Source organism: Arachis hypogaea, chromosome 18, assembly GCF_003086295.3.
Source record: "Arachis hypogaea cultivar Tifrunner chromosome 18, arahy.Tifrunner.gnm2.J5K5, whole genome shotgun sequence".
In the NCBI taxonomy this organism is placed as follows: Eukaryota; Viridiplantae; Streptophyta; class Magnoliopsida; order Fabales; family Fabaceae; genus Arachis; species Arachis hypogaea.
Genome location: NC_092053.1, coordinates 1,507,577 through 1,577,983, shown reverse-complemented (window position 1 = coordinate 1,577,983; position 70,407 = coordinate 1,507,577). Strand labels below are relative to the sequence as shown.

General features: G+C 31.8%; 8 protein-coding genes across 11 annotated transcripts; 3 read left to right on the top strand and 5 right to left on the bottom strand.

Moving 5' to 3' along the window:
* Positions 1-15,022: 15,022 nt before the first annotated feature.
* On the top strand, positions 15,023-17,151 carry LOC112771143 (GDSL esterase/lipase APG). Its single transcript, XM_025815777.3, has 5 exons — positions 15,023-15,524; positions 15,760-15,890; positions 15,962-16,195; positions 16,289-16,544; positions 16,651-17,151. The coding sequence occupies exons 1-5, from the start codon at positions 15,254-15,256 to the stop codon at positions 16,845-16,847; spliced, it is 1,089 nt and encodes a 362-aa protein (XP_025671562.1). The 5' UTR covers positions 15,023-15,253; the 3' UTR covers positions 16,848-17,151.
* Positions 17,152-17,237: 86 nt separating this feature from the next.
* LOC112771142 (protein CHUP1, chloroplastic) lies at positions 17,238-20,070 on the bottom strand. Of its 2 annotated transcripts, none has more exons than XM_025815776.3 (5): positions 19,885-20,070; positions 19,536-19,787; positions 19,353-19,432; positions 18,216-18,977; positions 17,238-18,149 (listed from the first exon to the last, which is right to left on the bottom strand). In XM_025815776.3, the coding sequence occupies exons 2-5, from the start codon at positions 19,681-19,683 to the stop codon at positions 17,412-17,414; spliced, it is 1,728 nt and encodes a 575-aa protein (XP_025671561.1). In that variant the 5' UTR covers positions 19,684-19,787; positions 19,885-20,070; the 3' UTR covers positions 17,238-17,411. The 2 variants fall into 2 exon arrangements, with proteins under 2 accessions (XP_025671561.1, XP_025671560.1); XM_025815775.3 differs by having other exon boundaries at positions 18,216-18,980; positions 19,885-20,055.
* A 2,068-nt stretch (positions 20,071-22,138) lies between these two features.
* Positions 22,139-29,490, top strand: LOC112772524 (uncharacterized). The gene is made up of 16 exons (XM_025817494.3): positions 22,139-22,276; positions 22,387-23,303; positions 23,435-23,490; positions 23,850-23,908; positions 24,029-24,100; positions 24,285-24,365; positions 24,572-24,679; positions 25,124-25,186; positions 25,318-25,398; positions 25,760-25,825; positions 26,412-26,567; positions 27,025-27,117; positions 27,862-27,900; positions 28,200-28,282; positions 28,513-28,585; positions 29,198-29,490. Exons 1-16 carry the CDS (start codon positions 22,211-22,213, stop codon positions 29,366-29,368), a joined length of 2,184 nt encoding a protein of 727 aa, XP_025673279.1. The 5' UTR covers positions 22,139-22,210; the 3' UTR covers positions 29,369-29,490.
* LOC112772525 (ATP-dependent 6-phosphofructokinase 3) lies at positions 29,320-32,230 on the bottom strand. Of its 2 annotated transcripts, none has more exons than XM_025817495.3 (11): positions 31,932-32,230; positions 31,744-31,790; positions 31,605-31,644; positions 31,323-31,523; positions 30,914-31,126; positions 30,768-30,836; positions 30,531-30,660; positions 30,095-30,366; positions 29,965-30,013; positions 29,721-29,875; positions 29,320-29,645 (listed from the first exon to the last, which is right to left on the bottom strand). In XM_025817495.3, exons 1-11 carry the CDS (start codon positions 32,016-32,018, stop codon positions 29,496-29,498), a joined length of 1,413 nt encoding a protein of 470 aa, XP_025673280.1. In that variant the 5' UTR covers positions 32,019-32,230; the 3' UTR covers positions 29,320-29,495. The 2 variants fall into 2 exon arrangements, with proteins under 2 accessions (XP_025673280.1, XP_072080056.1); XM_072223955.1 differs by having other exon boundaries at positions 31,323-31,519; positions 31,601-31,644; positions 31,932-32,202.
* Positions 32,231-37,266: 5,036 nt separating this feature from the next.
* On the top strand, positions 37,267-41,104 carry LOC112772314 (mitochondrial-processing peptidase subunit alpha). Its single transcript, XM_025817231.3, has 13 exons — positions 37,267-37,515; positions 37,857-38,093; positions 38,206-38,502; positions 38,614-38,781; positions 38,890-39,057; positions 39,160-39,240; positions 39,364-39,430; positions 39,543-39,640; positions 40,011-40,083; positions 40,171-40,241; positions 40,393-40,442; positions 40,529-40,641; positions 40,740-41,104. The coding sequence occupies exons 1-13, from the start codon at positions 37,477-37,479 to the stop codon at positions 40,790-40,792; spliced, it is 1,515 nt and encodes a 504-aa protein (XP_025673016.1). The 5' UTR covers positions 37,267-37,476; the 3' UTR covers positions 40,793-41,104.
* Positions 41,105-46,670: 5,566 nt separating this feature from the next.
* Positions 46,671-49,104, bottom strand: LOC112772167 (protein IQ-domain 26). The gene is made up of 3 exons (XM_025817055.3): positions 47,813-49,104; positions 47,456-47,653; positions 46,671-47,376 (listed from the first exon to the last, which is right to left on the bottom strand). The coding sequence occupies exons 1-3, from the start codon at positions 48,239-48,241 to the stop codon at positions 46,795-46,797; spliced, it is 1,209 nt and encodes a 402-aa protein (XP_025672840.1). The 5' UTR covers positions 48,242-49,104; the 3' UTR covers positions 46,671-46,794.
* Positions 49,105-49,250: 146 nt separating this feature from the next.
* On the bottom strand, positions 49,251-50,272 carry LOC112772168 (uncharacterized). Its single transcript, XM_025817056.3, has one exon. It carries the CDS (start codon positions 50,008-50,010, stop codon positions 49,414-49,416), a length of 597 nt encoding a protein of 198 aa, XP_025672841.1. The 5' UTR covers positions 50,011-50,272; the 3' UTR covers positions 49,251-49,413.
* A 14,167-nt stretch (positions 50,273-64,439) lies between these two features.
* On the bottom strand, positions 64,440-67,041 carry LOC112771382 (auxin-responsive protein IAA26). 2 transcript variants are annotated; one of them, XM_025816112.3, is made up of 5 exons: positions 66,334-67,041; positions 65,700-65,962; positions 65,317-65,464; positions 64,843-64,907; positions 64,440-64,743 (listed from the first exon to the last, which is right to left on the bottom strand). In XM_025816112.3, exons 1-5 carry the CDS (start codon positions 66,636-66,638, stop codon positions 64,712-64,714), a joined length of 813 nt encoding a protein of 270 aa, XP_025671897.1. In that variant the 5' UTR covers positions 66,639-67,041; the 3' UTR covers positions 64,440-64,711. The 2 variants fall into 2 exon arrangements, with proteins under 2 accessions (XP_025671897.1, XP_025671896.1); XM_025816111.3 differs by having other exon boundaries at positions 64,440-64,764; positions 66,334-66,971.
* Between the last annotated feature and the right edge of the window lie 3,366 nt (positions 67,042-70,407).

Below are 70,407 nucleotides of genomic sequence, written 5' to 3'. Positions count from 1 at the left end.
TTGCTATGTTTTAAAACTGCAATAGATTTAGTTTGACTCCTTTATCTATACCCTTAGTATCCAATTTAAAGTTCCAACTTATCTAGCCTTCCATTCTCCGAAATTTATATCCAAGCATTTCCCCAAAAATTTCTTACTCAGGGCATCTGTTACCACTTCACGATGTTGTATTTACACGTATCCTAAACCCCTCTGGTAATGTATCGCACTAATTCCGAGTTGTTAAATAAGTTCGGGTATTCTAATTACTGGATTTGGGGTTAATCCTTCTCTTGGAGATTGAAAGCTCTCTTCATATTCGGGTATCTATGTAACCGGTGTATTTCTAGCGCATTAAACTAATCATAGGTTTTGTGGTCGACAAGAATTTAAAACTCCAAAACTCTTTTTGACGGTGCACGCTTACCTACTTCATCTTCCGTATCCAAAAGTCATGCTCTTAAGGAATCAACATCTCCACAGTCACAACTATATTTTATACGTGATACTAATATAGGCTCGAGTTGATTTTCAAAAGGACATTAAGCTCGAAAAATGAATGAGCAATACAAACGGTGTTCGTAATGAGTCAAAAAGGAAATTTTGTACACGGTTGTTCAGGATTATACCGAAATGATGGAATACACAAGGAGAGGAACCTAGGTGCATCTCAAGAAAAGAGTTCAAATTAGAGACCTTTGGTAGGAAGAATAGAGCGTACAGAGTCAAAGAAGTCTCAGCTGATTCTGAAGAACATGGTTTGCGAATAGGGGCAACTCTAGTCATAGCGAGAACACAAGATTCAATGATTACGCGCTTATACCAAGACAAGCTCAGACTCATCCTGGAAGAAATAATATTCATGTGCACAAGGAGTAAAGTTAGAAAGGTAGTCAAGCTATTTAGGAAGAGCTCTGGATCGAATGTCAATGTAGGTTTCAAAAGAAGGATTAGATCGAGTCGCGAAGGTTCGTTAGCACACTCTCTCTGCATAAGGTTTCCTACCGTTCTCTTCCTTCTTCTCCAGCATAACCGATGCTTCCCACAAAGAAATAGTTGGTTAGGTGATTCCCTCTTCTAGTACTCCCTTCCACTCAATCCTAAATTCTACCGGTTATAATGATGTCTTCACTTGTGGTGCGATTGAAGTTAATCCGATTTCCGGTACTAAGCCTATCACAAACTCGCTTCTCTCTGGAATGGAAGTTTTGACACACCTTCAAGAATTGTCTTAGAAACTCTCTCGTATAGAGATTTGGTTTCATCTCCACTTACCTCTGAACAATTAACATCTAAAGGTTGTGTTCGCTCTACTCCTCTTCCTCAAAGTTTCACCGTCACTAAATTCCAAACAATAACTCCGCATAACCCTCAACACTCCTGATTCCTTAGATATGGTCCAACCTGCTTCCACTACGTCACTTAATCCTTAACCTTCAAAAGTCTAACCACCCTGATTCCACTGCGTCATTCTGACTCTCATCCTTTAAGAACCTAGTCACTCATCTAAGTTAGTTAAGTATCGCTCTATCTTAACAACTAGTAGTCTTCGACTAACCATCGGTTCGGACTCCACGATCATCAAAACTTGTCGTGCTTCACAAATGAATCATACATATATTAATGATACGCAAGGTAGTTAAAAACTCAACTGCTAGCTTATGATTACCTCGGGTCTAAAGATCGGATTCGACTGCATCCTGGCGTTTCTTGTGTGGACAGTCTCGAGCTATATGCCCCGACTTCTCGTACTTGTAACATACGCCTAATCCGGCCCTGCACAGTCTGTTTGGATGGTACTTCTTGCACCTTGGGCACCTTAAATCATCCAGTTGAGTACTAGTTTTCCCTTTAGCATTCGGATCCGAACGGTTATCGTTCCTTCGGTCATTGCTCCAGTGCTGAGAATGTGAAGCGACAAAGCGATTCTTTTTGAAAGTTTAGCTCCTCGGTGTAATCTTTCCCTTTTTCTTTGTGAAGGGTTCTCGGTGATTACTTGCTACCTCAGCCCTCCTTGAGCTTTCTCCCATTGTCTGACCCACATTAACCTGCTCCAGATAACTAATTGGTACCCCTGTATTCGGAGCATTATGTCCACCTTCATATTCATTATCATCATTGTTGCCAGTTCTAGCTTGTGGTTCCATTCCACCCATTACTCGGATGGTCGCGGCTGCAACAGTACCAATGGCAGCAGCAACACTCGTCATTGCGGTCACGATATCGGTCAAACTATCTATTGGTACGGTTACCTCATTAGCTCTCCGTCCTTGATCCCGATTACGCTCACGACTGCACCCACGAGATGCCATTTGGTTCCTGTTCACACCAAACAAGTGATATCAAGGTGATCAGTCTCAATATCTCTAGTTTAGCATTTCAAAGTCCCAAATGCATGCTCATGAGCATTCATGCCTCATATATCAGTTAGATACCCTAAATAGCATGTATAGACACCTAGAGTATGCCCAGAGGCATAATCAGTCCGTCCCTCAGGATCTATAGGAACGAACTGCTCTGATACCATAATGTAACACCCTACTATACTTAATCTTATGCTTAAGTCATAAGACTGAGATAGTAAGGTATTACGACCTCTAAAATATGAAAATCATCAAGGAATTGAGTTTCTCAAACCTTAAACCCGAAATTCATATACCAGCAGAAATGGAGCTAGAAAAAAGCGATTCACTTACTATTTTATTTGAATAGAATTGAAGAACTCAACGAGCCCGACGCGTGGCCGCAAACGGCTCGTCAATCGGAGCTCCGGATCAAAAGTTATCAAAGAAAGAAGATCAAGCTAGGTTTTGGAATTCATTCTCTTCTTCTCCATGCATTTACGCTGCTTCTGTTGTGTTCTAAGGCAGAAAATGAGCTTTAGCTCATTTATATACTGGGCTGGTTGAGCCCGCGGGCCTGGTTTGGGCCCGGTTCAACCGGCTCGCCCCATTTGGCTCAATTTTGGGCCAAATTTTTCGAAAGTGATATCAAAATTCTCGTTTTGCCGAGCTCTATCCTATTTTGATATTAGTTTTGCATATTTAATTTTCCTATTGAAAATTCGATTTATTGACTAATTATATACCAATTTTAGCGGGGTTTACAGTTTTCTGAACGTTGTAAATGGTAAAGGATTTTTGTTCACTAATGAATCAATTATTTTAATAAAAAAAATTAATTGAATTTCTGCATATTACGATTTATACAACTGTGAAAAGAGATTCATAAATGTTACAATTATAAAACTAAATAATTAAAAAATAAATTAATAGTAGATTATGAAATTAGTAATTTTAAAATTGAAAACGATAAAGATTAGAATTTCTAAATCAAGATAAAATTGAAAAAGAGATTGAAGATAAATATTTATAAAGATAAAATAAATAATAAATAATAAAATAATAATTTATAAAAAATAAAATAAATTTTAAAATTAAATAATATATAAAAAATTAATTACTAAATAAAATTAAATAAAAATTATTTAATAATTATTAAAATATTTAAAAAATATATTTTAATATTAAATTATTTAATAGTCCAAATATTTTGAGTCCATCAAAATCAGACTCATAAAATTATATATATATCTACTTTAGTCCTAAATTACATTTGTAGAGTTTATGAAGATTTTGCAAGGTAAGATAAATGAGCTATTACATGTCTCGTATAATTAAGTTATGATAACTATAATTAATGGTGTTCGTATTTAAACACAAACTCAGGCAAAATTGTTCGTGTTCATTCATTTTAAGATAAAATGTATTAGTCCATAATAAAATATTAATCAAAGTATTAATTTATCTCACGTTAATATATTTTATAAACTAAATTAATTTAGAGTTAAGCTAGCATAATATATGTATAAAAATATGAGTAATAATACACAACTAAATCTTTTTGTGATTCTCTGATTAATATAGCTTAAACATGTGACACTTTAACAGGTGCTTTTATGCTCTCAGCAAGCACATGTGCGCATACATTCGCATTACTCTACTTATAATTATATTCTTGTTTATTCCATAATATGTTCAGTATGCCATCAAGATTTGCATTTCTACATGCTTGCCGAGCCACTGAATTAATGACATTTTCCTTGTGTTAATACTATAAATTTAAATATAATTTTTGTGCAGATGGGACGTGTTGATGGACATAATCCACATATTATCAGGAAAGATTTGCCCCTCTCTTGGACTAATGTATATGAGGTCACTAGTATGTCTTCAGCTTTAGGTAAATAGAAATTTTACCTAGTACTTTGCTGTGTTTCTCAGTTTCAACTATAGCTTTGGAATATTTTTTAATGTAAAATTGTAAATTAGCTTGCCATTTGATTCATCTCATCTTTTTAATACATGTTTATTACTTCTAATTGGGTTGATCTTTCTTTTTTCAGGGCACCAAAATTAACAATATAATTGAATTACGTGTTTTTTAATTTTTTATATATTTCTGACATTAGAATATAATATTTAATTATCTGATGAGTAATTATCCAAATCAGCCCCAAAGATTTTAAAAGCGGACATTTAAATTTCTAAAAAAAATTAATACACAGATTAATCTTTAAGGTTTTACTCCGACAGACAAATTAGTCCCCAATTTATTTTTCGGCAGAATAATTACCAAATTAGTCCATAAGAATTTTAAAAATGGATATTTTAGTCCAAAAAAAATTAATGTACAAATCAATCCCCAACGTTTTTCTCCGTTAGATATAAAAGTCCTCCATCCAAAAATAAAATAAAATAAAATAATAATTATTATTATTATTAATTGCATAATAATATTGTACTATAATTTTTTCGATAAAAATAATGATAAATTTATTCATTATATATATATATAGTCACTCAATAATAATAATAATCAATAAAATTATTAGAGATTATTCTACAAGAAATTTAAGATTAAAACTATTTGATATTTTTGTATTTAATATAATCAAAAGATATTCTATTTTAAAAATATGTTTGTATTAAAAAAAATATGTATTTAACATAAATTTAAATTAAAATATTTTTTTTAATACATGTTTTTTAATACAAACGTATTTTTTTTTAAATAGGACATCTTTTGATTATATTAAATACAAAAATATCAAATAGTTTTAACTTTAAATTTCTTATAGAATAATAATATCTAATAATTTTATTAATTATTATTATTATTATTGGGTGACTATATATATATATAATGAATAAATTTATCATTATTTTTGTCCAAAAAATTATAGTACAATATTATTCTACAATTAATAATAATAATTATTTTATTTTATTTTATTTTTGGACGAAAGACTGTTATGTCTAACAGAGAGAAACATCAAGAATTAATTTGTACATTAATTTTTTTTGGAGACTAAAATATCCGTTTTTAAAGTCATTGAGGACTAATATAGATAATTACTCTGCTCAAAAATAAATTAGAGACTGATTTATTAATCGGAATAAAACCTTAAGAATTGATATGTATATTAATTTTTGTTAGAACTAAAATATTCATTTTTAAAATATTTAAAAACTAATTTAAATAATTACTCTTATCTAATTTGTTTATTTTAAAATTAATAATTCAATTCAATTCGCTTCAAACTTGTTGTTCTAAATGGGCTTACAGCAACCTGCTGAATTTGTTCTCCTTCATGGCTAACAAAGCTAAAGAAGAGCCTAACACTGCACCTTCTTCTGATCGGTGGTTGTGTTGTGTTGTCACTACTCACTACTGAGTAGTATCTAGTATGTATTATTGATTGGGCTTCTCTTTCTCTTACTCTCTCACAACGAAAAAGTGCAAATTCATGATGTGGTCGCGGGCTCCATGCGGCTTAAAATACTGAAATTTGTGGAGTAAGTTTCTTTATCCCTTTAAAATAAGTGGATCATAACATAAATTTTAGGTTTAATTATTTTTTTAGTCTTTATAATTTCATAAAATTTTTAATTAAGTCTTTATATTTTTTTTAATTAAATTTTTGCATTAAATTTTTTTTAATTAAGTCATTCTTAATAGTAATTGACTTAATTGTATAAGGACCTAAAAAAAATTAATGTAAAAACAGAAACTCAAATAAAAAAAAAGTATAGAGACTCAATTGAAAAAAATATTTAGTACAGTCACCCAATTAAAAAAAAAGTATAAAGATCTAATTAAAAATTTCGTGAAACTATAGGAATGAAGAGAGTAATTAAACCTAAATTTTATTTTTCGTCAACATATAACATAAACTTTTTGTTATGTATTTTAAGGAAATATTTTAATTAAAAATATTTTAAAAATTACTAAAAGAGTAAAAGTTATTAATGTTTTTTGTATTTTAAATATATTAAATTAGAAAAAATATATTATTATACTCTTAAAAATTTTTATTAGTGATCTTATTTAAGGTTCTGAAAATCGATTTGGACCGGCCGGTCGAATCGGTTAAACTGTGTACTGCTGAAAAAAGCAATTCAAATCAATGTTAAAACCGTAAATTTCAAAAACCGCAATTGAATCGATGAATCGGTCGGGAACCGGTCGGTTTTTTGAGTGGAGAACGAAACGCCGTTGTTTCAGCTGCGGATATTAGGAGTGTATATGGGCCGGGCCACACCGGGTTTGGCTTAACCCAGACCCGATCTGAAATATAGACTGGGCCTAATTTTTAGACCCTAACTCGATCCTAGACCCGATGAAACCTACGCACCTTCGAGCCGGGTGAAAACCGGGTAAAAATCGGGTGAAAACCGGGTCTTTAACATGTAAAAGTCACCTAATTTCCAACCATTATTTCACAATTCACATAGTAAAATTCACTTAAAAAAATATAACAAGAACCAACCATTCTCTAAAATTAAAGCATAACCATAATCAATACTAATATTGTCTAATAACACCAAATATTTAAATCAATGCAAATAACACAATATTATGCATTAGTCTAAAGTCTTATGCATTTTAAACATAAAACATTAACTTATAATCTTATAATGACTAATAACACAAAATATTAAGGTTTATAATATTTAAAATTTCACATAAGAATAGCCATCATCCATCACTAATAACACAAAATATTAATTGTGTATGATGACCGAGCCACCGGGCTGAGTTCGGGTGACCCGAGCTATGGCACGGACCCGACCCCAAATAATAAACGGATCTATTTTTAAGACCTTTACCCGACTCTAGACCCGATAAAATCACATTAAATTAGCTCCTAAAGTGTTCGAGGCCGGACCGGGTCTTCGAGCCGAGCCGGGGCCATGTACACCCCTAGCGGATATGCACTTAGCCCTAACTCCATCCTCCCTTGCCAGATGCCCAGACCCAGATTCCACTCATTGCAGAACGCTCTGCCTCTCTCACATTCAGTCCAGGGCAGGGATCTTCTCAATCGAGCTCCTGGCCGTCCCTCACCTCCGTCCAGCCACCGCCTCGTGCCATCGCCGTCGTTCCTTTGAGCAGCCACCGTCTGCTCGCTCACTTTCCCTCCATCGCGCAGCAGCCATCAATATCAACCTTTCCTTCCATCGGCGCAACCATCGCAACCTACCTCCGTCGCACAGCCACGCCGCTGCCGAAGGTGCTCCTCCGCAACTACTGTCCCGTTCGAAGCCTGTTCGAAGGTGCTCGACCACTGCTCCTTGTCTTGGTCACTTGGTGTCTGTTAGGATTTGGTTGAATTAGTCCCACATTGCTTAGGATAGCAAATGGAGTGGGTGGCGTAGGCTATAAATATGAGGCTAAGTTCTCCATTTGTTTTTGCACCAGTCAGAAACACTTTAAGCTTGTATCTGATTTTTCTTTTTCTCTGTACTCTTTGATTAGAGAGTGTTGTGAGGTGTAGTTAGATATTTGCTTTGAGAGAGTGTGGGTGTACTGGGGTGCCGGTGTTAGAGAAAAAGAAGTCTATGTGTTGTAACAATTTTCACATAGTGATATTCTCTGGTTGTCATTTGACAACGGCCGTGGTTTTTTCTCCGATAATTGGAGTTTCCACGTTAAATTCTTGTGTTGTGATTGTGTCTATTTTATTTCTCTGTCAAAGGTGTTTTCTCAAGGGGGAATGGTGTCTTAATACCAACAAGTGGTATCAGAGCTTCGGTTCGGTGGGATTTATTCTTAGTATGCTCTGTAGTTGCAGCTTAGTCTGACCTTCCACATCAGAAAAGAATTTTGTCCTGTGGCTTGAGGTTGATATTTGGTTGCTGTTGTTGTTGCTGGAAAGCAGTGTGACACTGTGAGAGTGCAGTTTGGAAAGGTTCTGACTAAGGAAAGACCTGGTATTTAAGTGTGTCCATTGTGACCCACCTCTCTTTCCTGGGGACCCTTCCTAGTGCATAGTTGAGTTATACTATTCCAGTATACGGTTGCAACAATGTCAGGATATTCAAGTACTGTGAAGCTTGAAATAGAGAAATTTGATGGAAGAATCAATTTTGGCTTGTGGCAAATACAAGTCAAGGATGTGTTGATACAATCAGGTTTGCACAAGGCGTTGAAGGAGAAGATCTCTGGTTGCTCTCTCTATGAGAGAAGATGATGTTCTCTAGAAGACAAGAAGTATCATCATGGTATTACCGCACTGCCATGGATAAGGATAAGTTGTGGCAATCGGGTCCACAATTGTACACGGGCATTGGTTGGCGTTGAGATGCAAGGTGTGTGGCGGAGTTAGGTCGATGGCTGAAGAACTTCCAGGAAAAGCCAATTTGGAAGTTGCACCATGAATTTTCAACAAGGTTTCGATCTGTACCAAGGCGAAATGCTTGGAGTGGTCTAATTCCAAGCGAGTATACTTTCATGGTGGAGTATGATAGTTCTCTGAACTATGATTGTCGGTATAGACAATGGCAGCAAAGAATTGTCGGTGTTGACAATGGAAGCTGAAGATGTGTGACTATTTCAATCAAGGTGGAGATTGTTAGGATTTGGTTGAATTAGTCCCACATTGCTTAGGATAGCAAATGGAGTGGGTGGCCTAGGCTATAAATATGAGGCTAAGTTCTCCATTTGTTTTTGCACCAGTCAGAAATACTTTAAGCTTGTATCTGATTTTTCTTTTTCTCTGTACTCTTTGATTAGAGAGTGTTGTGAGGTGTAGTTAGATATTTGCTTTGAGAGAGTGTGGGTGTACTGGGGTGCCGGTGTTAGAGAAAAAGAAGTCTATGTGTTGTAACAATTTTCACATAGTGATATTCTCTGGTTGTCATTTGACAACGGCCGTGGTTTTTTCTCCGGTAATTGGAGTTTCCACGTTAAATTCTTGTGTTGTGATTGTGTCTATTTTATTTCTCTGTCAAAGGTGTTTTCTCAAGGGGAAATAGTGTCTTAATACCAACAGTGTCTCTGTCTCCCTCTTGCATGCTCTATTGAAGGCTTCTTCTAGGTCAATTTTTTTATTAACTATGAATCTATGATTGAACCATTGTTTGATTCTGTGAAGCTCTGTGAACTGATTTACTGTTTTACTGAAGTCAGTGAAGTGTGAAGCTCTGTGAATAATTTTTTATTAACTATGATTGAATAATTGTTTGATTCTTCTAGCTTCTAGTTCTAGGTAATTTTTTTTTATTAACTATGTGATTTACTGTTAGTGTGTGGTCTGGTGCTGTTTAGTCTCTTGTTGAACTGCCAGTGCTGCTACCTCTGTTGCTGTTTTTGTCGTGCCTTGCCATCTTGTTGCCATTGATTTCATCTGCCCTCATTCTTATTCTGCTTCAAAATCATGCTAAATTTGTGAGTGTCCATCTTTTTTGAATATGTTTATAAATAATAAGATTAGACATTGATTTTTCTGACTATGGTTTTGGTCTGTATTTGATGATGTTTAAATTTCATGATTTTGTTACTGGCTCCTGAAAGTTGGATTTATTTTTTTAATATACTTTAACATCAGAAAGATTTGGAAGAGTTTGTTACTCTTTATTAAGAATGTGCTGAAACTTTGTTAAAATTTGGCTGAAAATTTTGTTATACGTTAGATAGTTAGATAGATAGATGGGATATGCCAAACTGAAATTTGAAGGTGGAGAATGTTTCTTATGTCCAGTTGCTTATAAGGAGTGAAAATGGCATGTTACCTCAAAGAGGAATGTTGGCAGCCCCAAGAATGGCAAGCCTTAACAACAAGAGGCTTGTCACCCTTCATTAGCCCTTTTCATGGATGAGATCAAGATTGGATGAAATCAATAACAACAACATTAACAACAAGAGTTTTTTTGCCTTCTGATTCAATGATAATTTGGTATCTTGCCTTGAGACTGAAAATTTCTGGTTACATTATTGGCTGTTACTGATTTATCATGCTATGATGCTGAACTTATCTTTGAGTAGATGATTGAATATTTGTTATTGATTTGGTTAATTCAATGATTTTTTTTATTGGTTTTTTGTGACTATCTTAACGAGTTCAATAGTGATATATTGAATGATATTGTTAATAATTATAAAATCAAATGTTAAATTAGATTTTGGTTGATGTAGTACAAATTTATGTTACACTATAACTATGTTTTAGAGTATTTATTTATAATTTATTTATTATTTTATTATAAAACGATTTTTTTCGGTTAGATCATAGTTGAACTAATTAAACCAGTAAACCAATGAACTAGTAATTAAAATAGTTTGATAACTGATCCGGTTTATTAGTTAAAAACTTAAATATTATAACCGGGTATATGAATATATATAGGTCCAATTGCTAAACGTTTCAGATACAAAAATTTTACAAAAATTGATAAATTAATTGTAGAAACAAATAATAACAGTTTTAACAAAGAGTTAATACTCTGAGTCTTAATAAGTAGAACAACTCTCACATTAATTAAAAATATACTCTTGCAAAAGTTAGAGGTTCTAATAAGTACACGCCAATGGGCATAGACCCCGCAAGACACGGTGTAATAATTAAAATCATGCATTGAATCATTTAATTTCTATTAACAAGGTTGCTTAAAATATTGTCCTAGTAATCTTGTTTATTTTCAATTTCATATCCAGTAAGGAAATCAATTATCACATCAATATTAGTCTCTGTCTCTGCATGCCGGCCATGTCTGCTTATTACTCGAACTAAATTCAAGTTAATAATACCAAATAGTATTATTGATTTAATAGATAAAATAATTGATTGTTTTTAACAAAAGGATTAATTACTCTGTTGATTCTTATAATTTTGTGAAATTTTTAATTAAGTCTCTATACTTTTTTCCTTTTAATTAAGTCTTGTACTAAATATTTTTTCAATTGAATCTCTATCTTTTTTTTAGTTGACTCCCTATACAATTAAGTCAATTACTATTAAGAGGGACTTAATTGAAAAAAAAAATTAGTACAAGGACCCAATTAAAAAAATATAGAAACTTAATTAAAAATTTTACGAAAATATAGAGACCAACAGAATAATTAAAGATTTAATTATTTTGTTAGTCTATATAGTTTCGCAAAATTTTCAATTAGGTCCCTATGTTTTTTTTCTTTTTAATTGGGTCCCTACACCAAAACTTTTTTTAATTAAGTCCTTCCTAACAGTAATTTGTTTAATTATATATCGACTCAATTAAAAAAAAATATTGGTACAAGGACCCAAATAAAAGAAAAAAAAAGTATAGGGACCCAATTAAAAAATAAAATTTGGTAAAGGACTCAATTAAAATGAAAAAAAGTATAGGAACCTAATTGAAAATTTCGCGAAACTATAAAAACCAACAGAATAATTAAACCATAATTAAACCCCTTAACAAAATCGATTGAAATAGTGAAAGCAAATATGCTTTCTCTGTTCCAATTATTACTTGGTCAATGACTGTTAAGTAAAATAATTGATTATATAATGTTTTACAATCTAAAAAATCATACACACTTTCAAACTAATTTTTTTTTTTGGATTATATACATAGATAATTAGATATGAAGATACACTCATTTAAGTTACTAAGGAACTTTAATTATTGAATATTTATATGTTGAGATCATATTTTATCTATTTATTATTATTTGAACAACTATTTCATACAATTAGTATGTCTTGCAAATTATATTTTATTTAAAATAATTAATTTATATTTTATACAGCATCTTTAAAGCATGAACAGCCTTATATATTCATCCATTAATAGTTGTTAAATACAAAAATTATGTATAAAATCCCAATTGAACAAATGCCTGAACATGACTATATTTTTTGAGATGGTCATACATTCATGTTATATAACTAACTCTATTGGTAAAAAATCTATGTTTTTTATAGTTAAATAAGTTAAAAAAATATTTTGCAAAATAGTATAATTAATTTATAAATCTGCACATGACACTGGTCTCACTGTAATTAAATCTTAAATTTTTTATGCGAATGATGAAACAAAAAGTTTGTTAGGTCAGAAAATTGATTTTTAATAAATATCATTTAAAAAATTATTTGATATATATATATATATATATAGTTGGGATATTTTTTAAAGCACATTTCTGCTGCATATGCATGACTTCTGTCTTAAACTCGTATAATCTTGCACGTTCAATTCAGTTTGGGGCGTTTCTTTTTTTTTTTTTTCATAAAAATAATTTAATATAATATGTGTATAAGTAATTTATACATCAATACAAGAAAAAGTAATATTATCATTCTCCTCAAATTACTCATCCATATAATTTTTTTGGTACTGTTCATCCATGTCACTGTCTTTCTTAAATATATCTGACATTTTAAAACTGATCATTAAAAAAATTGATTTGATTCAATAAACTAGGTTATATAACACTATAACAAAATAAAACTTATATGATAATAAAACCTGTATGATGATTGATGAATAAAGTCTTAGATAAATCTTTCAAACATTCAGTTGTTTGTATAAAAAAGAAATTCCGAGTATATATAATTAATTATTTTTTTAATTAATCAATTGGATAATTCAACCAATTAATTAGATCTTTCTCAAACAATTAACTGGATAGATAATAAAATCGATTCACTTACAAAGTAAAACAATCGATTGTTGTAAAAAAATATTTTTTCACTAATCAATCGATTTTTTGAATAAAATAAAATATATTGTTTTTCGAGCAATTGCAAAAAAAAACTTCACTGACCAATTGATTAACTAAATGTAAAAATCGATTAGTTTATTTTCTGAATGTTGTAAACAGTAAAGGATTTCTGTTCACTAACTAATTAATTACTTCAATAAAATAATCGATTGAATTTCTGTAGATTGCGATTTATGCAACTGTGATGATAGCATACTTGCCTATTCATAAACGATGATCGTCGCCGTAACAAAATTGATAATCACAGTAGAAGAAAATTCATAAATGATTACAATTATAAAACTAGATAATTGAAAAATAAATCGATGATAAATTATGAAATTAGTAATCTTAAAATTGAAAAAGATAAAATTAGAATTTCTAAATCAAGATAAAATTAAAAAAGAAATTGAAAAATATTTATAGAATTTAAAAATAAAATTTTAAAAATAAAATAATAATTTATAAAATATAGAATAGATTTTAAAATTAAATAATATATGAAAGAGAAATTAATAAATAAAATTAAATAAAAACTATTTAATAATTATTAAAAAAAATATATTCTAATATTAACATCATTTAATAGTCCAAACATTTTGAATTTATCAAAACCAGATCCATGAAATTATATATATCTACTTTAGTCCTAAGTTACATTTGTAGAGTTTATTACAAAGATTTTGCTAGGTAAGATGAATGAGCTATATTACATGTCTCGTATAGCTTGAGTTATGATAACTATAATTAATGGTGTTCGTATTTAAACAAACTCAGACAAAATTGCTCGTGTTCATTCATGTTAAGATAAAATGTATTAGCCCATAACAAAATATTAATAAAAGTACTAATTTAACTCACGTTAATATATTTTATAAACTAAATTAATTTAGGGTTAGGCTAGCATAATATATGTATAAACATATGAGTAATGATATATATTTAAGTCTTTTTATAAACTAATTCTAACTAAGTTGATTAAATAACAAGACTTAGAATAATACTAGTCATAACTAATTTTTGTTATGTTAAAGACTAACTTAATTAAACTTGATTAACAAAAAAAACTTAAATGTACAGAATTATTTTAAATATATATAGTAGTTAAACTCATTAATTTATATAATTTTTAGAAAATTATTTTGAATATTATCATTATTTATTTATTTATGGTTAAAGTTTTTTTTTGTTAGATAGATTGAACAATTTCCAATCTTAAGTACCATAATACATCTATACTAATATATGTATTGTTATTATGTATTTATATACAAATATATGTATTGTTTAACTCATTTTTAATATATATTTTATATTAATAGCTAATTTTGATGGTTGATTCTAATATATATGTGGTATGATTGTTAAAAATATGTTGATTGCTAAATATTGAAAAAAAAAAAGTAAATTGAACTGTAACGTTCTTTTAAAAAATGTTATTTAACTAATTTAAATTAATTGAGTAGCTAATTTATAAGTGTTGGATATTCAAATTTCACATTATATATATATAATAAGTTATTGGCCAATAATAAATTTAGAGTCTTAATTTGTTTCTTCATCGGTCAAGTTGAGAGACACAGTAGAAAAAAATATTTTTCATAAAAAAATAGAATTAATTACTTTGAGCAACACACTCTCTTATTACAGAAGTGTAAAACTATACTCTTATTTAATAGTGCAAACTGTTTAAAAAAAATTTACGTGTTAAACCTTATAAGACAAATAAATAATAATGCCTACAAATAAACAAGATCACAATATATTGGGGAAAAAATGTTATACATAATCATTATTGGATCCTATTAAAAGTGTATTCATAAGCCAGACCTTTTTGAAGTTGAATTACAGATGAAGATCTTGAAAGCATGCACACTGTTTTGTTTTAATAATTTGTGGTCACTGCTTAAAACTTTCCATGCAACAACCAGAATAACTCTTGGTGCATGCAGCACTCTCGTGACCAAGATTATTATGCCACCTCCTACACATGCAGAGTTCAACAACTTCCCTCTACCCACACTAAATGAAAACAAACTCATAATGTTGATATATGAATGTAAGAGAAGGCAAAGTCACACTGAAAATCTAACATAAAAAAGCATCATCATAGTGTGGTCTACATATGTGACAGCTATACTATAAGTGTTCACATTTAATAGCCTATAACCAACTTCCATCTTCCTCCTTCAATAGGGTGATGCATGCCACTCTATTTCTTATTATATAAACACCAGAAAGCATCTGAATGATTATTGAAAACAAGATGAAGATCAATAGAAAAGAAGTAGAAGTAGTGTTTGTGATATTTGCATTTGTCTTGCTTGTAGTATGGGGGAATGCACAAGACACACTTGTGCCTGCAATGATAACATTTGGTGACTCTGCTGTGGATGTTGGCAACAATGACTACCTGCCTACAATTTTCAAGGCTAACTACCCTCCTTATGGAAGGGACTTTCTCAACCATCAACCCACTGGCAGGTTTTGCAATGGCAAATTAGCTACTGATATTACTGGTAAGCAAAATAAACTTTAAAGAGTACTTCAAACTTTGTAGTTAAGTATTTAAAATAGACAGAATTACACAAATTGTGTCTTTGTCTTTATCAGCTACCATGTATTTGTGTATTGAGACGGTTAAAAAACTCGACCAAAGAGTTTTTTGATAGTTAAGTATTTAATCAGAGGTTGTTTTGTGTGACATGATTTCAATTTTCAATTTTCAATGTTGTTGAATGCTTCCTTTTGCAGCTGACACACTGGGTTTTAAGAGCTATGCACCTGCATATCTTAGCCCACAAGCATCAGGGAAGAACCTTCTTATTGGAGCAAATTTTGCTTCAGCTGCCTCTGGTTATGATGAAAAGGCTGCCATCTTGAATGTAAGTTTGTGAGCTAAGATTTGCTTCAACAAACTTAACTGTCTTCTAATAACTTTCTTTTCTGTCATTAGCATGCAATTCCATTGTCCGTACAGTTGAATTATTTCAAGGAATACCAAGGAAAGCTGGCCAAGGTAGCTGGTAGCAAGAAAGCAGCATCAATCATAAAGGATGCATTGTACTTATTGAGTGCTGGTAGTAGTGACTTTGTCCAAAATTATTATACCAATCCTTTGATCAACAAACTTGTCACTCCTGACCAGTATTCTTCATACCTAGTTAGATCATTCTCAAGTTTTGTTAAGGTATTTCATTTCCTATAAACAGAGACAACTATTTGGTATAATGCCATAGAGTTATGAGTAAAACCATTCAATGATGTTTTGTTTTGAATACAGGATTTGCATAAATTGGGAGCTAGGAAAATTGGAGTGACTTCCCTTCCACCATTGGGTTGCCTACCTGCTGCAAGAACCTTGTTCGGATTCCATGAGAACGGTTGTGTCTCAAGAATCAACAATGATGCCCAAGGATTTAACAAGAAAATCAACTCAGCTGCAAAAAATCTCCAAAAGCAACTTCCTGGTCTTAAGATTGTTGTGTTTGATATTTACAAGCCTCTCTATGACCTTGTTCAATCCCCTTCAAAATTTGGTAAGACTAGAATACAATAGTCTTATACATGGCATTCATCTCTTGCTGAAAAATCATGTTATTTATTCTTCTAATTAACCTGTCTGATTTAAAATGTTCAACATAGGTTTCGCCGAGGCAAGGAAAGGCTGCTGTGGAACCGGGATAGTTGAGACAACATCCTTATTGTGCAATCCAAAATCACTAGGAACTTGCTCCAATGCAACTCAGTATGTGTTTTGGGACAGTGTCCATCCTTCTCAAGCTGCAAACCAAGTTCTAGCTGATGCATTGATTGTTCAAGGCATAGCCCTTATCTCATAAGTGCATGTGAAGTTATGATTCATGATTATATCTCTATAGACCATTATAATATACCTGTGTGTACCACTAGTACTATTCATCATGGAAGTGATGCATAAATGTATCAGTTTGCATATTTTTATAGATTCTGGAGAAACATGTATTTTATGAATTAAATCTAGTGAAATTTCATATTAACTTGTTTGGAAGAACACTGGATATTGGTTGTGTTCAGTGGTTTCTGTTTTAATGGAACTCAGCAGCAATGTTTTTTCCCCATTGTAATGACATTCAAAGCTTAATTCATGATTCACCTTTCATGTTATTTACTTTGTCAACTCAAAAATTTTCCATAACATATTCCAATAACAGTTAAATCTTATATATTAGTTAATATCAGATAAGCAAGAATAGAAACAAACTAAAACATTATTGGTAAATGCCTGCCAATGTTACAAAATGCATTCTTATTTGATACAGAGGTTTGGATTCTGAAACTAGTCTTAAAGGCTAATTACACATAGTCAACTGTGTAGTGTATAGTGTATAAAGGCTAATTTCACATTGCTAACATGCTAAAAAGAACTAACTATATGATGTTGCTCTTCTGCGCCTTTGGTGTCGAGCGCTTGCGCTAGAATCTTCTAAAGCTTTTGCATATTTCTCCAAATCAGAAGCTTCACCCCTTGGACTGATTTTACTTGAGCCTCCCAGGACAAAGCTATCTGAGTTTCTCCTATCTCTTTGCTTCATCCTAGTCAATACAGATAAATCAAAGGAAGCTCTAGATGTGACAGTGGGAGTTGTAAACTCGCTTCTTCGGCTCTGAGCTCCAGAATTTGCTTGTGATGAAACCTGACTATGGTGGTGATCATGACTATCTTTGCCATGTAAGATTCTCCTAAGCTTGCTAAAGATTTTGGTCTTTCCAGTGGTGTTAGTTCTGGCAGTAGATGAATTATCCATGGAAGAAGAGTCATCATACTCTCCAGAATCTGTAAGAGAAGAACCTTGGGAGGAGAACCACTGGTCTAAATCAAAATCCACAATGTTCCCTTCATTGGTATTTGCATATTCAAGTATAAGCTTCTTGGCCTTCTTCTCAGATGTAGGACTTAAGCTTCTACTTAAATCCTTTGCAACTGTCTTACCAGGTTGGGGTTGGTAGTTCCTTAGTTCATATCTTAAACAAGCATTTATCCATCTCAGATACACTAATTCTTCAACATCTGAACACCTATCAGCTTGTAGTTGTTCCATTTCCTTCATCAACCTCTCGTTCTCTTGTCTAAGGCGTTCGATATCTTCCTTCCGAGTATCCCCCTGCAATCCAAAACCATAAGGTATTTGACAAAGAGAGACTAAAAGAATATAATATAAGCTTATTACCTCTGGTTCTTCCAGAACAGCATTTGCAAGGATCTGTGTAGAATCCAATCTTTGAGCTAATTCAGAATTTTCCAGCTGCAATCTGAAATTAGATTGCCTCAACACTTCTACTTCAGACTCAAGATCCTTCAGCTTTTGCAGCTTTAATTGAATATCATGATCACAATCAACAGCTTTGCATTCTTGTTCTTGTTCTTGCAATTTGGAAACTCTATGTTGAAGAATTATGATCTGCTCCCTATTATGTTCAGTTTCATGCTTAAGTTTCTTCTGCAATAGTTCAACTTTGGCTTTTGTGGCCTCAAGCTCAGCTACCACTTTTGCATGATTAGCCACCTGTTCCTGTAATCTATGATTCTCTGATTGTAAGGTCTGAACCTTTAGACTGAACATCTTTGCCTCCATATTACTTATCTTCAATCTATTTTGCAGTTCCTTCACTGCTTTTTCTTGCTCTCTAAGACCACAGCACTCAAGAAGTTGAACCTCAAGACTATGCTCCCTTTCTTGAAGCATTGAAATTATGTTTTTGAGTTCTGTTACCTCTTTTTCATGGTCATCCTTCTCATGACTTACACATGCTGTTGCTTCTACATCTTTCTCTGAAGACTTTCTCTCAAGGGTGGCTCCAAATTCTACTTCTTTCACAAGATTCTGAAATTCAGGAAGGAGTAACTCATTCTTATCTCCATTTTGTTTACTGCTATGAGAGATACCTATGGTTGAATTGTTACAGATCACCCTGTTGATGCATGTATCTTCCTGCTATAAGAAAAATTCATAACTATCTAGGTATAATATTTATAAGTATAATATCTAAAATTCTAAACATTATTTGTTTCCAGAACTAATCTTAAGGCTTAGGCTAGAATCTAGCTAGCTAGCTCCAAAGTCTATTTAGTAGATTTTATGATCGACTAATAATTACAATAAGATATAAACTATTTTGTTTTTCTCCCCACAAAATTCCCCAATCCGAAAAATCAAGGACTAATCCAATCCATTTAAGGGTCGGGACCAATGAGTTGCGGCATTTATTTGAAACTCCAACACTTGATTAAGTGAACGAATGAGTTAACTATTCGACCAACAAAAAGTTGATTAGATATAAACTATTTTCATAATTTAAGAACTTACACTATGTGAATAATTTCCTTCTGAAACAGGACCTAGTGCTGCTCCTATGCCTTCTCCCATATTAGTGTGACTCCCTTGACCTGAGAAACACATTATTAGACATATGAAACACTAAATTCAGAATTCATGGAAGAATCTAAAGAAAAATATTAATTGATATTAGCCTTTAAAAAAAAAAAAAACCTGAAGGAGGACCCTGAGTAGGGGAAGTATTATTGCTGGGTTTGACTCTTTTAGCTCTGAGGTGAGAGTAGATGAATCCAGCAAATGAAAGAGCTAAAGCCAAGCCTAATTTCACTATGAAAGGCTTTGGCCCCTTCTCTTCTCTCATAATCACAATCAATCAAGTCTCTTAGCTTTTAGTTCATGAAAACAGAGAGAAAGATCCTCATCTTCATCCTCCATCTCATACCCAACTACTCAAATGATTCATGCCTATAATCATCACAACAAACATCATAGATATTAGAATCCAACATGATCACATCACTAAGCAAGCAAAGTCAGGTGAGATTACAAAACACAAACATACCCAAAATCAAAGTGAAGTTTGAAACCAAGGAAAGTTTCTATGTTATATCTTATAAGTGTTTATTATGGTGATGAATAATATAATGATCAGAGTGGAGACAAATAGAGAAAGATTAAGAAAGAGTAGAAATTGTCTTTTGGCAACAGTTTTTGGTTGCGTGTGGGTTGTCTCACTCATGCAAATGCACTATTCCATAACGGAAAAGTATATGGAACCAATAGGTGATCAGCCAAAAAGTAAACAATTTAACTAATTTATAATTATATTTAATTAATTTTATTTATTTTTAATTTATAATATTTGATATTAATTGCTTCTCACTCCAAATTAAAATTCTGAATGATACGGAGAAATAGAAGCGAGGATTACAGAACTTCCAACGATCCCGATTCTTAGTATATAAAAAAATTTATAAAATATATAAAAGAACATCCATTTAGTATGAAAAAGAAATATTTGATACTTAATAGAAGAAATATCTTAATGCCTAATATAAGTACCATCCACGCAGAGGTTTTGGATTCACCAAAAAACATTTGGCTGATTTTGGGTTGCTACCGTATTGGTTCTAGTATCGTTGATTTGGTTATCATAGCAATCTTAAAAAACTATATTATGTCTTCAACATAAAACAACGACCACAGCTTTTGTCTTACATAATGGTCGGTACGATGTGAAAAGATTAAAAGAATACAATACCATTAGAATTTATAAAGTGCGAGATAACGCATTTACATGGACAAGCATATTCTTATCTTTCTCCTTCATTATTCACTTCAACCGTATATTAAAATATAAAATATATAATAATTAATTTTTAAATATATTTATTGTAGTAATATATACCATAATTATTAAAAAAGAATAAACTATTACTACCATTGATTAAAACATTATTCGAAAAGTTTTAAGTCACTACCAAGTGGTGCTAGCTAAATTCATTTTCTTTCCTTCTCTTAAAGGGGTAAAAAAAAAAAGATAAGTAGAGAAGAAACAGAAAGATTTGAATATGACAAAAATTAATTAACTATTAAGAGAGTTCTTTACTTGCAATTGTAGTCGAAAAGGTTATTAATCTCCCAACAATCTTTTTTATACCGAAAAAGTTTAATATATTAAATTAGAGAATTATTTACATAAGTGCGTATACTATTTTAAAAATAAAAATGGTCCGATTATTACATATATATAGTAAAGAAAGCAGCAGCTAAACTTAGCTGGGACGATGGGAAAAAAATGTTAGGCCACGTGCATTGATCGAATCATATGCACTATTATTGGAAGTCCTAGGAACTAATGGTGAAGCTCCCTTTGCTCCACTTGTTTCAATTTGATCCATTAATATTGTTAAGTAGATGAAGTTAGACGTGTAACTCCTCATTTATTTATTCGATTAAAATACAGTTGCACTTGCCTCATTCATTTATTCCCTCCCTTCATCCAACTCATCAAAATATTAGAGAGTCACTCTTAGCTGAAGGATTAATCGGAACTCAATAAATTATTATATGTATAAAATAAATTTAATTTTTTAATATTAATTTAAGTAGACTAGTGAAGTAACTATTAAATTAACTCAATTTAGTTGTATTTGATTTAGTTTTTTTTTTTTTGTGTGTGTCAACGATGATTTTTGTACATACTATTACGGGAAGTTTTTTTTTGGTCATGACTATTACATGAAGTTAACAAAACAATGTGGGGGTTGATTGTAAAGCCCATTTTGCATTCCGGGGCGCCCATTATCCATTATTGCTCAACATATATTAGTAATCCAAGCCCAAAAAAAGTGTAATTTGACTTAATTACATAATTTTGACTATAATGAGTAATGACGTCTTTTAACTACATAAAAATTAAAGAGTACAGTATTTTTGGTCCATGAATAAAATAAACATCATCCGTACTATCCAGAATAACTATCCGGATATCAGAGATAATAAACATCTCATGTCATAAAATCACTCATCTCAAAAGTTTACGAGAATGATTTTGGGGTTCACCAAGGATCGAATTTTTGACCTTTTGGATCTAGAACTCTAATACCATGTCATGAAACCACTCATTCTAAAAGCGTAACCTGATAGGACAATATAACACTAATAGTCATATCTCTAATACTTTCTAAACCTCTACTGTATACATTATACGATTAGGCCATTGACTCTCTATACTTTCTCAAAATTAAAATATAAAATATAAATTAACCAATAACCAGAGAAAAAATATAAGTAAAAAATAAATGATAGTAAGATTACCGTGAGAGTGAAAGAGTAGAACGCTGACTTCAATTTCATGGAGAAGACAGAAAATTGAGCTAAGATCTATGAGGAGGAGAAAATGCGCGGTTACACCCAACTCAATGCAAGTTTCAAACTTTTTGGTGTCGCGGGTAAGTCGTAGTGGTGCTCTCACGTCTCACCATTGCTCATGGTTTTCAGCTTTTCTAACCATAACAATAACAATAACACTTTTCTCTCTCTCTATATTCATAAACCCTAGAAATCAATCACTATGACACTGTTTCCAAGACTCATCTTCATCGAGCACCAACGGCATCGCCTTTTCAACCTCACATGCATTTTCTCTGCTTCTTCTTCTTCTTCTTCTTCATCTCAATATCGTTATCTTCGTTCCTCTCCGTTTTCCTCCGCCACCACCCCTTCCCCGCAGACGCAAACTGACGACCCCGCCCACCGTGGAACATCCCCGCGCACGAGGTGGAGCACTTACGGAGACATTTTTGACAGCCACACCAAAAGAGCCCCCGCAATCAGTGATCATGAACTAGAAGAACATGAAGAAGAAAAACAACTGAAAGAAGAAGAACGAAAAGTAGAAGAAGAAGAAGATAGTATTGAAAAACTTCGTCGTGCTCTCGAAAAACGTGAGAGGAGCAGAGTGAAGACCGTCAGCACAGTAAATAATGAACTAGAAGAGCATGAAGAAGATAAACAACTGAAAGAAGAAGAACAAGAAGTAGTAGTAGAAGAAGAAGAAGATGAGGAGGAGGGAGAAGAAGAAGTTGAAGAACCTCGTCGTGCAATCACAAAACAACGTGAGAGAAGCAGAGTGAAGACCGAGAGCTCAATTCATGGTGGAGATGTTCTTCCGGAGAGAATCATTAGCACCAAGAGAAGCGGCGGCGCGAAGGCGAAGAAGCAGTGGCTTTGCTCCAATTGCGGGTACACAGCTGGGAAATGGTGGGGGATATGCCCCTCCTGCGAGTTATCTGGTACAATGAGGGAGTTTCATGAGGCCAAGGTTACTGATGCTGATAAAAGCAGGGCCAAAAGTGGCTTGGCGGTTTGCGAGGATACCATCCGGTTGTGGCTCCCTCAGAACGCTGCCGAGTTGCGTCCTATCAAATTGGAGGAGGTAAACAAAGGATTCAGTCACAAGCAGTGGAGAATCCCTTTGTAAGTTCCCTTCTTTTTGTTAGGGTTTTGCTTTTGTCCTTCTAGATCGTGTAGCCATTGCTCTTTGAAATGAAATGTGCTTCTTTTCTCAAGTGTTATATTGTGTAGTTTGATGTTTCCTTTAATTTCAGGCCTGGTACTTTCGGAACTGAAGTTTCCACTGTGCTTGGTGGCGGTCTTGTACCAGGTTCAGTCCAATTTACTCAATCTACATATTTAGTATATCTGCTATGAATATGACCCTGATGATGAAAACAAACTTTAATGTTTTGTGGGTGGAACAAGTTGGAAATACTTGCTGCTTTTGCTGGTTGTCTTGATGAATGAATTGTTGCTTCACTGTCTATGACCCTAATACGAATTATTACTTGGCATTTGATTTGAGCTAGTTGTTTGAGAAGTTACAATGGCTTTTTGTTTACGGTTTCTTTTTCCGCCCCCCGCCCGCAGGGTGGGGGAGGGGGGTTGTTCATGTTTACTTGCCACTTCAGTCTAGGGTGAATTTGATGCCAATGACTAACATCATCAATAATTGTTGGTTTGAAGGCTCGTTGACTCTAGTTAGTGGTGATCCTGGTATTGGCAAGAGTACTCTATTGTTACAGGTATGAATTATTTATTTGGTCGGTAAACTGAATCTAGAGATCGGATTATCAACCTTTTTTTATTTATGTAGTGGTCAAGTATCACTAATGCTTTGTTTTATTGTGACATTTGATTGGAAGATGGCAGCAATGATAGCAAAGGGTTGCAGTGAAGGCAAAGCGTCTCGAGTTTTATACGTATCTGGTGAAGAGGTTAGCTTTTATGGGGTTTCTTTCCTGCATCCTGGTATTGTAGTTTGGGATAATATTTGATTTCCCTGATGTGGGCACTGAAGTTTAACATTTTATATTTGATTTGTGACTGTGCTCTGGGTTTAGAGTCGGTTGACCTTCTTTAATTTGGTTGCATTTATTTTGTTTTATCATGTGACAACAGAGCCTTGAGCAAATTGGTAACAGAGCAGAACGCCTTGGGATTAAATCAGATATATATTTATATTCAAGTACTGATATTGAGGTAGAAATCTGGATTTCTTCTGATTAGTTTGCTGCTAGCATTCTTCTTGCTTTATTATTTTCTGTTTTATACATGAATTTTTATTGAAGTTATTGTCTGGCCCTATTAAGCGATCATTTCATGTAATAGCCTTAACTTGCGAGAAGTGTATGGTGAAGTCTAGATACTTGTATGCTTTTTTATCTTAATTTATTTCATGCTTTCAGGATATATTGAAGAAAGCTCAGCTTCTCTCTCCTCGTGCTATGGTTGTTGATTCAATACAAACTGTTTATTTGAAAGGGCTATTATCAAGTGCTGGAGGTATTTTGCAGGTGGATAATCTGGCATATTTATCTATCCTGAAGAAAGTTTAAATTTATCATGAATGTTTTAGCTATTATGAACTACAAATTTCTGTTTGGATTGTCTCAAAATGATATGTCACGTGGTGTGGTGTAGTTTGGTAACTTTTTTGAGGGTATTTAATTGGGTTTTTTCCCCATGTTAACTTCATTTTCCTAGCATTGATCCTACTCAAATTAATGTTTTTATTATATATATAAGGACAAGATTCACGAGTAGTAGTTTATCCTTGCTTAAACTATTTAATTATTTAATTTGGTTGACAAGTGGAACTGTCTATTTTCTTGTCATACCTTATTGTTTTAATCTGCTCATCTACCCTACCAAAAGTGGTCAAAGAGCATTACATTGTCCTTTTAACAATGAAGGGATGTTGCTTCCTTGGTAGATGACATTTCATTGGTGTGTGGCAGGTGAAGGAATGTACAGCGGCTTTGATGAGATTTGCAAAAACAACTAACATCCCAATTCTATTGGTGAGCACACCATTAATTATCATTCCTGTATAATATCTATTTGTTCTTTTTATATAAGTTTTCTGTGAACCTGAGAGAGCAGGGTTATATGATCTTGATAATTGTTTTAATTTTTTCCACCTGGTATTCAGGTTGGGCATGTGAACAAAAGTGGAGATGTAGCTGGACCTCGTGTCTTGGAGCATATTGTTGATGTTGTTTTGTATTTGGAAGTTGGTACCTTCTTACCTTGTACCTTCTTTGTATAGTTTTTTAAACATGATTTGTGCCTATTTTTTTTAAAACAATGATGAGTAAAAAGAGGATGGTGTATGTAGAGGAAGAGGAACACATGCCCCATAAATAAATAAAATTCTCATTTTTTTTTGCAAGTCAAGCATCAACGATCCCCTTTTGAAAATTTCAATGTTTGCAGCACCTTGTTCTTCCTAGTCGTTTACTTATTTTACTATGTTACATTTAAATTAAACCTATGCTGTTTTGTTTGCAGTACTTTTTATGTTACTAATAGCAGGATTATTGAAATCATTGAATTTAGTTAAGTTTCCTCCCATATTATCTTTTACTGCTCAGGGTGAGAAGTGTTCTTCCTACCGTATGCTCCGTGCTGTGAAAAATCGGTTTGGATCCACTGATGAGGTATGCTGTTGCTACTACTTTGATGGTATGGTCTACAATGTTCTTGATATTGCCTACTTGGTTTCTTCCAATACCTTTGAAAACTATCTGTCAGCAATGTGCTTAACATGTTTAATATTTCTAGATCCCATTTCTTGCATGTTTTGTTGTAAAGGATTTTACATGTATAGTGCTGTTGCTTATCATCAATATAATTAAATAGAGAAGTAAGTTTGTGAATTATTATACATATCAGGATCAGGGATATGATTTTGTGGGGCATGGTTAGGCTAACTACCTTGCTGACTCAGCAAGTATGTGTGTGCGGCAGGTTCTGGGGGTGGTGTGAATGGTGAGGAAAGGGAGTAGAAAGTGGGGTGGGCAATCATTTGGCTCAGACTAGAGAGTCAGGCTGCTTTATGCCCTGAATTATTCTCGTTTTCTGCATCTCTATCCTTCTGATGCCTAATTTTTGGTTTCTTTCATATTATGTCAATTTCTCCATGTTATTTGAACTTGATATTACTTATTTCCCTCTCCCTCTTTAATAATCATGATCTGGGAAGAATGATGTTTGATATGTGTTGTCTTCAATTGGTTTCATCAGCTTGGAGTTTTTGAGATGGTACAATTGGGACTCAAGGCTGTTCCGAATGCCTCTGAAATATTTATCACTGAGCAACCAACACATTCAGAAGTTTTAACTGGAATAGCTGTTACTGTACTAATGGATGGTTCAAGAACTTTCTTAATTGAAATTCAGGTAACTTTCTTTTGTGCTATCATTGATCAGAAACTAGAAGCTGTTAAGCCCGTTATGGACTTCCTTCTTTCGATTTTATATTGAGTCAGAACCCTCATCTTCCTTGCCAGTAATTGATGATATAACACAATTGTAACTTTGTAAGAAACAATGATGCTTACAGACTTACAGTAGTCTTCCTTCAATACTTACTGATAAATTCGTGCAAGCAGTTTCTAGATTTCAGATGAATGACACATGTTAATGGGGCCTTTCAACATCCGTATTCATTCAATACTGTGCTGAGTTGTCAAAGCTCTTAATAACAAAATTGCAAATTTACAATTATGTTAGTGTTAGAAATGTCCAATACACCTTAAATTTCATCATTTTGTCTTGAGCTAATCTTCATCTTTATTATTTCTTCTCTATCATTTAGAAGAAACTATTTAGGCTGTTGTTCAATTATACTTTTCAGGCACTTTGCCTTTGTCCTTCCCCCATTCCAACTTCCTCAGTGGATCTACAAGTTAATGGGATCTCTACAAAAAGAGCTACTATGATAAAATGTGTAAGCTTTATTTTGGCTAGAATTTTGTACTTGCTTTTGTAGTTGATATTGTTATATCTAATAACCATTTATATGTCACTATCTATTAAGATTTTGTGAGAAACATGACATAATATCAAGTCTCCATTATTAAGGTGGTCCAATTCTTGCATTGTGGACGAGTGGACTTGTGCATTGTTTGTGCCTCTAGTCTAGTGGTCTCTTGCATGATGAGACATATTTAAATATGAAAACCATTTATCCGTCTGTTTAAAAAAGTTAATCCTTTAGATGGTTGATGTTATTACTCATACAATATGGTTTACTTTCTTTTTCCTTTGCGAATTATACTCCAAATTGGTCCTTAATAATTTTTGTTTTGGACAAATTAGTTAACAAAAAGAAAAAAAGACAAATTAGAGACTAATTTAATTTCTCTACCATACTACTTTTAGAAAAAATAAAGCACTAATTTGTCACTTTTTAAAAAAATAGGGACTAATTTATTCTTTTATTTTATTAGAGACTAATTTTGTCCAATATTCTAAAAACAATAGAAACTAATTTGTTAATTTTCTTTAGTGACTAATTAGTCCAAAGCAAAAATTGTGAGGGACCAATTTGGAGTATTACTTTTCCTTTGTCTTCATGAGGAGAAAATGAATGAAAGGGATGCTTGGAGAGTTATACTTTTTCTTGTTTAAAATATAATTGTCTGAAATTTATTGAATTAGGCTTTGATTATTGCGTGTTCTTGAACTGTAGGTTCTTATAAAGCAAGCAGGACTTAAGCTCCAAGATAATGTAAGAATTTATAAATGTGATATATGCTTTCTAGTTTTTTTTTTTCCCTCTTTTGTTCTTCTCACTGTTTCTCTGAATGGATTCATGTGCTCTGTTTCCTCATAATACACATTATGTGAAAGTTGATAAAGATTTTTCCCATGCTTAAACATTGACTAATTACCCATTGCTTCTTTTTTTAACCACTTAAGTACTTGTCTGCATAATAGTTATAATTTAACTGGTGGATTTGTATTCTTGTTTTTGATATTTGTATTAATTCTAATATTTTATTTCCTTGTCTTGCCTTGGTACAACAGGCTGTGTTTTTGAATGTTGTTGGTGGATGGACACTTGCAGAGACTGCTGGAGATCTTGCAATAGCAGCTGCAATTTGTAGCAGGTTCATTTTCTACATTGTTTGAAATGATGTTAAACTTGTTGGACTAACAATGCTTATGAAAGATGAGGTTCAAAGATGGTGCTATGAACCATTTCGTGCTCCTTGTTTGGATAAATAATTCTTACAGCCCATGTTGAATAAGTGAACTGGACTGTTTTAGCTGATCTTTCTTTCCCACTCACTAATTATTATCCATCTCCAACTCTTTCTTTACTTTTTTTCCTCTCCAGTTTCATGGAGTTCCCTATCCCAAAAGGTGTTGCATTCATAGGCGAAGTTGGCCTCGGTGGAGAGCTGCGCATGGTGAGCAAGTTCTTTTCATTAAAATTTTGCCACGTTAATATTTGAAAGCCTAACTTAGAGTCTTCAACAGCAGTGTTGTGCTGGCCATTCTATTGAAGAGCTTAATGATATACTAATGTTGCATCTTATTTCCAGTTATTAAAGCTTTCTTTTTAATATTTTCTCACCTATTCTTGTTGGATCTCCTGTATGGTTTTTTGTTGGCAGCTTCTAAAAATGATTCAAAAATTATATTATTTGCCCATGTTTTGCAGTTTTGGACTTGATTATTTGATCGGTATGCTTTTCACAAACAATACATGATCCATAGTTAAATAATTTTTACTACTTCATCCCTAAACTATTCACTAGAGCTTGATTGAATTTAACTAGAACCATGCATCCTACAGTAAACTTGAGGACATCATATCTATTTGTTCCATCAGAATTTTAGCTTTCATAATTTTCATTTCCTTTAAAGATGTTTGAAACAATACCTTTTTCTGAAGCTTCTAAGAACTGCAGATTGCTTTTATATATCAAGTCAAATTTTAACAAATTGGTTGTCTGGTTTATTTATTTATATATCAGGTCAGCTTGACAATCTATCGGTCTAACTATTTGATGATGCAGGTCCCAAGAATAGAGAAAAGGGTAAACACGGTGGCAAAGCTAGGCTACAGAACTTGTGTTATACCAAAGCAAGCTGAAAAGGTTTTAGAAACTGAAGGTCTAGGAAATATGAGAGTTATAGGTTGCAACAATCTGAAAGAGGTTTTGGATGCTATATTCATCATAGAATGAAAGGTTGCTAGTGTTGTGAATAACTTGTAATTTTTCATCCATTATTATCACTTGGTGTTGTAGTAATATAGGCATCGTACTCTGCCCTTTTGTTCACATGTTTAATCAGAGTCTTTTGTGGATGTGTTTAGCTGTCTGATGTTTGGTTTTCAGTTTTTTCGTCTCTTGCTCCAACCATTTCTTTAGTGTTTGAGAAGCTAGGTTGATGAGTTGAAGCTAGTAACCTTGCCCACATCCTATCAGTTATCACAACGTTCTTCTCTCCTTCATTTATCAGCTGCATATTCAAACTTGTGGTTGTGGTGAACTATAATCTTGCATGAAATGATGTACAAGGGCAACTAGAACTTACATGAAATGGGATGTAGCAGTTTCTTCCATTAACTGGTCCAACTGTGAAGCCTGTGTATCCGGCCATTGCACCATGAACAGCACTTTGGGCAAGTAGGGTGCAGAACACATTATCAGATGCATTGCTTGGAATAGCACGGATCATGTAAGTAGGATCTACAAAACATTATTTCTGACTGGTTACAACATTTTCTTCCTCAAGATATATAGCAGAGCATAAAATTGTTAAATGGAAGAGATCTCACCAATGTACTTGAGACTTAGAGTCATGTTTTTACGTTTTGCGAAGTGGTCCTGCAAGCATGAAAATCTAGCAATTCATATGATTGACTAATTGCTATCATCTTCAACATGTTTAAGTTAAGCTTGGTTTACCTTAATTTTCTGGGATAACCAGAGACCAACATCTTGAAATAACTGATCCGGAGTAGCGTCGCCCTGTACTCTCTTGATAGGAGTTGGGTTTTCAGAAAGAAGCTCTTGTCCTGCACCCTCAGCAACTACTATAACCATGTGACTCTGTTCTTTAAGTCTTTTCTCGATGAACTCCAAGAGACCACCTGGACCTTCAAGATAAAAGTGTGATTCTGGAATCAAGCAACAGTCCACATCTCTGCTGGCAAGGGTTGCATACATGGCTATAAATCCTGCATGAATGCATCAAAATCCTGTTATTGTATTCAAATTGAGAATGATACAGAGAACAATGAAAACATGGACTATTTCTATTTGTTAAAGGGGATCAAGCATTGTTGTAGGATCTTATTCTTATGACTACTCTCAGTTATTCATATATTGAATTGAAGCTTACCACTGTAACGCCCCATTAACTTGACAACACCAATACAATTTTCGGTACTTTCTGCTTCCACATGAGCAGAATTGATAGCTCTTTGTGCCTCTTCAACAGCAGTGTCAAAACCAATGGACTTGTCAATAACCTAATTCAGATACATAATAATAACAATGACATTCAAATAAGTGATGCATAATAGAAGTAATTCAGTATAGGACTTTAAGATATGAAATGAAATCAAGGCATCCTTACAGGGATATCATTATCAATGGTTTTTGGAATTCCAACCACTGAAACTTTCAAGCCACGCCTTCTAACTTCCTACATAAAGAACTAATCCTTATGAGTACACAGTTATTTGACTTGTATAAGTATTGTATCCATCAAGGAAGGATTACCTCAAAAATCAAAGCAGCCTCCATCTGAGTTCCATACCCTCCAAGAATATAAACTTGATTGATGCCTCTATCCTGAATGCTATCAACAATCTTTGAGGTATCATGGCCACCATATGATGTTCCAAGTATGGTCCCACCTCTCTTATGGATATCATTCACAACCTTTGGTGTCAAAGGAACTGTGTTCCGAGAATAAAATCCGGGGTATCCTCCCTACAAATTTAAGCCAACACACAAGTTTAGCGTGCGCTTGGTTTGTCTTTTCATTTTCAATAGTTTTTCTTTCCGAAATTCTAAAACCAGAAAATATCGAAAATGAAAATACAAACCAAACATAGTCTTATATATTCATTAGCAATAATACATAACCAGAAAAGGAATAACCTTCTATAACATAAATAAATGGTACCTCTATTCCAAGAACTGTGTGAACCCCATACATATGATACAAGCCACACACTATTTCTCTTATGACTGTATTTAAACCTGGACAAAGGCCACCACATGTGACAATACAAGCACACACTTCCTCTGAATCAAAGTATACTTTCTCAGCAGGGCCAGCACGCCTAAAATGGATTCCTCTAGGACTATTCTTGTGGACAACTATCTACATAAAAAGTAACCAAAACCCAAATAAATAACCCAATAACACATCATAAGTTAGACCAGAGAGACAAGAATTACTTGCCTGCTGTGCTACTGTGTCATCTTTATTCACATAATACTGCCTGTGGAAACATATATTAGTCACAGATTAACCAACTTTATAGAAAGATTCTATCAGTATAAATGAAAGAATCAAATTAAGATTGAATAGGGTGACTCACTTAACAACTGCATAAGATGGATTGTCTTGTAATGGGTCAGGATATGTCTGCATGATAATCAACCAGAAAAAAAAAAACAAACAAAGAAAGAATCATATCTACTCTTAACTCAATTATGACAAAAATAAGCAGAAAGGCACCAATTTAATGAATAAGAGTGGCATGGAGAGAGGGAGTAACAGTCTCACAGGGAGATCAGGTATGTAATCAGATAGGTGAGGTACATCCTCAAGAACAAAGTCAGAAACAGAGGAATTTGCACAATCCAGAACCATGATGATGATGATGATGATGGTGTTACTATGTTAGCACTTAGCAGCAGAATTCGATTATGCAATTGTTTAGGTGAGTGTGGTTAAAAGTCACAGGTATTTCAGCAGCACACCCTGAAATCATAGCAAACAAAAACATCGGGTGGACCGTACCACCTTTATGAAATCCATGTGCCATAGAATATATAAAAGGAAATAGACAGCAGCATAGATATATATGAACAATGACAGTGACATATATATTTATATCTTTTAAGTTATTCCTCAATTTAAATGAATGGCTAATAAGTAATAACTTTAAAACTTTCATCTTTATTTTGTATGAAAAGCCACAACTAATCAATAATTTATGTAATGTAATTAAGATAAAGCAAGAGAAGAGTTTGTTGTTTTCATTTTATGCCGAATATTCTACTGATTATTTCACCGTCTACTACACCTAAACATATATGAGAGTCAGATAAAAATATTTAAAACGTTTTTTTTTTAAAATATTTTTTATTAATTAAAGTTTAATATATATAATCGATTAAACCGTATTATTTTTATCAAAATTAGGACAGACAAATTAATTTGATCGAAAAAATTGTAAATCAAATTTTAAACCGATCTAAATTAATATTATTTTTTATAAAAAATGACTATAATATTTTTATTATAGAAAATGATTAAAATTCTCCAAATATATATATATAAATTTTAAAAACTCTAAATTTTAAACCTATAACGATGGAGAAGCAAATGGCTAGAATTTAGGATTTTTTAAAATTAATATATATAATAGGAATATTTTAGTTATTTTTTATAATAAGGGTATTGTAGTAATTTTTTATAAAAAATAATATTAATTTAGATCAGTTTAAGATTTGATTTACTATTTTTTGGTTAAATTAATTTATTTGCCCTAATTTTGATAAAAATAATATAATTTAATCAGATTATATGTGTTAAATTTTAATTAATAAAAAAACATCTTTAAAAAAAATGTTTTAGACGCATTTATCTGAGTGGCTCCCAACATATATATCTCAATAAAAAAATAAGAATTAACTTTTAACTTTTGAGATTCATTACATATACTTTCTTACCTTAATTCAATAGCTTTTCAATGCAACTGAAGATTAAATTATTACTTCTTAGACACTACTGCATGTGTGTGCGTGTGTCAACTACTTTAATTGGAGTATGGAAATTAGAAAATGTTTTATATATATATATATGCACGTGAGTTCATTGATTAAGTTTGATTTTTCATACATAATTGTTCAATGCTTGATGAAACGGGTTACTTAAATATCATCTTTGGCCATTATTTATCAGAGTATGGCGTCATTAGCATTGCTCGCTCGTGCTTTGTGACTCATGACTCATGCTTCACATATTAATCTTGTTGCCAATACGTCAATATTGATGCAAGCAATATATAATTTTTTTTTTTTTTTGTGAAAACTCAGGTGAAGTCGACTTAACGTGAAGATGATACCTGAGAGCCGTTGGATGAAAATTTAGCCAAATCAGTCAAATCATCTAACGGCTCTTAGGTATCAACTTCACGTGAAGTCGACTTCACCTGAGTTTTCACTTTTTTTTTTTTTTATGTTTTAATTATAATCCTAACCCAATACGTACAATATGATGAATCAGTGACGGAGAAAAAGTGTGTATGACTCGATAGAGGAGACTTAGTTGGGCTTCTGTCATTGTTGTAGGAGTGAGAAGATGAAGAAAAAGGGGATCATTTATATGATTAGATTGTGTGTGGTTTGTATGAAAGGTAACGAAAATTGAATGATATTGAGTGAATCTATTGGATCAATAGAAGAGGGTCAAATAGTAATGGTAGGAGTAGTGTTTGGGACATATGACTTGGCAAGAATTGAGGGGTGGAACTAGTGGGTTCATTGTTTTTTACCAAAGGAATATGAATTCATGAAATATCATTTTTTTTTTATTCAAAATATAAATAATATATCCTTTAAAATTATTTTGATAACTAAAAAATATAGTTTTATGTACTATACGATCAAAATTTGATCGATGACTTAAGAGTTAAAACAAAATAAAGACAATCAAACACTTAAAGATCATTGTAATTGGGTCTGTTATTAAACAAAATTTCAAAAAAGTATTAAAATTGAGAATATATAGAAGATGAAACTCTATTATTAAATTAAATTGTTCTAGTGATTAGTTCATTAATCTATTAAACAAGTGTTAGGAGTTCGAATTTTACCTTGTACATACAGCAACTTATTAGTTAGCGACAAATCCTTAAATGGAGCTACGATTCGCGCCTTGGCCTGCTGGACTAGGGTTTCAACACAACTTCTTTGATGAATTATCCTTTTGATGAATAAAAATCATTTAATAAAAATTTAGAACCATTGTCAAAACAGATGATTTTAACGTTTGAATTAAATTGAGTCTGTACTAAATTAATAAAATTTTTAATGTGTTGAGATACTTCAGTTTTTTATTTTAATAAAATAACCCAAGTAAAACGACTAAAATCATCTACAATGATAAAAATATATTTGTGATTATGAATTGAATTTTTACGAAAAGATCCTAAATATCTAAAATGTAATAATTCAAACAATGTTTGCTTTATTATAACTAATGAAAAAAAGAAAGTTTTTTTGTTTAGAAAAATGATATATATCACAAATTTTATCATAGTATAAGAAAATAAAGAGATATTATTTGTGCAAAAAATTAATTACGAAAATGCCAAATATTTGATGGAGTAATGTTGGTGATTTGGGTGAAATTAATGGAGTGTATTAGTAATGAATGATGAATAATAAAGATATGTTCAAAAATACACAAACCTTCTCTTAATCTACCTAAACCAATCAATTTCAGGCCATTTGATTCTAGAAAGATACAATAGAATTTGAAAAAAGTAAATTCATATGGATGGTTGCAAGTGAGTTTGAAAGTATAAATTAAATTAAAATAAAATTCTAGCAAGTATAAAATATCAGAGAGAATTAAAGATGTAAAAAATTTAATAATGCCTTTATAACAAGCAATAGTTTGAGAACCATTTTACATATGAATAATTATTCGCTTAATTTTGGTGTAGGAAATAAAATAAGATAATTTTAAAGTAACGTGATCAATCACACCTAAATCTAATTATCCAAATATCATTAAAATTAAAATGTGATGATGCTAAATTATTTTTTTTAAAAATATATAAGAAAAACATAATAAATGATATCTAAATTTGGGTTTGAAAGAAGTCCAATTTGAGAGGAGGAAAATGACTTAATCTCATCTCTATTTTTTGAATTTTGGTTCGCAGATTTTGTGCAAAAGGGCCGAAAGAACATTGTATTGAATTTGGGTTAAACTTAGACCAAGTTCTTGAGACACCTTCCCAGATGGAGCAACTCTTTCTCTTTTCCCAGATGGAGGGAGTTGGTTATTGGAATTCCAAGTTTTTACCATTGATGAATATCACCAGAGTTTTGAGAGTTCTGATACTATATTGAAATTTTTGGGAGAAGAACAAAATTAAAAATAATATTATTTGTGAAGTTGTATTACTATTATTTGATACAACTAAATTATATAAAAAATTATGAAAAAGTATAGGGTACTAATATATTATTTGTCAATTTATTATTAATAATAATTAATTATTATATTTTAAACACATATATAAAGAGACACATCAAGAAAATATATCTATAAAGATACTTCTATTAAACACAGCCATAAAAAAGACATTTTTATTATACACATCTACAAAGACATTTCTATTAAACATAGTTATAAATAAGAGTTGGCAGAAGTTGGCAGAAATATTATTAATAACATAGCGGGATTGAAAAATTATTAATTAATTTTATAAATATTTATCTACTAATTTTACTTATTATGATTTTAATAATAAGAAGTACAATTTATTTTACTTGAATTTTTTGTGTATCATCTTGAGTATTTTGGACCACAAGATATAGTAAGTTTAATATCATGAATTTAGACCTTCTATTACTCTGAAGTTCAATTTTTTAGATATTAGATAAGGATTGGTGTAATTTTTTAATATTAAAAGCTATGATATTTTGCAAACTTCTGAAAGTCGTAGAATTTATAGAAGACGAAGCAGATTTTTTTTATTTATAAGGACAATACACATACTATGTATTGTATTATTTTAATATTAAAATTACAATATATAAATTGCGTATTATAAATACACAGATTGCATATTATCAGTACAATACGTATTATACTAATACAGAACAACACTCCTAAAATACTATAAAACTCTATTTTTTATAATATTAACATAAAACTCTATTCCCTCTCCAATATTAAAATAAAAAATTCTTACTCTGGAGCATGCAGATAAGTATTGTTAGTTTCTTTCCTAGGTATTAGTAAAAAATCAGGGTTATGTAAGAGATTTTTTTTTTTATTTGTAGAGCAGAATCAGAATAAAAGTAAAAAGACTTAAAGGCCCAAAAGAGAAAAAGAAAGAAGAATTTTTTTTTTATTCTTTTCAATGGCCAAAATTTTGTTCTTTATGTTATCCTCTAATGTAAGATTTCTGTTCTTATATATGTGAGTGTCTTCCCTCATCCATATACAATTTTTTTCTAAAAAAAATATTTGATTTTACTCTAGACCAAAGTTTGGTGAAGTTGTTAGTTTTACTGTGCAACATGTTTCTTAAATAATAATTCTGATAATCAACTAGGTCTAATAGTAAGTTAATATATAATAAGTTAGTGTTTATAATGTGGTAAAATCAGTGCTTGTTTGGGCGTCATTATTTTGATAAAAAAAGATTTTTTTATTGAAAAAATATCTTTTTTTATTTTTTACCGTGTTTGGTAAATTTCGAGTAATAAAAGTAAAAGTACTAAAAAAATCAGAAAAATATCTTTTTTTAGAAGCGGTAAGATGTTTTTCATGTAATAAATAAACAAAAAAGTATTTTTATATTGTTATATCCAAACATAATTGATAGATAAAAAAATCTTTTTGCATGAGATACCAAAAATAAAATTACTTTTACTTTTTTATAAGATCTTTTAAAAAAAAGATAACTCAAAAAAAGATTTTTTCTTAGAAGCTCACCCAAACAAGCCCTTAATTTCTAATCAACCATTTGGAACCATATAAAAAAAGTAAAAAAGAAAAAAGAAAAAAAAAAACTTTTCTATGGTGAGATCAGATCACTAATTTTATAAAAATTCATAATGTGTTAAAACTACAGAGGTTAATTAGAAATTAAAATTTTAAGAGTGATATTATTTAATTTTCACCAATAACCATAGTGAGGGATCACTTACCAGACCCAACTGCCCACAAACCTGGGAGAATCAAAAGCTTCCTTTTTTCGTTCTCTTCGACACTTTCTTCCTTCGCTTTCTCTTCTTCAATCCAACCAAATTCGATTCTGATTAGGGATTCCGTTCATTCCTACTCTCATTTCTCAATCATGTATAGACTTGCAGCTTCACGTCTCTCCCATCTCAAGGTTAAAATCTTCCCTTTCTTTTTACTTTTCAGATCCCAGATTCGTAATTACGATAAATAACTACTCTTTTCAATTTTTGCTACACACCGATATAAAAAAGTTCCCATTTTGATTGATAACAGATTTGTGGGTGGTTCCATTTTTGTTGTGTTTATAGCTGACGGACTACTTGTTTTGTTATTTTGTTATTTCATTACACGAATATCACAAACAACATTGTTCTGATAACACCTCTATTGTTTTGTTTTGACACGATGCATTAATTGGTTGTAGAAAATGGATGTTATATTGTATCTCATGTGTGCATGTGGTGATGTTGTGTGATTGGAACTTGTGAATAGGGGCATGGCAGAACCTTGGGAGCCACTAGGCTTGCAGCATCAAGCGCAGCAGCTACAAAACCTGCATCAGGAGGTTTGTTTAGTTGGCTTGGTGGGAGTTTTAGTTCTCTTCCACCTCTGGACACACCACTTGCTGGTGTTGCCCTCCCTGATCCACTGCCTGATCGTGTTGAACCAAGCAAGACCAAGATCACTACTCTCCCCAATGGTCTCAAGATAGCATCAGAGACATCATCAGTATGTGCATCCTTTATAGTTAATGGCAATCTATGTTAATATATTGGTAAAACATTTGAGCATGTGTATTAGTCGTTTATTATGTTGTTTTTGCATTTTGGTTGTCAATTAGAACCCTGCGGCCTCAATAGGGTTGTATCTCGACTGTGGTTCGCTATATGAGACTCCAATGTCAAGTGGAGCATCACATTTGCTGGAGCGAATGGCTTTCAAGAGCACAGCTAACCGGAGTCATTTCCGTAACGTGAGGGAAGTGGAAGCAATCGGCGGTAATGTAGGAGCTTCGGCCTCTCGAGAGCAAATGGGCTACACATTCGATGCTTTAAAAACCTATGTTCCACAAATGATTGAATTGCTAGTTGATTGTGTAAGAAACCCAGCCTTCTTGGATTGGGAAGTCAATGAAGAGGTATGTTGTTTTTTATGATTCTCTCTTCTAGGGTCTTCTAGCTTTTAAGATAGCTCATGCATAATTTTATAGCAGTTCTCTCTGATCTTGTTAAACCTTCCATTAGTGCAGCTTCGAAAGGTGAAAGCAGAGCTTGGAGAACTTTCAAACAATCCCCAGGGCTTACTTTTGGAGGCAATACACTCGGCTGGTTATTCAGGTGCACTGGCTAATCCACTTTTGGCTCCTGAATCGGCAATAAACAGATTAGATGGGTCCATTTTGGAAGAATTTGTTTCTGTAAGATCTATTATCCTTTTTGATACATCATGATTTATTTGTAGTCCAAAACTAATTTTTCTTGCAAAATATTTGATAATTTGAATGTTATTGTATTTGCAAATTCAGGAGAACTATACTGCCTCGAGGATGGTACTTGCAGCATCCGGGGTTGAACATGAAGAACTATTATCTGTTGCTGAGCCACTTCTCTCTGATCTACCTAGTGTTGCCCACCCTGGAGAACCAAAATCTGTCTATGTTGGTGGCGATTTTCGTCGTCAAGGTGAATCGGGGGTATGTATTGATTTCGTATCCACTTATGCATGGCATATCCTTATTATTCATTTGTCTCCTTTCAAATTGTTACTTATCTACTAAGAACTGTTGCAAGGGCAGGGTGCACATGTAGCTATTGCTTTTGAAGTTCCTGGTGGTTGGCAACAAGAGAAAGACGCTATTGTTTTGACCGTTTTACAGGTACTTGTTTTTCATTTGAGTCTTTCTGATTCAAGAGATAGCACGTCTATAGATTTGCGTAGTTTCTTTTTTCTGCGTTCCCTTGCACAAGAAGGGGAACAAAATAACTCTTGAGTATTGCAGATGCTTATGGGAGGTGGTGGATCCTTCTCAGCAGGGGGCCCTGGAAAAGGGATGCACTCAAGGCTATGTAAATTTTGCCTTTGTCTTCTAGTTTTGATTTACTTTGTGTTTATATTTGTACACCTTTCTCCGATGCTTAACTTAGTTTGAATTTTTTATGTATTTACAATTGAATCCAGATCTTCGTGTCTTGAACGAATACCAACAGATTCAATCTTTTTCTGCATTCAACAGTATCTTCAACAATACAGGATTGTTTGGCATATGTGCAAGCACTGTAAGTCACAATCTTTGTTGACATAGATGTGATGCCATCTTTTTACAACATTTTCCCTTTCTTTTCTTTTCTTTTTTCTTGGTTCATTGGAAGTTTGGGTAGTATGTTTACATGAACAAGCTCTTATGTGTTGCATTGTTGTCTGCTGATAGCCTGATAGAAGTTAGACTTAAAATGTACTTTATAGTCAATGCTCCCATTAGCTGACGCAATCACTATATACAAGTGTTAGGATTTTTCATGATGCCTGGATCATCATTTTAATTATCGTAATGGTCATAATTTTTCGCAATTTGCACTCCGTAGTTACTGCCTTATACTTTCTGTTTCGGTGAGGATGACTGAATGATGCTTCTTAACCTTTTCGTAGAGCTCTGATTTCGTGGCAAAAGCTGTGGATATAGCAGCCAAGGAATTAATAGCAATTGCATCACCTGGACAAGGTTATTTGCCACTTTATTTTCCCTGCTGTGTATTTATGTGAATCTTTATTTTATCCGAAATTAGACTTCAGCTTCTTCCAATGGCAGTTTCACAGGTACAGCTCAACCGTGCCAAAGAATCCACAAAGTCTGCAGTGCTAATGAATTTGGAATCTAGAGTACGCTTTCTCGTTCATTATTTATGTTAACACTATAAATGTGATCATGAAATTAGCTGTGCTTCTCATTCATTTAGCTAAACATGTTTATATGTGGTTCATTAGAGATTTCATAAAGCTTTTATATGCTTATAAGTCATTGTTGTTGCAGATGATTGCATCAGAAGATATAGGAAGACAGATATTGACTTATGGAGAAAGGTAAAATTACATTTCACTCATAACAAAATTACATTGATGTGATTTTACATAATTAGTAACAAATAGAATATGTGAGGCCATTTCAGGAAGCCTGTGGAACAGTTCCTGAAGGCTGTAGATGGAATCACCTTGAACGATATCACTAGAATTTCTCAGAAGATTATTTCCTCACCACTGACTATGGCATCTTATGGGGATGGTAATAAACTAATAATAATCACTCAAATAAATTCTCTTCCACAAGTAAAATATATTTGGTTTTTGTTGATGTTTTTGACTCCTATTGTTCCATTGCAGTTATCAATGTCCCCAGTTATGAATCTGTGAACAGGAAGTTCCATGCAAAATGAAATTTCTTCTGAGTTGATGTAGCAGTGGCTACTCCCAATTTTGCATCCCAACAGTGCTGAAAATAAATATTCCAGAGAAATTTTGTGTGGATTTCAGAAAAAAAAAAAAAAGCACTGTTCAATTTTATTTTATTTTCACTTGTATACTTGGTTGAGTGATCATTCATTCCCTCAGAAATATAGGTGTATGATCACATAAATTTTTGTTTATCAATTAATTAATTTTTTTTGCTATTGATACATGATAACATGAATCTTATTCTTGAATGTATCTAATTTCCATTAACAAGAAAAATAACTAGTTCTATCAAATCTTGGTATCCAAATATAAACAGTGGTGAGTGGAAATCTAATTAATATAAGTTGTTAAGTTGCATATTGTTCACAAGTCATGATTTTAAAATGAGAATACATTAAGGACGGAGAATGATGAAAAAAGGAACGTCCAATGTATGATTATTAGTATTGATATAAGTTGTTAAGTTGTTAAGTTGATAATGGAAATCTAATTAATATAAGTTGTTAAGTTGCATATGTGATGAAGAATTGTAAAATGTTATCTAACTAATGAATAGTACCATGCATGGATGCCCAATGTTTTTAATGTTTGTTTGTTTCTTTGTAATGGTGGGGGCAGCTTGATCCGATTTCAATTTTTTTTTCTCTTCTCACGAAAAGTTTGTCTTTTGACCAATCTACATCCAATTATTCAATCTCCTATTCGCTCTTCTCTCTTGATTATTAGTATTGATATTGATCCCTCACTTTATAAATTCGGTTTTTATTTATATATTATCACTCCTAACTCGAATTTAATTATCATTTATTTTTTATTTATAATCGACACTTTTATTATCGATTTATTGATTATTATTTTTATTTTAACGACCAAACAATCATACCATAAATATCATTCATCAATTTTATACCTATAAAAGGAACTTTCTATATCTAATCTAAAAATTAGATAATAAATTCTATTTCATATCTTATATTCTATATTCATAGAATTATTATAAAAACACACCTGATAAGTTCTATTTATGTCTAACATTCTATATTTATAAAATTATTATATACCTTTTAAATACTTACTGAGTTGAGCCTCGCAATGCTTTTTGCAGGTACTTACCTCTTATTCTCTTCTTACCAACATATAACTCATCTTAACGAGAAAACATTCATCAACAAACGAGATATATACCGGCCAACCTCAACAATAACAATTAGCGTCTGGAGACGAGTAAAATAATTCTTACTCTCTTCAGGTTCATAAAACTTGAATTACATTCAAATTTTTGAACCAATTTCAACAATCTTATTTAAGATTTTATGTAATACCTTTTATTAAATTTTAATCTATTGTAACTTTTTATAAAGTATGTACTTTATACATTCGAATTGCTTCACTTTTACGTATCATAATATTTCACATGTCATAATCGATTAATGAATCAATTCAAGAACCGGGCTTTCAACCAATCCGGAAAAAAAAAAACTCGATTTTTAATCAATCCAAGTACAAATTTACCTATCAATTTTACTAACTTTTTCAAAGTTCTCTACTTACACAAGTAAAATTATATATTTTATTCACATACATTTTTACATTTATATTTTGTATAACTAATATTTACTAATTTATTAGTTATATTTAAACTTCAATATATGTTCTATACAATAATAATATATAACAACCATGTCAATTGAATTTTAATTTCATTATTTATTATATTCTTATTACTTGATAATTTCATTTATACAATTAAATAAAAGTAATGATGAGTTCAAATTTAAAATTAAATTCCATCAAAAATTAATTATATATCAATTATATATAATTGTTATACTATTCACTTTTTGCTATTAAATTTTATGTTACTATTTATTTAATACAAAAAATTAAAAAAAATAATTACAAATATACAAATTTGTTATTTTTGCACAAAGAATATACTTTATAGCTAAATAAGATTTATTATATTATTAAATGACTAATTATTTTGTTGCTTTATTAACAAGTTAATGCAGATTCTACGAAACAAAGTTATAATATTAGCAAATAAAATTAAATAATTCATATTTGGTGTCAAATGTATGACATTTATATATTGTCTTCTTCGCTACAATTATCAACTTTTACGGTATATTTTTTTAGTTTGAACTCCTGTAGTTTTACAATATATATTAATTCAATATATGTTACGATTTTATACATATTTATTTTCTCAATTTATCTTATTTGTGTCATATGATCTTCAATATAAATTATAAATATTCAACAACTCATTGCTTTGAGCAAGAAATTTATCAATAAGTTGTTGTGGGTCGAAAAAATTGCCAAGACAATTAATCATTATATCATCGGATCATGCAATCAATTCTGTCAATGCATACATATTTCTGAACTTTTCAATTCACATACAATCAATTAACGCATGTCATGAAAAATTATTCTTAAACAGAAAAATATCCCCCACACAACTATCTTAATTGAATGACTCTTAACCACTCAATTATTTTTTTTGAATAAGTGCCGACACAATAACTCAACTAAGTTTGGGGGTTCACCATATCATTAAGCTTGGGGGCTGTGATCTGTCACCTTATAAACTCGGTCTTTATTGTGCATTATGAATCATAACTTGGTCTTAATTATCATTCATTCTTTGCTTGTAACTGACACCTTCATTACAGACTTAATAATCATCATTTCTATCTTAATGACCACGCACATGGTCATAACATGAATATTCATCAATCTTATGTCTATAAAAAAAATCTTCTATATCTAATTTTAGGAACTAGATAATAAGTTCTATTTTATGTCTTACATTCTATATTCATAAAATTATTATAAAGACACACATGATAAGTTTTATTTTATGTCTAACATTTTATATTCATAGAATTACTATATACCTCTTAAATACTTATTGATATGAGCATTGGAGTGTCTTTTTCAGATATTCACTCTCAGTATTCTTCTTGTCAAAGTAGATATTTTTTGAAGATGAAGAGACAAATTCGATTTTCTTTATCTCAGAAATTCATCCACACAAAAACAGATATTTTTAATAGAATACTAGGAACGGAAATTTATGGTAAAAGTTTATTCTTTTTAAGATTTGTTGCATGCCCAGATTAGATTTTAAGATTTAGAATGTAATCTATGCCGTAGCCATTACTTGACAGGGATTAGTTATGCTAAAAACTTTAGTTATGTCTTATAAATAGTTTGGTTCAAATAATAACAGTTTATTCAAGTTTTCAGTATTTCTTTTGGTCGGGTTTTAGAAACCATTGCTGTCAAAGTTTAAATGATTTTCATAGGCAACATTTGCCATGCAGATCTAATGCTTGCTTTTAACAATTTTTGTGATCAAATAAATAAATTACGATTCTAGGCCATAGCGACGATTGTGTCCTAGAAAGAAGTAACACTTTTTGGATAATTAAGGTATACGTTGCTATATGGTCCAAAGCTGTTAATACATACGGCAAAAGTTCCTTGTAAAAAGAATATTGCAAGTTGCAAGAGATGGTCCTAATTCTATCCAACTTAAATTATTTAGGTTTCATATATATTGAGATTAAAATTAAAGAGCTTTGGAAGATGAAAATAATCCTTAGTTGGCTTTCACAACAACTAGACAAATGGACGGTCCAAGTACATAACTCATAACTCATTTTTAAACATCTTTTGGGGATAGCTTAACTAGGTAACCCAAGTTTTTGACTAACTAATTAATCCTCGTTTTCAAGTAATAACGATGTGTGTGCATTAGTATTATAAATTTGAAGTATTATATAACTAATAAATAATAATAATAATAATAATAATAATAATAATAATAATAATAATGAGGAGTGGATCCTTTCTAGTGAAAAAAAATTGGATGGTATCCAGTGTTCAATCTAATCTTTTATTGTTCTCTCTTTTATTTATTTTTGGTCCCACTCATAAAATTAAAAGTAAAAAATCACACTTTATTCTATCAATTATTAAAAAAATTGGAGAGGATCATTTTCCTAATGTACTACGAAAGAAGCGTCTAAAATATTTGCCTTTTTATGTAAAACAAAGGTTCACTTATTATTTGATAGAATAAAATTATCCAATATTGATAAAGTTTAATTTGTATAATATATAGCAAAAGCATCCGTGATAAAAATAGTAAAAATATTATTTGTATACTAAAATTAGATACTAAAATTAATTATTAATATATTTGTATATAAATATATGTGTAATTTAATTTATTTTTAATATATATTTTATATAAATAACTAATTTTAATAGTTAAATTTAGTATAAACGTAACATAATAATAAAAAAAGAGTGTTAGGGTCAGTAATTTTTGTGATTTGTAGTCATTGAATAGTCATCAATAATGATTTTAATGGTGTGAGATTAGTGTGAGATTTCATCTAATAGTTCACTTTTTTTTATTGGGTACATACTAGACAAAATTTAATAAAATTGGTGGCCTCCTAAACTTTCTCTTAATGAAAATAGAAGCCATGTAAATAACACTCATGACCATGAGCATCAATAACACTCTGCACGAAATATGAATAATAATGTGATGTATATGCATGAACGTGCAGGTTGCAGAGACAATTATTCGGTCAAAGAAAGGTGTAAATACCCAAAACACCCCTCAGAATTGGAATCATGTTACATAAGTAGGTAGCAGGATGTAACAATTTTCGAGAACCAAAATGCTTAAACGTTACGTAACATCCCTCACTCGAATCCAATCGAATACACACCTAATCATTGCTCAATGCTCATACTTGTTGACAATTTAGTACTATGAATATATTCGAATTCGAAAAGACAATTATTGGTCATGATTCACCTTCATGAATACATCGCTTATTTATGATTTTATCAAGGAAACTGGAAAGGATTACGCCTATAATGTTGTACTTGTCGTTACCATTTTGTCATTATGCAATCTTAGTCTTAGGCGATAATAGGTAACGGATATTACTCCATCTTAATTGTCATTATATTCATCAAACTATTAGGAGTAACACAACATAGAACTAGAGTAATATATGTTAATTGGAGGCTGCTAATTGATTTCAAATTTTTGCCAGCTATGTTCATTCCAATCTTGGTTTCTAAACATGTTACATGTGAGTAGCTATCAATAGGACACACTATTTTTGGAGAAAATGTTGGATACATTTTTTGAGTACTTGAAATTAACCAAATTCAATGGACTTTCTAAGACATCATAGAAGTCGTGCTTTACAGCCTTTTCTCTTTTTTTTTTTCTTTGAATTAAAAAGCAAAAGATAATGTTGACTTACTTTTGTGACACTTTATTGCTTAATTTTTAATCTTGATTTAATCTAAAATTATCAATTTTATTAGAAATTTTACGGTATTTTTTAGTTCGACAAATTAATTATTAATTCATTGCGGATGGCAGTTGTATATAAGAGTTTGTCGTTGGTCAAAAAGTTGATGTATACATAAAGTAAAATTTGAACTCCCGATATTTGTTTAAACGGATGAATCAAAGTTGATATATACAAAAAGTTGATAATGTATATATTTCTCTTTTTTTTTCTTTGAATTAAAAAGCAAAAGATAATGTTGACTTACTTTTGTGACACTTTATTACTTAATTTTTAATCCTAATTTAATCTAAAATTATCAATTTTATTAGAATTTTTACGGTATTTTTCAGTTTGACAAACTAATTATTACTTCATTGCGGATCGCAGTTGTATAGTCTGTCGTTGGTCAAAAAGTTGATGCATACACAGTGAAATTTGCGGATGAACGAGCTAACCACTCAACTAACTTAAGTTGGTTCAAAAATTATCAATCTAAAAAGGTTTTGATAAACTAATCCAAACACAAAAACAAAAGTAGATAACAAACTCTTTAAAAGAAAAGGAAGTAAGGAACATAGCAGATAACAAACTCATTTTAAAAGAATGTACAGTAGCAGATTCCAAAATTAAGATACTAAGCATGTCTATTTCAGTTTGCTCTCAACTCTGTCAAAACTGCAATAATCTTGAGAGTGTGATTTGGATGACCAATGCATTCTAACACCACTAGTGCTATTTCTTGCTGCCATTATTTCAGTGAGTGAAAACCTCTTCTTAGGCTCAGGCCTTTGCTTTGGAGCACTATGAGACCTAACCTTTGCCTTATATGACTGAGTATTGGCCATGTAGTTAGGGGAATTGCAGTAAGGCCTAAAGGAGTCTCCACAAACACTCTTCACCGGTGTAGCCGGAGCATTCGCCAGACGAGGCGTGCTGCGAGCTGTCGCGATCTCACATTCATCCGTGTTCGAGTACCATTCCAAATGCTGAGGAGGATGCCTGCATTCAAGAACTGAGATTGCTTGATAGTGAAGGTGGTCTTCTTGAGTCTCAGACATAGTAGTTGTTGTGATTCTCCTTGATCTTGATTGTGGCCTGTATGTATCAATTTCAACATTCTTGGGGCTCTCATCAAATCCTTTCATATTTAAGGATGTTTCATAGGATTTGCTTGTTGGTAGTAGCCTCTTACTATGGAACTCACTTCTTGTTTCATCATACCATTGCTACAATAGAACAAAACATACCAACTAAGAAACAGAACAATTATGAATAATGATGATACTAATAAGAACCAGATCTTACCACATATCTTCTTCCAGGAGTTTGAGGCTGAAACCTATTCGCCTTGATCATCGAACGGCGAGCTCTCGCGGCAACCTGAGCTCTTATTAGAGCTTGCATACTGTGAAGAGTTGCAGCAGCCCTTTTCCTAACTAGATACCCTCTAACTAGAGCTTGTATCTTAACCAATCCTTTGAGTGCTCTAAGAGCCTTCCTAGCCTGAAATCAATGCAACAAAATGTCAAAATCATAACCAATGTTTTTGATCTATAAAGTAACATGAAATTGATGAGGCACTGTTCTATTCATTTCCTTGAACAAAGATTCACAATTCACAAAATAAATGAAGGACTAAAATTCTAAAGCCAATGAACATACCAAGTAACCTCTGAAATAAGATTGGATCTTCAATGCAGCCCACTTCTCCCTGCTTCCACTAAACAATGTTCCTCTTCCATGGCTTGTTAGCCTCACAACTGCCATGGCAGCATTGGCGGCCGCCACGGCAGCATCCGCTGCAGCTGCCGTGGCGGCTGCCACGGCTATGGCATTCTTGTTCTGCTCATTCCCTTTTTCAGCAGCACAAGATCTGATCCAAGCATCAGCAGAGTCAGAGTCAGAGCCCCTGACTCCATAATTTGTAGAAGCATTTTGAGTCAAATCTCCATCTTTGGCAGACTTTGCAAAACTCCAACGTTTCTTCTCCTTCTTGTCAGTAGAAGCAGCCATTGAACCACAATTGTCATAGCTATCCTTCTCCTTCTTCAATCCCAATAACCCCTTCAACCACCTGCTAGCTTTTCCCATAACTTACTGGGGTAAGAAAAAAAGTGTTTCAGAGTTAAATCAAATAAGAAGCTAGAGAGACAGAGGAGTATGTGTCATGTGTGGTGCATAAGACTAATAAGAATGTAATAATGCAAGTTTGGATTTAAAAAATGGAGGGACAAAGAGAAAGGGTTATAGTTTAAGAAATTCAGTGAAAAATCTACAGATTGCTGCAAGTAGAGAAGTGATGTGAGCATGTAGTGGAGACAAAGATTGACAAATGGTATAATAAGCACCAAAACTGAGATATAATAATATATAAAAAATAATGGGATAATTTTTTAAAAAATAAAACACTGACACACCTCGTGAAGAAGTGCATTACAAGACAAGAATGTCACAGAAACATTAGATAGGTACAATGCCAAAAATAAATGTACATCTAATTCTAAATATACAAAAAAGAAAGCCTAAAATTCAAAAAACAATGAGAGTGCCTATAGTTCATTCACCCTTCCAAATTCCAATCACTAAAAAGAGCATATTGATATATATAACTTTTTCTTTTCTTTTTGAGTCTAACTTTCTGTAGCTACATGCACTGCAAATGAGATATAGCACCTGACAAAATGGTTCAAACCCTTCTTCAATGCTGATACATGAGAAAAGAGTGTGAGGGAGAGAATGGTAATTTTAGTTTTAAGATATCTTGAAAGTGTTTCTATGTTTCTGGGTGAGAATGATGGTTCTATGCTTACCTTGCCAATTTTGCTCAGAAAATTCAGATATGTTACAGTCAATGGGGATCTGTTTGCAATCAACTCTTGATTTGGACTTTGACTCAAACTTGATACCTTGTATCATAACATATCATATCATGCCGTTACTAATAACCTATTTAATCGTATTTGACTGTTGCATTTCGCATTCAAATTTTGAAATTAATGTGTTTTCTTAGTATCATCAGTCCAAGGAAGTTGGAGTGATTATTATAACAATTAACATGTTTAGTAGTGTTTAGGTTAAGGAAGTTCCAAAGTCAAAACCATAGTACAAAATTACTAATTTCATATATTAAAAAAAAAAAAAAAAAAAGTAAGCAAACTGTTACAAAATTCTCTTCCAATAACACCATCCTAAATCAAAATGCAAGGTAATATAGAAATGCTCATGGTAAGGAACAAATAGAAGTACATATTACAAAAAGTTTGCTACTTTTTCTTGAGAAACTCATCGGGAACAACCTTAAGCTGCTTCCTCTGCTTAGAATTGGCAATTCTCATCAACGTATTAGGGTTCGTAATCTTCTGAAATTTGGTACCAGATCTCAAAATATTCTCCTGCTTCTTCTTCTCTCTCTCTTCCCTCTTCTTCCTCTTCTCAACCTTGTTCACGCGAATCTCCTCCTTCAGCTCCGTCATCCTCTCTCTATACGCCTTCTTGATCATCCTCTCCCTCTCCCTCTCCTCGAACGTCGTGCCCTTCCTGCTCACCTGCACCGACGAAGCCCTCTGCCTCTTCGCCTGCTTCCACTTCCGACCCGAAACTTTTCCGGCGATCACTCCATCGTAGGTCGGCCGCCCGAACACCGGCTTGTTCGGGTCGTCGGATGAAGGTATGGCGGATCTCTTGGCTGGTGGAGGAACGGCTTCGTCGGTCTCCATTGAAACTGTGCCGCAATTTTCGTTGGTATTCGTGTTGATGCCGTCTTCGGCGTCAGCTTGGGGTTGGGACTGTTCGCGCTTGCGCTTGTAGGTTTTGCCGCCGAAACCCTCGTCGAGGCACCGGAAATCAACCGTGCACGCCATCGTTGTGGTAAAGTGTGATGTGCAACAACGAAACCCTAACTATTTTTTTGAAAAAGATTGAAAAAATAGCATAGTACACATTACAGAAGTGGGCCGAATGTTGCATTTATTTTGGGCCAAGGGTAGAAGCCCAAAATAGTTCAAGAGAAGTAGAGCCCAATATTGGATATGTTTGTTAAAAAGCTCAACAAATGGGCTTCAATATATGACAAAAAAATGGGCCTGAATAAAATATCTTATCAAGAAAACATTGAAGCCTTGTCATTGTTACTTTGTTAGCCTCTTGAAGGTTACTCTAGTTATGCATTATTGCTAACAGAATTTTCTTACTAAAAATAATTAGAAATCATAATATTTTTTTAATTTTTATCTTTTAAATATTTTTTAAAAAATTAACAAATATATTTAAATTTTTTTAAAAATAATTAAAAAAATAAATTAAGACTCATATATTCTAATATGACTATGTTATAGTAACTATGTACTTCTTGTTAAAATTTAAATTTTTTTTAGGGTAAAGTATACTTTTTGTCTTTGATAAAAATTTTAAAAATATTCTTAAGTTTTATTTTGTTTTAATTTTGTCCCATAAGTTTTCGATTTGTATCAAATATACCCCTAGCGACTAATTTTTCAAAAAATTTAAGGCCAATTCAACAATAATTTCATAAGAACAACCCTCAACACAAGCAAATTAAGCATAATTTTCATGCATTATTGTTAGATTGGTCTTAAATTTTTTGAAAATTTAGTCGTTAAGGATATATTTGATGCAAATCGAAAATTTTTAGGACAAAATTGAAACAAAATAAAACTTAGGGATGTTTTTAAAACTTTTATCAAACTTAAGGGATAAAAAATATATACTTTACCCTTTTTTTTAATATTTTGGTAACAATTTTTTCAAACAAAATTTTTTAAAAAATATTACTTTAATTTTAACAATATTTTTTAAAACTCTGTAGTCACATAACATAATCATACTAGAATAAACATCTTAATCTTAATAATTATTACTTTTTGGATATAAAACTCAAAAACATGAGCTGAGGGTTGCAAACAGTTTCTAATATTTACTACAGATTCTAATAATCAAATCACTAAACGCTTCATAATCTTCCTCAACTGGAAATTCTTGCAATGCTGCTGCAGTGTTCATATTATTTTTTTTTATAATATTTTCTGAAAGACAGAAAGTTTTAAACCACCTGATACATGCATAGCATATAGTAGTAGTGATTGATTGATGTATGTATATGTCTGCAATATTGTCACACGATAATGGTGGTGGGTGGCATCTTGATGAAAACAGTTGGTAAAAGACACTCATCAGTAATCATGGGAGTCAGAGAAGAACGTGATAACCATGAATGGTGCATTATATATATATTTATATGAGCATTACACTAAGTACAGAAATTTAAGTGTTAATACACAGTTGCTTTTATATGAACTCTTTAAGCCAAGAAGTAAATATTTGGATTAAGAGCCTAAAATCCATATATAGGATTTGTATTACTTTTGTAGATTCGTATCTGGAGAGTTTATAAGGGACAAGAATTGGAGAGAGACTTAGCACATTGGTTGTTTTCTATTACAGTACTAATTCATACCAATAAGGTTACACATAAGTGGACCAGTGAGTAGTTGTTGCTTTCCACTACCTTTATTATTCTTGCTATGATCTTTACTTTGACAACATATTCAATCTCATTGATTCCTTGGTTTGAATTGATGAAAAATTGCTTGCTTAAATTTAATATGTTGTTCACAAGATAAACTACAGAACTGAGTAATCTTTTTAGCTAACACATATCTTAGCTTCTGCCTAATTTGATGGATTATGTTCTAAATTCTAATTACCATGTTCATGGATTGTTAGCAAAATGCATTGCCTTTGTGTAAACTTGTTTCATACATTTTTTACATTTAAAATTAAAAAGGGAAAGAAGATAAAATATTTATCTTCAGTATGTACTATATAGGAAAATAAACTAATGTTACTAGCTACCACAGAAGGCCATTATGTAATGCTATATTTTATAGGTCAAAGAATGATTCGGTAATTAAGCCCAACTTAATCATCTCTCAATATATTTTTAGTCTTCAGGTGTCATTAGGAATTCACCACTTTTTGATGTTTTCTCCTCAAGGCATTTGCAGAGTTTGTGGTCCACTATTGTTGAAAAAAAATGTAATGTTGTATTATTCTATGTCTATCTCATTATTATTGTTTCAATAAAGCTTATTTTATATACAATTTCATTTAATTTCTTGCAATTTATAGAGCTGGACATGTTTTTTTGAAAAAAGATGGTGGTATGGACACAAGTAGTGATGAGTTATAGTGGTTAGTACGACACAAATTGCATTAAAGAAGATGAAGATGGCATTGACATAATTGTAGTCATGAGTGGCAGTAGTGGTTAGCACAAACTAAATCAAAATTGCATGGCAAACAACAATGAAATGATTTCATTTTGAAAATGAAATCATGACACTGAAATATATAATGCAGATCAGATAATCTTAAGTGTTGGTTTTAACTATAATATAACAATTGAATATTTATTACAATAATAGAAGCTTCTTGTTCGGATTTAGACAGGATTGAATCATTATGTTAATGAGATAATTGTAGATTTGGTAAACTTCAATATGATTAGTGGCTAATTTTTTTTTGCAAAAATACTATTTGTACACTAAAATTAAAAATAATATATTTGTGTATAAATATATATATAATTTAATTATTTTTATTATATATTTTATATTTTAATATGTATTATATATTAACGATTGATTTTGATACAAGTTAAATTTTATTTACTATAATATAGCCTTTTTGTTAAAAGTAAAGTTATTTTTTCTCTGTGAAAACTTAATGCATATTGTTCACGATCTCGGGTACTCGACGGGTCAGAAGATGGTGGAAGGATGAGAGGGTGAGACCCTGGAATGACTTGGTGCGGGTTTTCGGGCTTGAACTGAAGACTGGCGAAACCGAAGGTAGAGCGGGCGAGGGGGATGGCCACCTGCAAGGACATTCCGACGATCAAGTTCAGTGTCCGTACGAGATGGTAGCTAAATTAGGTAAGATGGTGTATACCTTGGGGGAGAGTTGACCTCTCCCCTTATATACTGTATTGGGCGGGCCCATAAATGACCTAACCCACTGACCAGGATGCTTGTGAGCTGTCCCTGTCCACGTGAGAGGAGCAGGTCGTTTCGGACTTCGGGCCTTCGGACGCTGCCCCGAAGAGACCGACCCGATCAGTTTGCTAGGCGCGGTGCACAGAGTCGTGTAAATGGCAAGTCGGGCATCGACCAGATCGGGTGTTAGGGACCGACCCGTCGGATTCTCCTTGTGAGGGATGATTTGGGCCTGAGTCAGGGGTGGTGCCCCAACCCCTGGCGGCTAGTTGGGCTGGACTTGTCCGTAACATATATGTTCTTGAAGTTCATACTATATTATAATCAACAATTTGGAACTGCTAATAGCCTAATAATCATATCTACAAAATATAATTATGCGGCTCTAACTAATTTCTTATTTTACAAGGTTTGTTTTCTTTTTAATTAGTTTTGTTTGGTAACCGAAATTCAAAAAAATAAAAAGAAAATAAAAACATATATAATTATTTATAATACATAAAAAAAACATTAAGGTATTGTTATATTAAGTGATTGATATGTAGTATCATATTTATTCACAAAAATCCGGAATTCTAAAGTTATATACCTTATTCTAAAGTACAAAAGAATACACACAAGACCAGAGGCTTGACATAGTGATTGGTTGTGTTGACTAATAAGAAGGGCTCCCCCATTAGAATACTTATTATATTGGTGAAAGTGATGACCCAAATTGTTGCCAATATTCTTTTGTTTTTTAATTGTCCACAAAGAAATCAAACCCTAGTTGACAAGTTTTGCAACCTTGACCCACTTGCACAAAATGGAAATATATTTACAAATAAATAAATAGATAATTACCAGAAGAAATTAAACGTCACAGAATGTATGTTACCATATATGTTGCATGAAGATATATAGAGTTCCCATATAATTATTACAAGTATTTTATGTTACCTAAATTATTTTTTATTAGCAATAATATAAGTTTAATTGTAATTAATTAATTTTATAGTAAAAATATATAAAAAATACATAAAGTATAACCACTTAACACATATTTTTTAAATTTTTATTTTAAAAATTTTTAGAAAATAAGAAGGGCTCACTTTCGTGAAAAAAAAATCATAAAATTTTTTAAAAAATAAGAAGTGATGAATATTTTTGTTTGCAGCTTAGCAAAAGCAAAAGCAAAAGCAAAATAAAAATTAAAAAAAATATATTTCCACTTACATGTACATGATGATTACTTGTTTGGCCAAGAATATATTGAAGAGGGTTGGGTCAAAGAACAAAAGTTACAAACCCATTATATGATTATCATTCTCTCTCTATATATATATATATAACCAATAGATAGAAAATTGCAGAAGCATGAAGCATGATGATTCTCATGGATTCAAAGGGTTTTGTAGGCAAAATTAGTGTCCGGCAAGTACGATGGAGGAAAACAGAAGAAGGTGAAGATGAATCCATGATTATTATAGGTGTGATCTGATAATTATTACTAATTTCGATTGATTATTGCTATCTTTATATGTTGTTAATTAATAGCTACGGCACACAGGCTCAAGCCAGGCAAGTTTTTGATGATAGATATGATGATGCATCATTCAAGCCTACAAATTGAACTCTTATTGATTTATTAACTTGAATTTATTAATTTCTCCTTCCCTTAAGTAATGGTTAATTCTCAGAAACATGTAATGTTCCAGTAGGTATAGATCAGCTAGAAGCTAATCTATTAATTAGTAGTGCTTTTTAATTTGTATTTTATTTTTTTCCATCTTATTTCTTTTTAATTACATGTCACTAAAAAATATCAGTTTTTAATTATTAGAGTGAAATTCGAGTTCTAATTTAATTTTTTGTTGTGGTCTACTGATAATTATTCTTGAAAAATATTTTTCTTTAATTTGTAGTTATACAAGATTTGTTTCTTTTGATCTTTATATAAAGACTATATTAATTAGAAGCTAATTAAGATGCATGCTAATTAAGCTACTGCTCCCTACTGAAATGCTAAAACATATGTATTCAGTTCATTATTTGTTTTGGTTTTAATCATGCATGTCGTTATTATCACCTTGTAATTATTAGTGTGTATTATTCAGAATGAAATGCAGCTTAATATAGAAAAGATCATGAATTAGTATATATATCCCACTCAAATTCAGGGCTATAATAAGTATCATAGATAAGGATTTATTATTAGAATATAATGTTAGTTAGAACTGATTAAATAATAAGATTTTGAATAATGTTAATTATAACTAATTTTTATTATATTAAATTTATTTAATTAAATTTGATTAACAACCAGATTTAGATGTGTAGTACTGTTCATATATTAAAAGGAAAAGCTATCTTGATCATCATTCAATGTTCATGTGACGATCTTAATAGCAGGATTATTACACATATCCACTTGAATAATAATAATATATATTCAGTGTAGCTATGTAACCATGAATTAGGTTCATAAACCTTCTCTATCTATATGTAATGCTACACTTTTTTTTTGTTAATTATATCTATATAATTATATTCTTTACAATGATCATATATATGATGAGTATAGATTATAGATATCACTATTAGAATGGGAAAGATTGGTTGCACAAAACAGAAGTAATGATTTGACATTGGAAATTGAGTGAGGTTCTAAATTATTGTGATGTCCAGTCATATCATATAATGCTAACAGAAGATGGAGCACACTGTTGGAGCTGTAAATTAAGATTATGTTGTTATATGAATTGGAAGAGTTTCAAGTGTATCGAAAATATTGGTGTTCCAGTTATTTTAATCGTTGATTTTAATTAATATATATTATATATATTTTTTATAATTCAGATCAACGATTAAAATAACTGAAATATCGATATTTTCGATACACTTTAAACTTTTCTTATAATATAATTATTCGATCCATATATATATATATACAGTAATTGCCGACACCTCTCTTCTAATGCTCTACACGGTTCCAACTTCATAAGCCACAGCATATATCTAGTAATTATCAATGGACTAGTAAATCTTGAATATAAAAGTTGTTTAATTTTATGGATTAAATTATCGAAATAGATGATAAGAGTGAAAGTATATCCAAATTTATGAGTACGATTGAAGGACTTGTGATTTCTAGTCTTAATTTGTTGTTTTTATTTAATGATGATTATTCAATTTGATATTTTTCAACTAAAATTAACCATGTTATTATTAGGATTGAATAATAATAACAATTCTTCTTCTTTGATAAGTAAAAATTATAAGATAACTTCAGTTAGTATATATTGGAAAATTAAACCAACTATTAAGTTTTTAGTGAAATTTTGACTTTTAAGTAATGTAAAATTTAACACTACTTACAATAATAATTCACTGTATATTTTGTAAAGAGGAAAAATAATATGAAAGATTTCTTTTAACTAATTTTTTATAAGATGATGTGAATAAGGATATTGTTATTGTTATTGACTTTAATTACAATTCTAGAGACGTATATATAATATCTCTATACTATAACTTCAACGAATAAGAATAAAATTATCCGACAAAAAACTTCTTACTAAATATTTTGAGTTCTCTCCTATTAAAACTCATTTATTTTACTTTCTAAAATTATTCTTATCCTTCCTTTATTCTCACAATTCTCAACCTCGGTGACAATTTGAAATCTACTCAAATCATGGACGATCAAAGTATAGTATTCGTATCCCATGCCTAACATGGAACAATATTGAGCAATTCTAAACAGTGTTGGAACTTGCTTCCTGACACTACTTTAGTCAACATGTCTGCGGGATTTTCATCTGTGTGTACTTTTACAAGAGAAATGTTGTCTTCTTTATAACATCACGCACGAAGTGATATCTTACATCAATATACTTGGTACGAGCATGATGAACCTGATTTTTATCCAAATGAATTACATTTTGACTATCACAACTCAAATTCACGCAATCTTGCTGAAACCCCAAATCATCTAGAAGACCCCTTAGTCACAATTTCTTTCACCCCTTCTACTACTGCCATGTACTCAACCTCTGTAGTAGATAGTGCCACTGTAGCTTGTAACATCGATCGCCAACTAACTGGAGCACCTTGCATTTTATATACATAACCGGTCGTAGAACATCTTCTGTCTAGATCACCAGCATAATCAGAATCAACAAAACCGCTGATTTGACATAATTTTTCACTAAAGCATAAACCTATGTCATCAATGGTACTCTTCAAGTACTTTAATATCTACTTAACTGCTTCCCAATGTGCCTTATCCGGATTTGCCATGAACCTGCTAACAATACTGACTGCCAGTGAAATATCTGGGCATGTACACACCATAGCATACATTAGGCTACTGACTACACTAGCATAAGATACATTTTTCATGTAAGCATTATCTTCTGCTATTGTGGGAGATTATTTATCAGAGAGCTTGAAATATAGAGCCAACGGTATTACTACTAGCTTAGCATTTTTCATTTCAAACCTTTCAATAACGCGCTCAATGTACCCTCTCTGGATCAAGAACAATTTACGGCCTGCTCTCTCTTTTAATTTCCATGCATAATATTTTTCGTGCAACACTCAAATCTTTTGTTTCAAATTCTTTACCAAGTTGAACCTTTAACCTATCTATCTCCATCTTGCTCTTAGAAGCAATAAGCTTGTCATCCACATACAATAGAAAATAGATATAATCACTTCCAAAAAGCTTATGAATGTATACATAACAATCATAATTACTTCTGGAAAAATCTTGTTTTAACATAAATGAGTCAAATTGCTTATACCACTGTCGAGGAGATCGTTTCAATCCATATAGCGATTTCTTTAAGCGACATACGTGATTTTCTTTACCCTCAACCTTGAAACCCTCAGGTTGATACATGTAAATTTCTTCCTCTAAGTCACCATGCAAGAAAGCTGTCTTTACATCTAACTGTTCCAACTCAAGATCACCCTGAGCAACAAGACTCAAAAGCACCTTTATGAAAGTGTGCTTCACCATAGGAGAAAATATCTCGTTGTAATCAACACCCTCTTTTTATGCAAATCCCTTTACTACTAACTTAGCTTTGAATCTTGTACCATCTAACTTAGTATGATCTTCTTTTCTTTTATACACCCATTTACAACCAATTGCAGTCTTTTCCACCGGCAACGGGACCACCTCCCATGTCTTGTTCTTATGGAGAGATTGCATCTCTTCTTCCATGGCGACCAACCAACTTTCTCTATCTTTGTCTTTGATAGCAAGTTTGAAGGTGACTGACTCATCATCCTCCACCGAGAGTGCATAATCTACCAAGTTTACCTGCCCATAATGTCTCAGAAGCTTGTCTAACCCGAACTTCTGAACGAATTTATAATTCCTCTTTGGCCTAGTGGATGCTAAAGAATCCTGCTGCTGCTGTTGTAATGCATGTGCATTTTCTCGCTGAATCTCCTCATGATCAAGTTTATCCTCTACATCATCTCGAGTAGCATTAGGATACTCCACCTGAACATTATTAGAATCTATTCGTTGTATTTAGACTCTATCTCCACCACTTGAGTATTTGAAGTTTTTCCAACATCACCAACATCTGGCATCGTATCTTTAGACAAAGCTATCATAGATCGTTCATCAAAGGGAACATCCCTGCTAATTACAAACTTAGAATCATTTATGCTCCAAAGACGATATCCTTGAACCCCTCTTGGATACCCTAAAAAGATTGTCTTTTTAGCTCTATCATCAAGCTTATTATCTTTGACATGATAATAGGTTGTGCATCCAAAAAACTCTGAGTTTCTCGTAATCTGCATGTTTTCCTGACCACACCTTATAAGGTGTGTCTCCATCTAGAGAAAAATGTGGAGATCGGTTCACTATGTAGCAAGTTGTAACAACCGACTCCACCCACCACTCTCTGCCTAACCCAGAATTAGAGCGCATACAAAATGTCGAATACCTCATTCTTATGCTTGAGGAAGTGAACCCAAACATACCTGGAATAATCATCAACAAAAGTAATAAAATATCTGAAACTACTCTTGGAAGTAACTTTAGACGGGTCCCAAACATCAGTATGCACGTAGTCTAACAACTCTCTGCTTTTGTGCTTGCTTGTAGAAAACTTCACCTTGTGTGCCTTTCCATACACGCAACGTTCACAAAATTCTATTTGTGATTTCTTCATATTCTTTAGCAAACATTGTCCACAAAGCAATGATAGACCTTTCTCTGATATGTGTCGAAGCCACATGTGTCATATTCTTGTGCAATTTGTTTGATCTCTACTTCTACCGATTCCAACTACTGATTCACCTGTGACTGTTGTCTCCAAAAGAGAATAAAGATTACCGTGACGAACTTCCTTCATCACTACCAAAGAACCATGAACAACTTTTAGTATCCCATTTTTCACAACTATTTTGCAACCATTTTTCTCCAACAAACCTATGGAGATAAGATTTTTCCGTAAGTCTGGAATATGTCTCACATCCTTTGAGGTTCTTACTATTCCATCATGCATCTTGATTCTTATAGTACCCAACTCCACAGTTTTACAAGCATGATCATTGTCCATTAAAACTGTGCCACTATTTATGCTTTGATAGGTAGCAAACCACTTCCTATTTGGGCACATATGGTGAGATGCTCCTGAATCAAGAATCCACTTATCGAAGATTTCATAAGATTGTTCTGTCACAGAGTAGCAGTCCTCCTCATCATTTGAGACGTAGCTTGCTTCATGTTTTTCTTTTGGGTTGTCATTGATCCGTTTCTTGAAAGTTATCTTCTTATTTGGACAATTTGCTTTGAAATGTCCAAGTTTTCACATTTAAAGCATGTTCTCTCCGCGTGAGGTCTAGATTTTGGCCTAGACTTTCCACGCTTATTTCCTTTTCCTCTTTCATTAGTCCTTCCTCTAGCCGCGAACAATCCTTATGCTTGATCATTATACTCTCTTCTATTTGGAGATACATTATACTTGTAGCAACCTTACGTAGATCATCCGCTAAAAGTGAATCTCTCGTCTCATCCATGGTCAGAGTGTCACCCACCAGCATCAATGTCTGCACCAGATTTTCATAGGACTTCGGTAATGAAAGTAACAATATGAGTGTCTGATCCTCATCATCAACCTTCACATCTATATCCTTTAAGTTTGATATATTCTCGGATTGAGGTACCTTCTTCCATCTTGCATGTATACAATTTGGATTTTAAGTAGATCCTGTTAGTTAGAGTCTTCGTCATGAAGTTACTCTCTAACTTTGCCTAAACGCCTCTTGCAGTTGCTTCTTCATTTACCAAAAAAACATCCATCTCAAGGCATAAGATTATTGCAGTCCGCGCCTCAAGATCTAATTCTTCCCAATCTTCATCTTTCATTCCCCCGACTTTTTCTCTTTTCCTGCCAGTGCCTTGTGTAATTTTCGTAATATAAGCAAATTTTTCATCTGCATCCTCCAATAAGAAAAATCATTTTTCCCATTAAACTTCTCGATTTCATATTTGCCTACTTTGACATTACCACTAGTAGAAGCCATTATATTCAAAATTGAATTTTACCACGCAAATAATGAATAATATAACGTTGGCTCTGATACCAATTGTTGAGTCTACAGTAGAATTTTGACTTCTAATAGATACAAAGTAATATGAAATTGAACACTACTCACAATAATGCATTCGTTATATATTTTGTAAAGAGAAAAAACAATATAAAAGATTTCTTCTAACTAACTCTATAAGATGATGTGAATAAGGATATTATTATTGTTATTGACTTCAATTACAATTCTAGAGACGTATATATAGTATCTTTATGCTATAACTTCAACGAATAAAAATAAAATTTTCCGACAAAAAATTTCTTATTAAACATTTTGAGTTCTCTCCTGTTAAAACTCATTTATTTTACTTCCTAAAATTACTCTTATCCTTTCGTTATTCTCACACCATCAAAACCTAAATTTTGGTTTATAATTTGTTATTAACTTTCACTAAATTTTAAAATTAACTATCAAATAATCTATTTGTATAAAATATACACTAAAAATAAATTTAATAATTTAATAATAATATATATTTATATGCAAATAAATAAAAGCTGATTTGATAATTATTTTTTTTGTATACGTAATATTTTTATTAAAAAAATAAAATATATAGTATGTATAGTGCAAGTTTTGTAACAATTATTTATTTATTTATTTTTATTTTATATACAGAAAACTGGGGATTAACCAACTACTAAAACTGGATCATATACTCTATATACACCAACTCCGGTCCCTTTTACAAGCTATATATTTATCCCTATAGCTTATGGACAAAAGATGAACATACAAGAAACAATAACAGATGACATGTTTATATATATAAACATACTTAATTACAATAAAATAGTGAGACTTATATCTTGCATCAACGTAACATACGGTTCTTGTTTTTTATACACTTGTGTCTACTATTAAAATACAGCATGTGGTGGATTGATATTATATATTTATATTTGTTTGGCAATTTTTAATAGTTGTTCAAATATCTTACCCTAATTTCTCTATGCATATATTCAGTTGAGTCACGCAAAGTTAAAGTTTTGTTATTTGTCTCTACGAGGTGATTTATTTTTTTTTTTTTGGTTTCCCACGGTATCCCCCAACCCGGCAGGTCAAGGACTAATCCGTCGCGGTACTGAGCTCCATTTAAGGGTTTGCCGCTGGCCAATGGGTTGCTGCATGCACAAGGCGGGATTCGAACCCCCGACACTTGCTTAAGCGGACTAGTGAGCTAACCACTAGACCAACCCAACTTGGTCCTACGAGGTGATTTATAACCCCACATATACAGAGTCATAGACTTAGTCTCATATTTGGGCCGCCATAAACCCAATTTCTACATACGGTCCTACTCCATCATCATGCATATAATCAATTTGGGTTGGTCGAGTAGTCAACGGAAGACCTTAAAAATCATTATTGAAGGATTCTTTTTCTACAAAATTAAAGAAAAGTAATAGGCCCATAAATTGTTTGGCTAAAAAAATATTGAATTACATTTTAATTTTTTTATTCTAAAATCATCTATTCTCGAATTTAACAAAAATTTTCAAAAAAATGGCCACTTATTTCTATTCTTTTTTTCACAGTATCTCTAATTTAATAGGTCAAAAATTAATCCATTGCAGATCTAAATTTCATTTAAGAATTTATTATTAGCCAATGGGTTACTGCATGCAAGGCAAGATTCAAATCTCGACACTTGTTTAAACGGACGAATGAGCTAATCACTCAACCAATCCAAATTGATTTCACACACTACTTTATCCTATATTATTTGTATTTAGTTTTTTTCCTCTCTCTTAGATGTTTTAGTCCCAATATCCAAAAAAATGTCTTGATCCTCTTTTTGTGACAGATGATAAGATCATATTTAGGGCTAAAAATTTTTTTACCGATGGAATCGGATAATAATAGAGATTTAAGATTTTAGTAGGTCAATGAACTGTAGCTCAAATAAGATATGTCCTCTTTTTTCGTAGGTAGGGGTGGTAAGCGGGGAAGCCCGCCCCGCCCCGCCTAACTGCGGGCTGGTGGGCTGGCGGACTAAGCCCGCCAAAGTTCCTTTTTTTTAATTATTAACTACTAAATAATATATATAATTTTACAATCATATTAATAAATTTATAGTTTCTAAAGGCATAAAAAATTATATTTTTTATATTCCTAAACATCAAAATCTTTGTAATTATAAATATCTAATAAACATAATTATAAAGCAAGTTTTCATCCAAAACATAAGTATAAATATTCTCTCCAAAGCAAAATAAACATAATTTAAAACATAATTATAAATATTGCCTCCAAAGTAACCTAAACATAATCCAAACCACTCAATTTTTATCTTCATACTCTTGTAAGTTAGGTTTGAGGAAGTTAGGTTTTGGCAAAAAAATTATAAAAATACCCCTTTACTAAAAAAACACTAAGCCCGGTGGAGAAGTCCGCCCCGCCCCACCAAAGCTCGCAGTTTAAACGGTGCGGGTTAGGCAGGCTTTTACTTTTAGCCCGACCCGCATTTTTAGCAGGTTACGCAGACTGGCCCGACGGATTTAGGCCCGCTTGCCACCCCTATTAAGAAGTATCAAATTCGAGACTCATCTAATATAATTTAACCAAAAAATTTTTTTTAAATAAATTTAAATTCAAAAATTTAAAACTACGAATAAAACTAAAATAGAGCCTAAACTTTACTGTATTCTATCCATTACCACCTCTATTTAAGACTACTAGAACAGGGTAATTTGGGGTTAGATTGCACAGAATTTGCCCCTCCTTTAGAAGCCCCTAGCAATATATATAATATAAAGTCATTGTTTTTCTTTTTTGAAAAGGTTGAATTTCAACATCACACCGATGCCCGAAGCAAACGTAAAACCCATGAAACTATATTACTATTAAAGCAAGTATCTAAAATTTCAGTTAATACCTTAATTTTTTCTTCTTATACCCTTAGCTTTGTTAAAATTCAACCCAAAGGTGAGCTATTATGAGATAGATTCTTTACATAAGCCACCTTAAATTTTAGAGAGTTTCCCCTAAAAACTTTATTTTTGCACATCAGCCCCTACTTAAACTCATATTACAATAAGTCCCAAAAATAATTTAATTTGCACAATAACACCAACAAAAAAAAAAACCAAAATTTCAAAAGACATACCATATAGTATATTTTTTATTATTTAGATTCTCTACTTAGAGCTTGTTTGGGTGAGTTTCTAAAATAATATCTTTTTTCGAGTTATCTTTTTTTAAAAGATCTTATGAAAAAGTAAAAATAATTTTATATTTGTGTATCTCATGTAAAAAGATCTTTTTATCTATCAATTATGTTTGGATATAACGATATAAAAGTACTTTTTTTGTATGTATTACATGAAAAACATCTTTTTTTTAAAGAAAAAAGATCTTTTAAAAAAAATGTAAATTACAGCTTCTCAAAAAAGATATTTTTTTTTATTTTTCTAGTGCTTTTACTTTTACTACTAGAAATTAGCCAAACACGTTAAAAAATAAAAAAATATCTTTTTATTGAAAAAAAAATTTTTATCAAAATAATGGTGTCCAAACAAACACTTAACCTTAAGTCCACAAAAAATTTTAATGATAAATAAAGAAATTATTTGTTATACAAAAAAATTGATCTCGAATATAGGTAGTGTGGATTAACCAAGATTGAAGTCATTAATCAAGGGATTAAGAAATGAATAGAAGCAGGCAGCAAAGAAAGCAAAAGAAGTTAATTGTTACTCAACACAAAATCATGAGTACACATACACATCCGTTTGGTTTTCTTTTTGTTTCCCTATTTATACAATCCAGAGAACCATTTCAAATATTCATAGAAATCAAAAGATAGACACATTCATAAACATTACTCAGTTGATGTAATGTAATTAAGCAACTACTTTTCATTCCATGATCTTCTTCTTCACAGAACCAAAACCTCAAATTAGATCATTCATTCATTATTCTTCAACAACTTCCTTCCCAGTAGTCAAGTTGCATCTTTCTCTTGCTTACCACCAACTGAAAACAACACCAACAATTCTTTAATCACATTTCAAATATTTATTTATTTATAAATAAATGTTATCAATAAGAATATAATTTAAGATTCCATCTCACGGGTAAAGGCAGAAAGCTCAGAACTCTTCAAGACTCGCAGCCTCTTCACTGTTGATACGAACATGCTGCCAAAAAAGAAAACAATTATAAACCCATTTAGCAGACCAATCAGGATTTTTTTTTCCAATAATTAAATAAATTGAGCATCACCAAGTGGGAATTTATTGTTTCTAGGAGGGGACATAAGTACAAGTGTGTGTGTATATATATTCATGTGAAAAAAACAGACATACCATGGCATGTAGTGCCTCGGAATTATTCACAACAATTGAGAAAAAAGGTTGTCTGACTCTCATGTCTGATCTTAATCTTATTAACATTGAAATAAAGCACTAATGGTTTAGCATTAAGAATCTAACTAGACTCATTACTGCTATTGCAGAATTTTAATAAGAGAATAAGATGCAAATTTGTGATTGGTCATGGAATATATATAATAAAAATAAAGAAATAAAAAGATAAAAAGATTCTTACTGCCATGGCACATCCCCAACAAGCATCCTGTCTCCTTCATTATCCTCATAAACAAGAGTATACTCTCCACTTCCATCTAATAAACCTGTTATCACTTTCTCTTCCTCTTGTAGCTTGTTAACTCCACCACCAGAGGAATCTCTTTGAGCTGATGAAGACAAAATAATTAAAACAAATCAGTTTGAGTTTCATTATCACAATGGGAACAAAATGGTCTAAAGGGGCAATTAAAAAACTCAACTTGTTACTTGTTTGGTGAGAATATTGACTATAACTCTATAAGCTAAGGTTGACATATAAGATATTGAACTAATTAGCCATAAATATATCCAACTACAGGGATTGAAAAAAAGGTGATAAAAGTTACCAAGTTAGTTAGTTACCAGCAAGAAGGCCTCTGAAGAGTTGGTCCACAGCATTGGAGAGATTTTCATAGCTATCGTAAGCATTGAGGTCAACTTTTCTACCAATGGGAACACCATCCATGTTGATCTTGACAAACATGCCTTTTCCACCACCACCACCATAGTCCTTGTTATGGTGCTCAGGAGGAGGAGGAGGTGGCTTTGAAGAGCTGCTGCTATTTGCAAGGTTCTTCCTGAATGAACGGATTGGAGGCCAACCCACTACTGGACCTGGAGCAGTTCTGTTCATGGTGGGTCAGAAAGAGGGTCAGAAATTCACATGCCATTGTGAAGAGTAGATAGATAACCAAGGAACATAATAAATGAAGGCAGAGACATCTCTGAATCAAATCAAATCAAAGCATACATATACATAGCCATAAAAAAAAGCATAACAGAACAAAAGAAACAGCTGCTTCTGTTGAGAATACTTTAGAGTATATTACTACTACTACTACTAGAGAGCATTAACTTGTTGATAGTTAATTGCTGCAATTTGTTATGGCTAGATCTATGGTGAGGTAACAGAGAGAATAGAAGAGAGAGCATGTTATGTGTGTTATTGGTTGCATGGACCACAGAATATTATGATGATTATGATGAAAGAGTGTACCTTTTCTGAGAAGTGTTGGGAACAGCTGTATTTGCAGAAGAGGGAGAGAAAACTTTCTTGTCTGCATTATTATGCAACGGTAGTGCTGCTGCTTGTGAAGAAGAAGTAGTAGTAGAAGAAGGGGAACCTTTTGTGGTTATGGTTGCATGAGGGAAGTAACCAAGAGATAGCACAGAAGATTCATCTCTCTTTGTTGTTGTTCTGATGCCATTGATCAAACCCCAGTGTTGTTGTTGTTGTTCAGCACCAGGTGGAGCAAGCCTGAGTTCAAGTTTCATGTCATCATTTCTTGAGCTTTCATCCATTGCAGCCACACACACATACAGAGATGAAGAGGAGTAGTAGTAGTAGTAGTAGTATTAATGTAAGTGTTATATTTGCACGCTGATTCTGTTTGTTACTTGAAAAGGGTATAGAGATTCCCACAGCAAGGGAAGGGAAGAGGAATAGAGAGCATAAGGCACGCAACCTGAGAGAAAGAGGGTCTGAAATAAAAAGGAGTAAGATAAGAAGAAGGTTAGGTTGTTTAGCACAGCAAGTAAAGCATGCTAATTGGTATGCCTACACTATCACTATGCTACTACTGTGCTCTGCTCATCACTCCTGCCCCAATGCTCCTTTCCTTTTCACTTTATCCTATCTCTATATACAAATTCATAATCAATATATACTTAAATCACAAATTATTTTTAATACCAAGATAAAAATAGTATTTTAGATTTTGGTTGAATATTAATATTTGAAGTATATTACACTAGTGTGGATATACAAAAAGAGGAAATATAGGGAGCCAATAGAGCATCTGTACAATGTATACAATGGGGTTTAGCCGTTTAGAGATGTTCGATTCAGTAGGATATTAGATGTTTATTATTCCTAATACCTAGATGGTTATTCTGGATAGTATGTGTGTATTGTATTTGAGAAATTAATAGTATTTTTTTTTGAATGTTCATTTTTTAACTCATATTGAGCCAAATAAATAGTCTATTGTACACATTGTACAAATACTCCATTAGATTCGTAGCGAGATTCATACAAAAAATATGTCCAACACGCATTTTATGTATTGGCCAGAATATTGACACGTGTCCAATACGCATCCTGCGTGTTGACTCTCCACTTGTAATATTCACCCACCTATAATTATACCAAATAACTTATTTTTAACAAACCAATATTTTTTCATATAAATAAAATTAGCCAAAATAGATTCTTAAAAAATTTTATATGAGATGTATTCGTCTCTAAAAAAATTTTATTGAGTAGAGATATTTAAATTTTATAAAAAATATATATATAGATCATTTTATCACATTTTTTAAAATTTATTTATCCAAATAATAATAAGTAATTTGACTAAAGTAAAAACATATATGTCAGTAAAAATTTATATGTCTTATTTTTATATAATTTAAAGATCTCAAATAATAATTTTTTTTTTAAAATAAAATCATTCAGACACAAAATTTTAGAAATCTATTTAAATATGTACGCAAATAAAAATTCTTAATAAATAATAACTTAATAATTTTTAATTATTAATTTTATATTAAAATAAATGTATATAATAAATTTCTATTTTATTTTTATTCTCTTTCCACACAGGAACGACAAAAGTCAACATTTGAGTGTAAAAAAATGAATTAATTAATTAAAATATAAGACAAAAGAATAAAGAGGAAGTATTAATTGCCTCAAAAATTGTCTTAATTAATCAGTGTTTCTCCCTGGAGTAGACTTGTTTTTCACCTAAGTAAACGCTGTTTGTTAATGTGAAAAGAAAACCTGATTGCTGAATTAAAAGAATGATTTATATGGTATGGTATGCTTTTTTGAGATGTCAGAGAATGGATGGATGGGATGGCAATGGAGGGAAGAGGATTTTTTTCATCATCCATATATACACACTTATATATTTGCAGGCCTTTTCTGCAATAAAAACATGCACATCCCATGATCTTGTCTCCTCTCTTCTGTTCTCTTCTGCACTCTCTCTCTCTCTCTCTTACCCACCACATTTCCCAATATCATCATACAATCATTTTTAAATTCTTGCATCTTATTACAATAGTAAAGTTTTCAAATATACCCAGATATACTTTTCTTTTAGTCATTTTAACAGTTAATTTTAATTATATATATTATTTATAATTAAGATTAATAATTAAAAAGTATTAAAATATCAGTAATTATTATATTTTAAAATTTTTTTATTACAATATATTTTTCTTTATAATAATAAATAAATAAATAAATGCTTGTGCATTTTTTTGGAGTGTGGTGACTAGGATCTGGTGTGGCGCTGTTGCATTTTAGATGAGTTGTGACCAACGCATGATGCTCTCTTTCCCGTTTGATTAGCTTTCGGATTTGGCTTTGTCTACTTCTCTTCTGACATAAAGTGTTCTCTTCTCTCTCTATTGATATCTGCTCTTAAATCTACCAGCTCAGCTCAAAGGAGAACCGCTTTTCTTGTTTGATCTCTTCTTATTCTGTATTACTTTTTCTCATAAATAAAAATATAATTTAATTTTAATACACTATTAGTGTAAAATAATTTACATGTGCATCTAATTACGTAATGTCATATCTGTCAAAATAACCACATTTCACATTTCAAAAAAAAAAAGTATATGAAACCAAAAGGTGATCATCCAAAAAGTAAACAACTTAACTAATTTATAATTATATTTTATTAATTTTATTTATATTAAATGATATGTTGGAGAAATAGGGGCGGAGATCACGGAACTTCCAACAATCCTAATTCTTAGTATATAAAAAAATTTATAAAATATATAAAAAAAAACATCCATTTAATATGAAAAAGAAACATTCTGATACTTAGTACAAGAAACATCCTAATGCGTAGTATAAGCACCATTCACGTAGAGATTTTAACTTCACCCAGAGACATTTGGCTATTTTTTGCTGGTACATTCTTGGTTCCCTAGCATTGTTGTTCAAAAAATCATACATGATTGTTCGAGTGTGTAAAATATTTTATACTATCAATATATTAAAATTAAGTTTATAAAAATAAACCATTTAAAATATAAAAAAAAAAAAAGAAAGAAAAAAGAGTGGTCCAATTGGGAGAGTGGTATAGATAGAAGCAATGGCATAGTAACAAAGGAGAAGGAAGCTATGGAATTTGAAGTACGCTGCTAATGAATGTCAAAAGTTTAGGTTTCTTTTATCCTTTCAGGTTAAGACATTTGTCAATGCACTGATCAATGAACCATTCACGTGTGTCTCTACCAGAACTTGTCTTCTTCAATTATATAATTCCATGCTCGACAGTTCATTTTTTTTTCTCTCTTTCATGTAACAATGTTTTCGGCGCGTAGTATCAAATCATAATAATTCTTTCAACTTCAACCAACTTCATTCATCGCCATACAAAATTCATGATATATAGAGAAATTTCAATTATAATATATAGAGAAATTTCAATCCGGAAATAGTGTAAAAAACTTTACGTGCTAAAATTGCTATTCAGGTATTCAACATTCAACAAATTTTGTTCCTATAACAACAAATTATTTGAGGTATTATTATTTTTAAGATGAAGCATATAATATGGGGAATTTATATGGTATCTTTATGATGCACGCTTGGATCTGGTGTATCGCGGAGCACATGTCACATGTCAGCCGTTCATTTTGCAGAATGAGTCGTACGAACAATCATTCCATGTCCGTTGGATGAGACGCAATGCCAGTCTTATCATGCCACTCACATTATCTTTCTATGTTGGAGATAGTAAACAAATAATAAAATTCACAAGAACAAATTTAAAGATTCGAACGAAAAACAAATTAAAAAAAAATAAAAATTTAGGTGTAATTCACTTCATATAAAATTAATAGTTAAGAATTATTAAATAATAATTTAATAAAATTTATCAATTTATTTTTATTTATATACTTCACATAAAATTAATTGCACTTAAATTTTTACTTTTTAAAAGATACTACAAAAATAATAAAAATGAATTCTTCTTAAAAGTAAGTGAAAATTGACCTTGTAAAAAAAATATTCACTTAATAACATAAATCTCCAAATTAA

Bases quoted from the DNA above. Each gene is read 5' to 3' on its own strand.
- LOC112771143 (XM_025815777.3), top strand. From the start codon at position 15,254: ATGATTATTGAAAACAAGATGAAGATCAATAGAAAAGAAGTAGAAGTA. The intron at 15,525-15,759 runs GTAAGCAAAATA...TTCCTTTTGCAG, and splicing joins ATTAGCTACTGATATTACTG to CTGACACACTGGGTTTTAAG. The intron at 15,891-15,961 runs GTAAGTTTGTGA...TTCTGTCATTAG, and splicing joins AAAAGGCTGCCATCTTGAAT to CATGCAATTCCATTGTCCGT.
- LOC112771142 (XM_025815775.3), bottom strand. From the start codon at position 19,683: ATGAGAGAAGAGAAGGGGCCAAAGCCTTTCATAGTGAAATTAGGCTTG. The intron at 19,433-19,535 runs GTTTTTTTTTTT...TGTGTTTCTCAG, and splicing joins TACTCAGGGTCCTCCTTCAG to GTCAAGGGAGTCACACTAAT. The intron at 18,150-18,215 runs GTAATAAGCTTA...TTTGGATTGCAG, and splicing joins CTGTTCTGGAAGAACCAGAG to GGGGATACTCGGAAGGAAGA.
- LOC112772524 (XM_025817494.3), top strand. From the start codon at position 22,211: ATGAGGAGGAGAAAATGCGCGGTTACACCCAACTCAATGCAAGTTTCA. The intron at 25,399-25,759 runs GTTGGTACCTTC...TTTACTGCTCAG, and splicing joins ATGTTGTTTTGTATTTGGAA to GGTGAGAAGTGTTCTTCCTA. The intron at 28,283-28,512 runs GTTCATTTTCTA...TTTCCTCTCCAG, and splicing joins GCAGCTGCAATTTGTAGCAG to TTTCATGGAGTTCCCTATCC.
- LOC112772525 (XM_025817495.3), bottom strand. From the start codon at position 32,018: ATGGTTCTGGATTGTGCAAATTCCTCTGTTTCTGACTTTGTTCTTGAG. The intron at 31,645-31,743 runs GTGAGTCACCCT...ATGTTTCCACAG, and splicing joins CCATCTTATGCAGTTGTTAA to GCAGTATTATGTGAATAAAG. The intron at 30,367-30,530 runs GTAAGCTTCAAT...GCATTCATGCAG, and splicing joins GTTAATGGGGCGTTACAGTG to GATTTATAGCCATGTATGCA.
- LOC112772314 (XM_025817231.3), top strand. From the start codon at position 37,477: ATGTATAGACTTGCAGCTTCACGTCTCTCCCATCTCAAG. The intron at 38,782-38,889 runs GTAAGATCTATT...TTGCAAATTCAG, and splicing joins TTTTGGAAGAATTTGTTTCT to GAGAACTATACTGCCTCGAG. The intron at 40,084-40,170 runs GTTATTTGCCAC...TTCCAATGGCAG, and splicing joins AATTGCATCACCTGGACAAG to TTTCACAGGTACAGCTCAAC.
- LOC112772167 (XM_025817055.3), bottom strand. From the start codon at position 48,241: ATGGGAAAAGCTAGCAGGTGGTTGAAGGGGTTATTGGGATTGAAGAAG. The intron at 47,654-47,812 runs GTATGTTCATTG...CATTGATTTCAG, and splicing joins CTTATTTCAGAGGTTACTTG to GCTAGGAAGGCTCTTAGAGC. The intron at 47,377-47,455 runs GTAAGATCTGGT...GTTCTATTGTAG, and splicing joins CTCCTGGAAGAAGATATGTG to CAATGGTATGATGAAACAAG.
- LOC112772168 (XM_025817056.3), bottom strand. From the start codon at position 50,010: ATGGCGTGCACGGTTGATTTCCGGTGCCTCGACGAGGGTTTCGGCGGC.
- LOC112771382 (XM_025816111.3), bottom strand. From the start codon at position 66,638: ATGGATGAAAGCTCAAGAAATGATGACATGAAACTTGAACTCAGGCTT. The intron at 65,963-66,333 runs GTACACTCTTTC...CACCATGAACAG, and splicing joins CCCAACACTTCTCAGAAAAG to AACTGCTCCAGGTCCAGTAG. The intron at 64,765-64,842 runs GTGAGATGGAAT...ATGTGATTAAAG, and splicing joins TGAGCTTTCTGCCTTTACCC to AATTGTTGGTGTTGTTTTCA.